Raw genomic sequence first — 72,089 nt, 5'->3', positions numbered from 1 at the left:
ACGAAAAGCAATATATTAACCATTCCACACTTTTTTGAATTTTTTTTGTGCAACTGTTTCATTAAAAAGCCAAAACGCACTTTCCTTCCGTTTTAGTGATCCCTTCATTTTAAATACACGCCAACAAACAATGTCACACCATGTTTATATGATTTTTACAAAACAATGTAATTTCTACTGTTTTCTGCAGGGGCTCAGCTGTGAGAGACCTAAACACAACGTTGTTAATCTATATAAAATCCTATAAACTCAGAAAACTGATAAAAACTACTAAGCTAGCCGCTTCAATGTTTATATACCTTTTAAAATGTCTGATTAACTTGTCACATGCAAGATTTTTGAATAACAACATACAATGTATATTTAAATGCAATATTAGACACAAACGTGTTGCATTAAATATTTCATGTATTTTGGGAACAATAACAAGTTCGGAAATGTACGACATCCTGGATATTAAGTTTGTTGAACAGCTTTCTTGGTCTTTTTAGAATCATTTACAGATCTGTTCATAATCAAAAGCTTGTTATTTCTTTAAAGCTTCATATAAATCAGCTGAATTCTGCACTATAATAATTTTAAAATGTCATTTTATATATTTAATGTATACAACGCAATTTTACAGATGGTTGAAAAAGCTCATCTAAATCAAACTGCTATGTTTAGGCAACAGAACACAAAGGGAGTGTGTTATCGTGAAATAACATCACGGCTGTGATTTGGTCGCCGTAGATCATCACAGCCGTGATGTTATTGCCGATAACACACTCCTCGAGTGTTCTATTGCTTTTATACAACAGTTAAATAAATACAGTAATAAATTAATAAACTGGGCCGTGAACGCGGCGTTTAATATGTTTTAATGTTCGCAGTTCCTTCACCAAATTATAGTTCCTTAACGAGCAGCTTGTTGCTACGTCAGAGTAACGAGCTCCGCCCACTCGCTGCACAGTCTGCTGTAAGCTTCCCTTTTGAAGTGCAGACTGAGCCATAAAACTGCCGCAATATCAAGTTCAGCTCAGTTTTGTCATTTTTTGCCAGATCAGTATTAATGTTGTTTTGTTCCAGCCAGTCTGTAAAGCATCTTACAGCCCGTTTAGTTTGGCGAATGGTGTTGGGTTAATTTCTGGCTGATTCCAGGTTGTTTAGCTGTTCTTCTGTCACAGCTGCCGACTGAAAAGCTGCTCAGTGGTGATGACAGTTTGGGAATTTAGTGTCGTCTCATCTTCAGAGTCTGACCAAATCGGCTGTCGGTCAAATGTGATCTTAAAAGTGTCCATTTTCTGTTTGTGGCAAAGTAAGAAGTAAAAACGTTCAAATGGCTTGAGCGTCTCCTACAGCTGTCAAAGTCGTTGCGTAGCAACGGCGTCTTAGCGAAGTGATACAGTGTGTGAATAAACCCGTGATGTTATGGTGAAATAACAGCACGGTTAGAGCGTTTCTCAACCAATCAGCTTGCGTGGCCGGAATTAACTGTTGTATAAAATATAATAACCCGTCTTAAATAATATCCCTCTTGTTGTGAAAGTGCAGGTAAGACTGTTAATATTATACAGTAATACTGCATATTTCCTGTGCTTTAGAATAACAGAGAGAAGTCATTGATGTACCTGAGAGCCAGTAAAGCACGGGACATTTGGCGCTTTCTGCCTTTGGAGGAAGGTAGATGGCAAACTTCATTTTGCACTTTAACTCGGAGCTGAAAAATGAAAATACAGTGTAAAGTTTGGACGCTGCTGCTTAAAGCACAATGAGGTTCTACGTGAAAATAAATGAACACGTTCTCTACACAGAACGCACTTCTGCACATCTCAATACACTTTAACTGTAATTTTTAATTACTGTCTATTTGCTGAATCTAACATACTGGGGGGATCCTGTGCAAAAGTTATGGCACTCTTGATGTTTTAACTCAGAAAATAAAGAGAAATTGTGTATTAAAATGTGCAGACGTGTTCTCCGCAGAGGATTTGTAACTTACTCGCACTTAGAACATCAAGAAAACACATGGTTTGACCAGGGAGCTCAAACGTTTGCACCTGACAATATGTAAATGTGTTTTGTGACATCACAAAATGGGCTGTTTTCGCAGCTCAGTTTCCATATACAGTGAGTGAACAGTATGTTTTAAAATTTTAACAATGTTTACCTACTACATAAAACACTTACTGCAAAAAAAAAAAAGCAATGAATGTGTTTTTTCCATTATAGAAGTCCTTTAAAGCAGCACGAGCTACGTTTTTATCCAAAGGACTGTCAAGACAGGCTATGGAATAAAAAAGTTCTTTCTGTTAAACTTCAGCGGATAAAATGTTTATAGATACTTATAATGCTGCAAAACCTACACTGGAAACTGAAGAGGCAGAGCCGGACTGAGGACGAGACGAGAGCGCTGACACTTTTCAGCTCTTACAGAGAGAGATGAGCTGAAAAGACTACAGCATTTCTAATGAAAAGAACTCAAACAGCTCTGCAGGGAAGAGGAACGTCGCCTCTTCTGTAAAGATTCATAATGAAAAAAAAAAATAATAATAATAAAGTAAAATAATAAAATAAAAGAAACAGAATTACCTTATCAGTAGATTATAGGAAGCCAAAGGAGCACAAATGTAACAAACATGAAATTAAAGATGCAAACGTCAAATTTTTTTAATCAATAAGCCAAAATTTATTCGACAACAGTTTTTGTAGGAAATGATGTCATTACGTAAAGATTTTTGTCGCTAAATGTTCGTTTGATGGAAACAAGCTGCAGGGAAATCAAATATTAACCTTTTTTCATTGCTTGCAATTAACGCAGATCGTGGTTGGAAACGTCGCTGCTAAAGTTGGAAAACTTTTAAAAAAAAACTCACATTTAGAACTTCACTGGAATGAATATTGTACTTTATATAAAATATATATATATATATATATATATATATATATATATAGACACACACACACACACACACACACACATTACATATACGTATATAGATCGCCGTCTGAAAAAAACCTCATATCTCCAAAATGGAGAAGGAAAAAACATACTTTACTTTTAATGTAAGTCAATGGAACCAGACTTTTTTCCAAGTCATTTTGGGTCGTGGGCAGCACGGTGGTGCAGTGGGTAGCGCTGTTGCCTCACAGCAAGAATGGCCTGGGTTTGATTCCCGGCCAGGTGACCAGGCTCCTTTCTGTGTGGAGTTTGCCTGTTCTCCCCGTGTCTGCGTGGGTTTCCTCCCACAGTCCAAAAACATGTCAGGCCAATTGGACATGCTAAAACTGCCCCTAGGTGTGAGTGTGTGTGTGTGTGTGTGTGTGTGTGTGATTGTATGTCTGTCTGCCCAGCGATGGACTGGCGAACTGTCCAGGGTGTATCCTGCCTTCCGTCCAATGACAGCTGGGATAGGGTCCAGCACCCCACCCAGAAGGATAAGCGGTTTAGATGATGTATGTATTTTAGGTCGTTTCTTTTGGTCCATATATATGAACAACATCAATATTAATACATTAACATCAACTGGCTGTACCTGTCATGCTCAAACACTTTCTGGTAGCCACCACAGCACTTGTTGGATGACACCTGGGTTAACGCCATGACTCCAAACCTACAGGATAAGAAAAGTAGGAAAGTTATGGGACATTTGAGCAGTATTTTCAATCCAAGCCCTGGAACTTCAAAGCTTCCCCTGCAGCCCACACACCTGACACTTCTGCTTTAATAAACGGTTAAGATGTAAACAGAGTCGTTCAGAGTGGTTTGGTGTGAAACGCTCCGTTCTAGAGAAACTTACTGAGTCAGAATTGTTCACAGTGGTGGTGATAGGAACCAGACGTCCACCTCTAAAAGCTCCCTCACAGAAAGTTACTACATGAAATTATTACAAACACACTGCCTGATGTCTGAAAAGTCCCAGAAGAGTGTTTCTAAGGCAAAACAGTCCCCTAAGTAAACTTGACGTTTTCAGATTTTCCACTATTTTACCATCATCTACATTACAAATAAAACTCAGAAGTGTAGGTTCACTGGTGGTTTTGGATGGTAAATAAGACGGCTATGATTGTGACATTGCAATGCCTGGTTCCTACAATCACCACTGTAAGAAACCTCTACTCTGAATGACTTTGTTTACATTGAATCCACTGAATTACGCAGAAATGTTGAAAAATCTGTGCCTTTAATAAGCCTTTCTGAGTTGAAATGGGTGGAGAACACTACAGCTTGCAGGGCGGTGGTAAATTACTCCAGGACCAGGATTTACAGGCACTACATTAGAGAATTTCAACAGATTATTTCAGCAAGTGCTCACAGACAGCCCTTGTCTGTTGCCATGTTATTTGCTGCTCCTACTGAATAACAGTTTCATTGCATTTTTTCCTGTAATAAATCTCCATAGTATACTCAGAAAAGCTAAAGGGGAAATCCAACAGTTTTACAAAATTGCTTTATAATCCAGTGTTTGAGATGTAAACAGATTCATTCAGAGTGGTTTGGTGTGAAATGGAGTACCGTAAGGAAATTTATAGATTCTGATGTCTTTACAGTGGTGGTGATAGGAACCAGGGGTCACCATGACTACAACACACAGATAGACATTTTATTTACTATCCAAAACCATCAGTGAACCTACACAAGTCTTCTGAGTCTTTATATGGATCGTTGATGATGATGAAATATTGGCAAATCTGAAAAAAAAACGTTTTCTAGAACAACATCCCAAACATCAGACATTGTATTTGTGACAACCTGGACTTTCTTTCTGTGAGGGAGCTTTAAGAGGTGGACGTCTGGTTCCTATCACCACCACTGTGAACAGTTCTAACTCTGTATGCTTCTCCAAAATGGAGCACTTCATATCAAACCACTCTGAATGATCTTTTGCATCTCACCATTAAATTAAGAAACTAAATTTTTTGAAAAACTGGTGGAATTCCCCTTCAACTCAGAGATTAAAATGAGGCTGAACTTGCATTCACATTCGCCAGCTGGTCGTTCGAATTTCCCCGTTCCACCTTAAATGGTGCAGCAGTTCCATTCTGGCGCCTCAGGCGTTGTAATGTAACTGCTGCACCATTTAAGGTGGCACGGACAAATTAGAGAAGTCTGAACTCCTACAGGAGCTATTACGGTAAATCACAGGTACAAAAATAGTCACAAGCCACAAACCAGCAGATACAAGGCAGGATGGGCCTTGCAGAAACCGACAATGGCCGAAAAAACAACAAAATAATTCAGAAAATACTTTAAAAACAGTAAAGTTTGCGTTAGATAACAGACTGAATGACTGACGGTAGCGTTAGCTCTCCGCTTTACCACTACACTGTCAGCGGTCGGCTAACCGTTCAGCCCAAACTAATGCAAGTCCGGAAAACTGCATTAGATTACAGAGGGAATAAAACACGCTTTAAGTCAAATATTAATACTTATGCACCGTTTTTGAAGCTAAAATATTGAGTTATTTCCTCCAAGCTCTCCCTCCAAGTTCAGCGAGTCCACTTCGTGCGTCGCGACGTCGGCGTCAGCGTGTTTGCGTCACGCCCATAGATATACATACATAGATGCCGCGTTGTCTGTTGTTCTCTATGGGAGGCGATACGTCTGCGCGTCCGCCATGTTGGAGCGGTCAAGATCCGCTAGTGAACAGGTTCACCTGTATTGAGAGACGATAACTTCCTTATTACTCAACCGATTTTCACCAAATCTGTTCTGTTATAATCCTCAGACACAGATTAATCCAGGCTGCACGGATCTGCTCTCTGTAGCTTTTATTACTTTAATAACTGATCAAAGAAATAATCACTTCTCATCTTAATACACATAAAAATAAAATAAACCCCCCAAAACACAGTAAGAAGGACGAAGCTAAAGTTGGTCTCCTATTCGCCAAAGCTGGCAAATAAGAAGCTAACTTCAGGTTCGTGTAATAAGGTGCTGAAGTTAATCTATTATGAATATCTACACGGATTAAGGAACTTAATGAGATACAAAGCTTTAAACATCACTGTAAATAAATAACTACTACATAAAGTTAAGATCCCCTGAATAGACTATTAAATGAAATAAACTTAATATAAAACCACAGGAAAAACAATCATATCAACAGGTTCTCTGTGCCACATTAACCACACGGCCATATATCACTACATCACAAACATCACATCCACAACATGAGTGTGGATCACTGCATTCCCTCCGTTATATAATCCTGTCCCACTTTCTGAGAGTAATATTCCAGAAATAGTGTCATTTTGGACAGTATCTTTCTTAAACTGCCGCTCTGTAATGGTACTGAATGCAGTCCTGCAGCGATGTTGACCGCCCTAATATGGCGGAGCCGTTGACGTGCCTGATTGGACCCAACGCGGCATCTAGGTATGTATATCTATGGTCACGCCCCTTACGTCCCATATCTTTGTTGTGGCGCTTTTTCTAGTGTGCCAGAGGTGGCGCCAAATCCTTTGCCGGAACTCTCCGTTGAGCCCGTTTTACCCAAATGGATGAATTTACTGTAGGATAAAGGTGTCAAATCTTCAGGCTTCAGGGTTTCATTCCAACAAAGCAGGAGCACATATGATCACTGTGTGAAGACTAAGACCAACTGGCCCACTGGGGATATGACTGGACACTCCTGTCTTGGGAAAACAGGTAAAGGGACACTCCAGAAAAAATTAAACATTTAACCATCGCTGCATCTGTGTTAAACATGCCTATTCACACCCTACAGCAGTGATGCTGTAATCTCTAGAGTGAGATTTTCCAGTTTACAGACTTAAAACGTCCCTTCTGATGATGCATTTTGAAGATGAGCAGAACTTTTGAAAAACTACAGTTACTTCAAACACTGTGTCCACTCAGTGTCCACTCTATTAGACACTCCTACCTTGTCAGTCCACCTTGTAGATGTAAAGTCGGAGACAATAGCTCATCTGCTGCTGCTGCACAGTTTGTGTTGGTCATCCTTTGGTCATTCATCAGTGGTCACAGGACGCTGCCCACAGGACGCTGTTGGCTGGATGTTTTTGGTTCTCAGTCCAGCAGTGACACTGAGGTGTTTAAAAACTCCAGCAGCACTGCTGTGTCTGATCCACTCAGACCAGCGCAACACACACTAACACACCACCACAACGTCAGTGTTACTGCAGTGTTACTGATCCACCACCCAAATAGTACCTGCTCTGTGAGGGTCCATGGGGGTCCTGACCACTGAAGAACAGGGTGCAGAAAAACAGACGGACTACAGTCTGTAACTGTAGAACTACAAAGTGCTCCTATATGGTCAGTGGAGCTGATAAAATAGACAATGAGTGTAGAAACAAGGAGGTGGACTGAATGAAGTAGCCGGTCAGTGTGTATGGTACTACATTAGAAACAACAATGCAGCTGGACAAATAATTTGATGCAGTTTCTCTTTTTCTCTCTTGCTCTGTCAGCGGCCCCCACACTTAGGAGCCCACCAGGAGGTGTCCTGGACCTCCCAGTGGCCAGTCCATCCCTGTGAGTCAGAGAACAGTTTCACATCAAACCACTCTGAATGACTGTTTACATCTCTCTGCAGAAATTTTGAGAAAACGATGGAATTCCCCTTTCAGTGTTGGATAACAAACTCCATGGAAACGTGTGGCACCTGGGCCGAAAACAAATCAGCAGTACGGAGTAAACAGCAGTGCAGTGTGATTGAATCTCAGCCGTTCTCTCACTCTGCTGTTGCTCTAATGGGCTGCATTAGAACGTGTATTATTCTGGCCTTATTAAACACAAATTGAAAACTGTAAAATTGCTACAACACATAATGGAACTATCAAGCAATCTGAATGCTGATGCACACGCTATGTTGTTCACTACAGGAGCCAGAGATGCGCTTCAGGGTAACAATGTGTACTTACAGGCTCTCTCTCTCGTCTAAATATGCCCGTCGCACCCACGATCCAGCTTCCTCCAGGCAAACAGGGACGACGATTATTCACGGACACCACACACTGATGCAAACGACGATTGCACTCGATATAAAATGGCTTCGAATTCAATTACGTTTTACATTTCAATAAGTAAACCAGGAGAGCAGACCTGACAGCTGTATTACTTCTAGGCGGACTCCTGTAATTGGCACTTAGCTTGTAAAGGATGCTGTTCATTTGGGTCAGTGATAAGGTGATGTATTCATAACTGCGACACTTACACCACATTAAAGGACCCGTATCATGAATGGACCAGGTTTTCTAAGCTTTTGTGAAATAAAAGTGTTTAAAGTACTGTGTAAACATTGTGGCCTCAGCACCTGCAAACACAGCTCATTTTGAATCTGTCATGGTTCTGATGTCACATGAATGCATTTACATATGTTCACCATTCATGCTACAGCATTTTAGCCCCACCCATTCAGCCTACAGGAGTTTAGCCCCACCCATTGAGCCTACAGCAGTTTAGCCAATCCATTTGTACTGTAGCAGTTTAGCCCATCCAATTAACCTACGGCAGTTTAGCCCCACCCGTTCAGCCTACAGCAGTTTAGCCCCGCCTGTTCAGCCTGCAGCAGTTTAGCCCCACCTATACAGCCTACAGCAGTTTAGCCCCACCCATTCAGCCTACAGTAGTTTAGCCCCACCCATTCAGCCTACAGCAGTTTAGACCCACCCATTCAGCCTACAGCAGTTTAGCTCCACCCATTGAGCCTACAGCAGTTTAGCCCCACCTATTCAGCCTACAGCAGTTTAGCCCCACCTATTCAGCCTACAGCAGTTTAGCTCCACCCATTCAGCCTACAGCAGTTTAGCCCCACCCACTCAGCCTACAGCAGTTTAGCCCCACCTATTCAGCCTACAGCAGTTTAGCCCCACCCATTCAGCCTACAGCAGTTTAGCCCCACCTATTCAGCCTACAGCAGTTTAGCCCCACCCATTCAGCCTACAGCAGTTTAGCCCCACCTATTCAGCCTACAGCAGTTTAGCCCCACCCATTCAGCCTACAGCAGTTTAGCCCCACCCATTCAGCCTACAGCAGTTTAGACCCACCCATTTAGCCTACAGCAGTTTAGCCCCACCCATTCAGCCTACAGCAGTTTAGCCATGCCCACTCCCATTGAAGTGATATGGAATATTATCCCTGCAGTTAGTGGAGACAGAAACAGACAGTTATTGGATTCAAAAATGTAGGAAAACGATTAAATGTTGTGCTGTTTCTGGCTGTCAGGAAGCAAATGATTACAGCCCTCCAAAGGATCCACACGCCCCAACTTAAAAGGATTTCAGTGCCAACTTAAAAGTTTGTTCCATATTGTAGCTCAGGCTGCTTTTGCTTTAGAATAAGGTACATTACTAGGACAGCCAATCAGACTGGAGCTGATTCATATGTATCACTCTTAAAGGCAAATTAACTGTTACCCTTATTTAACCTTTGTACGTGAAGGTGGTGATTTTATAATACCAAACCAATTTGTGGTGGCTAGGTTGAAAGAATAAGATTAGCCATGGGTATTTTTAACCATTTCTGTCATTCAAATATCCATATTTTTAAACAAAAATGTTTTAAAAATTTCAACAAGAGACTATTTTATGTAGTTATGAGTTAAAAAAATAAAAACAAAGATGTTTGGGCATATTTAGTGATTTATATCTGTTTATCCAGCCTTCATTCTGAAATCAGGGGTCCCAGAAGACTTGACTAGATGTTGGAAAATTGCTGTGAGCATTTGATTGCATTCAGTCACAAGAGCATCAGTGAGGTCAGGTACTGATGTTGGATGGTCAGTTCTTGATCACTCCGACTCAAAGGTACTGGATGGAGCTCCATCACTCCAGAGAACACAGATCCACACTTGGTGACCTTAGGCTCATGTGTAGCTGTTCCAGAGTATCCCATTCTATTGTCAATGCTTTTCTATAGAGATTATACAAGATGTGTGCAATGGGAGTGTCTCAATACTTCTGGACAGGTAGCGTACGTTGCTATGATTTGCAGCTGACTCTCTCTGACTCGTGTGCGTGTGTATGAAGGTAAAATGATCGTTCCCGCTGCTAGATGACTCATCGTGAATATGTGAAGGGCATGACGGGTTTCTCTGAGAAGGTTAATCCCTTTACTATACAGACATTAAAGCCCGGCTCTGCTGGAGAACAGGACCGGTTCTTTTCGGTTCGAGGACTCCACACACCTATCAGCTAAAAAATCATGTTATTTAGCTTCATTCGGTAGCAGAGTGAGCAGCTATTGATTTTATTCTCAGAATTGATGTGCAGTACAAAGAACCTCTCCACAGCATTTACAGAAAAGAATATATTTTGACATCTCTCCCTATTTCTCTCCCGCTCTATATGCCATGTCTCGTTTGGCTGAACAAAGGAAACCAACCGGCAGAACATGACATTGCGTCTGACTCACTGCGCTGCCACGGCAACAATAACTACGGTAACGACAAAAAGGCAGCGTATCCATAGTGCTGCGCTGAGGCTAAGTAACAAAAATATAAAAGGAGATAAATTATATATGTGTATACACACACACACTATATGGCCAAAAGTATGTGGACACCCCTGCTAATTATTGAGTTCAGGAGTTTCAGCCACACCCATTGTGAACGGGTGTATAAAATCAAGCACATAGTCATGCAATCCCCATAGACAAACACTGGAAGTAGAACGGGTCGTACTGAAGAGTTCAAGTGACTCTAAATGTGGCACTGTCTAGGATGTTACCTCTGCCACAAGTCAGTTTGTGAAATTTCCATCCCGCTAGATCTGCCCTAGACAACTGTAAGTGCTACTATTGAGAAATAAAAGGTTCAAGGAGAAACAACAGCTCAGCCATGAAGCGGTACACCACGAAACTCATGGAGTCAAGAAGTACAGAGTTCCAAACTGCCTCTGGGAGGCAACAGCAGCCAAGCAGCTGCACAAAAGCCTAAGATCACTATGCGCTATGCCAAGTGTCGGCTGGAGGGGTGTAAAACGCAGCCACTGGACTCTGGAGCAGTGAAAACATGTTCTCTTGAATGCTAAATTAGTCTTCGCTATCTGGCAGTCTCATGGATGAATCTGGGTTTGGTGGATGCCAGGAGAACGTTACCTATCGTGATGCATAGCGCCTACGGTAAAGTTTGGTGGAGGAGGGATGATGGGCTGGGGCTGTTTTTCAGGGTTTGGGCTCGTAGTTCCAGTGAAGGGTGATGTTGATGTTACAGCACAAAGACATTTTAGACAATTGTATGCTTAAAGCTTTGTGTCAGCAGTTTGAGGAAGAGCCTTTCCTGTTCCAGCATGACTGAGCCCCTGTGCACAAATCAGCTCCATAAAGACATGATGCGACCAGTTTGGTGTGGAGGAACTCCAGTGGCCTGACCTCAACCCCACCGAACACCTTTGGGACGAACTGGAACGGTGATGTGAGCCAGACCCTCTCGTCCAACATCAGTGTCTGACCTCACAAATGTACTTTTGACTAAATGGGCACAAATTCCCACAGACTCACTCCAAAATCTTGTGGAAAGCTTCCCAGAAGAGTGGAGGCTGTTATAGTTGGTGATGCCAACTATTTTAATAGGCTCAAAAGTGAGCCAACTCCCATGTTAATGCCCATAGTAACGCAGCTCAAAGCGACTCACAAAAATGCACAAACAAGCATAAAGTTCAAGCAAGTTTTATGTCCCTTATATTACAAACATTTTTTTCAAAATATCTGCATAATTCGTTGGTTAAGGTGTAAAATGTCATTCAAAGTGGTTTGGTGTGAAATGCTCTGTTCTAAGGAAACCTAACAACTAAGCATTGTTCACAGCGGTAGTGACAGGAACCAGATATCCATCTATTAAAAACTCTCTCACAGAAAGTTATTACATGAATTGGTTATGAACACACTGGCTGATATCTGAGACATTGTTTTACGATAGTTTTAAGAAGATTTATCACTATTTTACCATCATCAACTTCCATATAAAACTCATAGACTCGTGTAGGTTCACTGGTGGTTTTGGATAATAAATAAAATGTCTATATTTGTGTTGTCGTCATGGCGACCCCTGGTTCCTATCACCACCACTGTAAAGAGATACGAGACATACGTTTCTCTACATCTCAACCACTGAATTATGCAGAAATAAAAAAAATGTGGAATTAATCTGCATACTTTTTCCAAATGGCAACAAAAACACACAGTTTATCCACTTGTTTCAGAGAAAAGAGAAATAATTCATATAATATTACTTGCTTGACTTTTCTAAATCAGCAAACAGAAAAGGGGAGTGGAGGGGGGGTTAATGGAGGACATTATTGGAGGCTAATGTCCTACATAAACCTTCAACAGCTGGGCCTAAATGACCTTCTATGAAAGTTTCTATTAAAAGGCTCTATAATACCTCCTGGCTTCAGATGAATTATGGGTCTGGGGCTAATTTAGCCAGTGGGCAGTGTATGGGTAATGGAAGCAAACCAGTGTCAGGATAAAAGCAATGCTGTGCCTTAGAAATGTGGCCAGGAGGCGATATTATGGTAACTTACCATCAGAGATGTCCTGCAGTGGAACAGAAAATAGTCCTCCAGCTTCTCCAGCACTCTTGGGCATCTGTTAGCCTTCATGCTTCTTACTGAGGTGTATTCAGTTCCACTTTCCATCCATCTGCATCAGAAGGTCTATAAAAAAGTTATAATCAAAATACCTGCTGCCAGATCTAGTGGGAAGCTCTCTTTTCCTGCCCTGTTGCGGCTCCACAGCAGAATTAGATTTGTAGGTAAAAATAAAATAATCCTCCTTTACAGTAAAATAAAGCTCTGCTGATCGTTCAACACAGTTTAACAATAAATGGTCTTAAACTGGAGTTAATGTAGAACTGCTGATTCATCCTTTAACCCTGAAGATCAGCGCAGACTGCTGGTCCCCATAGCAACACAGACAACAGTCTCGTCAAGCTAGTAGCTAACTAAACGGCAAAGAGAGAGATTTAAGATGAACATCGATAATTTGGAGACGAATGGACTTATTTGCCTTTATAATCACTCCAGCTGGTTTCCTGATACGTTTAATCTGCAATAAGAAACTGAAACACTAAAAAGTCATGAGGCTGAAGTCAGTTTCTCATTCTCCAGCTTCTTGTTCGAATTTTCCCGTTCCACCTTAAATGGTGCAGCAGTTACATTCTGGCACCTCAGGCACCATTTAAGGTGGAACGGGAAATTTCTAATGGGGAATGAGAAGCGACTTCAGCTTTGTAAAAAGTAGAACATTGAGAGACATTTTACAGGGAACTGTTCTACTTTTGAGGAAAAGTTTCCTGCTGGAGATGCAAGAAAAGCGGCTATAGCTGAGCTAAAGCTTAAAGCAGAGCAAAGTAAGTCTGTGTTATTTTTTAGCCTATATTAGCACTTTAGCACATACTGAGACATATTTACAGCCAAGATGGTAGAATGGGCTTAAAGTGTTGTGGCTCCCAAGGTGGTTTGATTTATCTTGAAAGGACAAAATGGCTCTTCTTAACATTTGGTTTCTCAACCCCTGGAATAGGATGTCCACCAAGCTCATATAGGTATGATGATCAGGTATCCACACACTTTTGGCCATATAGTGTATCATCTGTTTTGTAAATGACAGAGTGGACACATGTTGTGAATGATCCCCAAATTGCCTGCTTGTAAAATGAAAAGTCTACAGTCTATTTAATACAATCAGGTTTAAAAAAAAAGGAAAATGACCCTTAAAGCATTAAATAACCATCTTCACCCAGGGTCGATCGAGAGAGAGAGAGAGAGAGAGAGAGAGAGAGTAACTCAGTTTAACTGCCAGACTAATTCCAGACTTTAGCAAAAGGTTTTACTGTTTAATCTACTTCCTGTCAGCCTGGAGCAGAAGGGGTGGGGGGTGGGGGGGGCTGGGGGATACAGGGACAGACAGAGCAAGACAGAAGGAGAGATGCATAAAAGAAGGCAGGAAAGTGCAGTAAAGGCTGATTTTGCATTCTAGTGGTGTTTCCGAGGTGTTTTTATGAGTGGCTGTCCAGACCTGTTAAAGACCCAATCAGGACTTTACTGAGGCAAACCACACAGCTAACACGGCTAACATGGCTAACGGTTATATGAAGCCCAAAAACTGCCCTGCTGCAAGTCCAGTTTAGCCAAAAATGACCAGCTGAGTTTCCTCCCTTACCTGAGACGAAACTGATCTGGACGTTGATGATGTCTGAAGTTTGCTTATTTAGTTTTAGCACTGGGGCTACGAGGCTAATGTACACACTTAAAAAATTGTTCTTCAAGGGTTCTTTGGTAAAGAAAATGGTTCTATATAGAACCATTAACATTCAAGAACCCTGTGCATGACTAAAGGGTTCTTTGGTAAAGAAAATGGGCCTGTATAGAATCTCGAACACTCAAAGAACTCTTTGCATGATTAAAGGGTTCTTTGCATCATGAAAGAGTTCTTCAGGTTAATGGAGAATGTGCTGTAGATGGTCCTATATAGAACCTTTTTGAAAATGGTTCTATGTAGCACCAAAAAGGGTTCTATTGTTGCGATGTCACTCTTATCATACACTCTTAAAAAACTGTTCTTCAAGGGTTCTTTGGTAAAGAAAATGGTTCTATATAGAACCATTAACATTCAAGAACCCTGTGCGTAACTAAAGGGTTCTTTGCATCATGAAAGAGTTCTTCAGATTGATGGAAAATGTGCTGTAGATGGTTTTATATAGAACCATTTTGAAAAGGGTTCTATACAGCACCAAAAGGGGTTCTGTTGTTACAATGTCAAGCTTGTCATACTCTTTAAAAAATGTTCTTAAAGGGTTCTCTAGTAAAGAAAATGGTTCTATATACAACCATGAACACTCAAAGAACCGTGTGCATGATTAAAGTTTTCTTTGCGTCATGAAAAGGTTTTACAGATTAATGGAGAATGTGCTGTAGATGGTACTATATAGAACCTTTTTGAAGGGTTCTATATAGCACGAAAAAGGGTTCTTCTATTATGACAAGCTTAACATTGTAACAATAGAAAAACCTATTTTGGTGCTATATATCAATCTGAAGACCCCTTTCATGACGCAAAGAACGCTTTAATCATGCAAAAGGTTCTTTGTGTGTTCATGGATCTATACAGAACCATTTTCTTTACCAAAGAACCCTTGAAGAACCATCCTTTTCAAGAGTGTGGCTAACAACCTATTTGGCCTCGTTCAAACACACCTCACATTGTTAATTCATCTCTAACTGACCTGCTTATGTGGTTTCTGACAAAAATGGACAAACAAAGTCCGGCTTTAATGGCCACAACAACTGTTTTTAGCCCTGCTGCACTGTTTTTATCTATTTGCATAGTTAAAAGCAAATGCAAGTCTATTGGTGGTGCCATTTGAAGTGAGTAGCTATGTGATGAATTAGGTATGCAGTTAGCAACACGCTAACAGGTGTACATAAGTGTCCACTACTTGTTATCTATATTAGCCTTGTAGCTCCAGTGCTAAGCAAACCTCGAACACAAACATGTCTCGGCTGATCAACTACAGTAAGGAGGAAAATTAGATTCCTTTACAGTAGAATACACACACACCCACACCCACACACACACACACACACACACACACACACACACACACACACACCCACACACACACACAGATGTAGCCTTTCTTTGGTGCGTCATTAATCAGAGCCTCTGCAGTGGTAACCTTTCCAAATTACCTTTGACGAATCTCCTGGTTATAATTTTTTAAAATCTAATCTGCATACGTTACGAACTGCATAATTTCAGCCCAATGTCAGTGTTTTTTTTTTCATTTCTTTTTTGGTTTTGTGCTCAGTACACTGTTCCAAAGTTTGGTATCACTGTTCAAAAGTTCTAAACCAAGTTGGTTTTATTAATTAATTTGCTCTGCTGGCCGTTTGCCTCTTCACAGTCTTTTAAATAATGAGTAGAAATCTGTAAAAAATGAAGAAATGTACACTGGCCGACAAGACAATTAAAAACGCTTTGCAAACTCATAAATGCGCCGCAAACACAGAAACCACTTTCATGAACTTGACTACTTCTGAACTACGTTTTACAAATGCACTGCAAATGAAGAAAGGCAACTTCAGAAATGCTGCAAAGCCAGTCACAACACAACGGAAGCCAGTCACAACACAACGGAAGCCAGTCACAACACAACGGAAGCCAGTCACAACACAACTGGAAGACTCAAAGGAACCAAAGGGGATGAAATATCTATGATGGAAAATCACTGACAGAAGTAGATCAGACTGTGGACACTCACATCCCAAGTTCATGGTTAATCTGGCTGGCTAGTTTGCTGTCTGACGTGTAATGAACAAGCTGTACATTAAACTACATGCATTCCATGGTCAGATGATTCTATAAGGCCTCTAACAAAGTAGTTCATAATCTCTGAAAGGCTGTGCAGAGTTTATTACTGTTTAATTAAGTCTATTTGAAAAAACATTGCTCAACTAAGAGTCAGAATAACAGGTAATGATGTCATTTTCAGCGACAGCCTGACTGCCATCAGCTCCCTGACCGTTAGCTTCATTAACTCATAGGTGTGAATCTCTACAGACAGTAAACACATTCACAGCCTTCAAACTGTGTACAGTCACTGATACCTGTACGGAACATTTCTACCATTAAAATCATTAACAACAACGATTTATCCAGTGCTGATTTTCTTTACTGTGACAACTTCCTCTGGTAATCATACTAATTACTTGTTTGTTTTTACTTCTTTTGACTGTTGAGAGAGAGAGAGAGAGAGAGAGAGAGAGAGAGAGAGAAAGCAGAGTCAAAGCAAAAGTCTCTGATGCTGTTGTTTTGTCTGTAAGGCGAGATTGAGAACTAAATATAATTTTGTAAGTACATTTTTAAGTAAGTAAAAGTCAAGATGCGGAAATGTTACTTGGAGTGAGTGATGCCCTGATATGCACAATATGGACAAAAGTATTGGGACACCTACACATTACACCTACAGGAGCTTTTATGAATCCCATTCTAAATCCATAGGCATTAATATGGAGTTGGTCCCCCTTTGCAGCTGTAACAGCTTCCACTCTTCTGGGAAGCTTTCTACAAGATTTTGGAGAGAACCTGATGTCTCTTTAGTTTTGTGAGGTGATCTGTTTAGTCAAAGCCGGTCCTGACCTCTCTGGGGCCCAAAGCAAAATTCTACAAAAGGGTCATCCTACCTGACCTGTGAGCCACGTGAACATCTACAATTGCCACACAGTCACACCAGACAGCCCAGTGCTCCCACTGCAATCCTCCTTCCTTTAAACCAGTTTGGTCTGTCGCTCTAAGAATAAGACCTATACAGAACAGAATGAGGTACAAACAATATATATCAAACAATTAATGAATTAATTACTCCTCTACTGACAAACATAAGCAGAGCACCTGAAAAACTAGAGATAATATTATTATTATTATTAATTTTATCAGCTGCATCAGGCCCATTCAAACTGGCTCCTTTTATACATTTTTAAATATAAGATACTATTCATTCTATGGCTTATCTGAAAACGTATTGATTATTATTTACTGGGAGATGTGCATCCATATTGCCCAGTATGCCCCGATGATTTTAAATAAATATTTAATAAATAGTCAATATCAGTCCAGCGCTTTCCATTTTGCATTAGTCAGGGTTACTAAACCTTGACTAAGAGTCTAGATCATCGGTCTTGTTTTAAAATGAGCCATCACACCCACATACTGTCTGGATTGGACTGGACTCCACACAGGCTGCTCCTGCAAAGGGCAAGTTTCATTTAGTGCACATGCATATGAACACATTTATGCGTGACATGGTTTTCTTTTCCAAGCTGCTGTTTTTGAGAACACCGTTGCCCATTGGTGTTCATTGCCCATTCAATGGTTACATATCAATGTCAGGGTTTACACTACACCCATTTCAGTGGTTACTCTCCAATTTCAGGGGTTACACTAATCCCATTTCAGTGGTTACTCTCCAATGTCAGGGCTTACACTACACCAATTTCAGTTGTTATTGTACACCAATTTTAGTGATTATGCTACATTTCATTGGTTACACTATACGTATTTCCATAGTACACTACACAAATTTCAGGGGTTACACTACATCAATATCAGTGGTTATGCTACACCATTTTAGTGGTTACGCCACACTTATTTCCATTGATACACTACACCAGTATCAGTAGTTACACACCTATGTCAGTGGTTGCACTACACCTATTTCCACAGTTACGCTACATACATTTCAGTGGTCACAAACTACATCCATTTTCTTCTATAATTCTCTCATTTCAGTGGTTTTCCTACACCTATTGGTTGTGCTTCACCCATCTCAGTGGTTGCACTGCACTCATTTCCATGGTTAGTTCTTGAGTAATGAGATATGAGAAAACCCCATTAGTAGCTGAATATTATTACACTAAAAAAGAAAAAGCAACAAAATTTGTTTGAAATATTCAACTTCATGTTGCTCCCACATCAGGCCTGAAACCAAAACTACGCTATTGCATGGGTGTTACGTTACTGTCGGCTTTTCCCTGCCCTGAGCTTTTTGGCATTCATTCCTGTATCCAGCTCTAGCCTTGTGCTAACAAGTCCATCGGGTGCTTAAGGAGAGATTCGTTAATTAGGATTACAGATGTGAGTTGACATATGTGAATAATTTAGTGCTACCTTAACAGGGGGAGCTGGGACACTCCCAGTAAAACACACGGCAGCCGTGCCAAACGGGGTTCACGCTCTCTCGCTTTCGAGCAGCTACGACGGCTGGCATTTCACGCTGAGAGTTCAAAGAAGCGTGTTAGAGACAGTCTGCCACATCTACATATCACACGCCAGCACGCACCTCTTCATTAGTCCGCCTGTCACATCTACATATCACGCGCAAACACGCCCGGCAGTGGGCGTTAAAGTGAAAATTAAAAGTACAAAATCCCCCCAACTCTTACCGCAAATGTAGTCAATCAACCAAAATATCTTTGGCGTTATCTGTAAAAATGGCTAAAAGTCTGGACAAATTTCAGTCCTCAAGATGGCTGTTACTGCTGTTTTTAGCAGTGCTAATGTACTGTATTCCATGTTTATAAAGTATAAACAGTGTATCATACAGTATCAGAAACCATATAATCTAGTCTATTAGAGATTACTTAACTATTCCACCCGGTTTGAGGTGAATCTGTGATGATTTAGACATGCAGCTAGCATGATGCTAACCTAGTAGCTAGAATTTCTTAGTTAGATTCATAGGCACTAGCTAAACTAAAGTTGGGGGGGGTTGGCTTTTCAGTCCCTGCATGAAACTCAAGAACAATTGTAGTAATTAAACCGCATAAAACAGTTGGAAAACATCCACAACTGTGCTACTGTATTTAACAGTTGGACAGTAAGATTTTTACAGTGAGTAAAATTTGCTTGGCAACATAAAACATTTCACATGGCCTGAAGTAGCCAGCTAACATTACAGTACCACGACAGCCCCCTGTTTCTGTTGCAGAATAATTCGGTTCTACAATCCAATCACTTTTTCTTGATTCCTAACAGTATCAGTGGACAAAACCTAATCCTAGTAAATGCTAGAAATAACATTTTAACATGGGTTGACGAATAAAAATCCACTTAAAGTACAACCACATCATGACTATATTGCATTAGTGGGCTACACCAATTTTAGTGCTAAAGCTACCCGTATTTAAAGCAGTTTTAAAGCAGTCTAAAAACAGCCATGGTAGTGAAACTGCATTTAACAGTTGGATAGTAGATTTTTAAGTATGTAGGGTTGCTATGGCAACCAGAAAAACTCTGCTGTTTTCTGCGTGCATGTAATAAGCCGCAGTCACACTGAATGTGAGTAAAATTTACTTGGCTAAAAAGCCAATTCGCTTGAATGGTGAAGGACGCCGGAATGCGGAAACAATTCATTTCCAGTACCAATCAATTTCACTTGAACTACGTGAACTGAAAAAATTGTCTTCTCAAAGCTTAATGATTTCTTAAATGAACACAATATCCATGAAAAATTCCAGTCTGCCTTCAAAGCAGCTTACAGTACTAAAACAGCTTTAGTGAAGATAATAAATGATCTGAGAATAAATGCTGATGTGGGTGACGTTTCGCTATTTATGCTTCTGGATTAAACTGCTGCATTTGATACTATAGACCACAGAATATGTCTAAATTGGCTTGAGAACTTGGTTGCTGTTAAACTGGTTCTCTACATATTTAACTGGAAGACAGTATTTTGTAAGCATAGGTGAAAATACCTCAGATAAGCATGATATTCTCTGTGGTGTGCCACAAGGCTCTGTATTTGGTCCACTTCTGTTTTCTTTGTATATGCTGTCACTGGGTCAGATTATTGAGAAGCATGGCATCAATTTTCATAGTTATGCAAACAGTACACAACTGTATTTATCTGTAGCTCCAGACGATGTCCCTTCAGTAGACAAGCTGGTTATATGTCTGGCCATTGTGAGCCGGATGAATAGCAATTTTTTAAAACGTATTGAAGAAAAGACAGAAATAATTATAATTGGTAGTGATGCAAAATGATAAAATTTCTCAGTTTCGACATTTGATATGTTGTCTTTGTACTATTTTCTATTAAATATAGAGTTTAAAAGATTTGAACATCCTTGTATTCGGTTTTTTACGTTCATTTTTCACAGCATCTCAACTTTTTTAGAAACGGGGTTGTATAAACAAATGAAATAATTGAACGATTTTAATATATTGACCCACTGTTCTTGCTCATATGTCCACGTCCCTTCCTCAGGATTAAACACCTTTTATTGGAATCCCATGGCTATATTAGCCTTGTAGCTCCACTGCAAAACTACAGAAGCAAACGTCAGACACCAAACATGTCTTGGCTGATCTATTTTAGCCAGAGGGGGAAATAGTGTACATTTTCGGCCAAACTATGGCTTTAAGGCTTGTTCTGGGTTGGAGCTTATCAGGCCAAACTGGGCCTCCGTTAATTGATTTATTTCGCTAATATGTGTGTATGTGTGTTGATCATGTACCAAAGCAAAGACTTCAAAGTGTTAGGATGAACTAAATCTTTTTAAAGCACTCTAATGTGAAGGAGGGTAAAAAAAGGAACGCTTCGCCCACATCGGCCAAATTCCCAGTGGAGACTGCTGCGGTGTTCTGATTAGCAAAACGCACAGGTGCCAGTCACTTGATGAGAGCCGACGTTCCAGCTCCCACACATAAACACACAGGAGCACGTAGTCAGGCAAAGCTTCATTCCAAAGGCTGTGTGGGATTGATGCGAGTACCTTGTTATCTTCCAGGTGGGTCGATTGTGTTCACACTTATTAGCCTTCTCAGATAGCATCAGATACTTGCTTATCCCTCTTGGTGGAAGGTGTACGCAAGCTCAGGAAGAAAATTGTACAGGGATTATACATTGTTCAGTAAAAAATATATACAGTGCCGCAAACACGACTGTAAAATGCTACAAGAGAGTGCTCAGTGAATGGGAGTTAAAGGTGCTAAATGGCTATCATTCATTAAATGTCTAGTTTTTAGCCATTCACACAGGGACTTTCTTGAATTTTGGAAAGTAGATGGATGCATTGGATTTAAAATCAATGAAAACCAACCACTATTGTTCAGTTTTTTCACAGCAAAAAGATTTTGGGCAGTAGGATGCTAGCAATGTGGCTGCTGAGTGCTCGATTGTTGGCTAGCTGATTAGCACAACGACTGGAATAAATTCAATGATATTATCAGAGTTTTCTTTCATCCCAAAACTATATAATCTTAATATGTCCATTAACATCTCCTATTAACATATATGCAGAAAGGAGAGCTTAATTCCAAACATATTTTACAGTCACTGATGTTGTATGAATGTGGTGTAACACCAGTGACGGTGACTCCAGTGACATTCTGGTTAAAACTGAGGATTTTGTAAACTGGCTGACTCATTGGCTGATCAGGTGACCTTGTTCAACTGTTTAAATCAGTAACAGAAATGATATATTTGGTGTTATCTTGACAAAATTATAATAAACCAGCTATTAAAGCACATAACACCAGTGACACATAGAAGTTGTGTGCAGCCTGATAAACAAAATTATTAATAAATGAATGAAATATAGTGAGCGAGTGTGACTCACCTTGTCATGCCTTGAGTTGCTTCCTCTCTGATGAGCCTCGACCCAAAGAAGCAGTTTAATAGAGCTGAAAATACTGTGTTAAAATGTAACATAAGAGTCCTGATAACACCAGTGAATAAAAAAAACTGAGACAAAATAATTATTTAAATAAAATACATATTTTTAAATGTAAAATAATTTTTTTAATTTAAATGTAGTATAATGTTAATGATGTAAAAAGTAAACATTAATCTGTTTTATGCAAATTCCTAAGTTAAACCTCTTAAAAAGATTGTTTTATATTAAAAATAGTTTTGTGACAAGCTGTTTTACATACTAAGACGACTATGAAGCAGGATAAAAAAAAGATAAATCACAGAAATCATAAGGAAAAATTCTTATTTAATCTTAGGTCAACTGTGTAAATGTACATACCAACTTTTGGAGCTGTGCCTAATATTTTAAACATCCTTTTAAGCCCTGCAACTTGGTTTCCCACTCCAAATGGAGAATTACCCATACATAAAATAAAATGTGTTAAGTGATTGAAAAATATGACATATGATAAAATATACTGAAACATTTTATGCTGTTCTGTGCTGAGAACACAAATTCTCCATTAGGGGCTTTTACTCAGTTTTGGACAGAAGATCCATAGACCTCCATTCATTATGAGCCCTCTTACAATACCTTCTTTTATCATGCACACACCAGCTACGACCCAGGAGGGGATTTTTCCATCGGAATGCACTCCGTCTCAGCTAGATCAGAGACATTATAAAAGGAAAAGGAGACAAATGAATGAAAAATGAATGGGAACGCTCATGACGCCCAACCTGGCTCTCCGTCTTTTGGAGATGCACAGTGTAGAAGCTGAACCACCTGACAAAGCACAATTTTATGTGTTATTTCATCCAAACACCACAATCTACTTGTGATATCTGTCAGATTTTGTCAGGGATTACCAATATGTTTTTGAAATGTTAGCTTGGCTAGCAGTTTCAGGTTTATCTCCACATTCAAAAAGTCTAGTCTGGCTGGAAATAAATGCCTTTCCTATACAGACTTCGGCTGCCCTGCTAGAAAAAAACAGCATAAACCAGCATACCTGGTCACCAGCTAAACCAGCATATGTTGTGTTCTGGATGCTGATACGCTGGTCAACCAGCATGATTATGACCAGCTAAAACAGCACCAGACCAGCATAAACCAGCATAGACCAGTGTAGATCAGCATAGAATGCTTTTTAGATGCATTATGTTTACTCGGTCCCTCACCCTCCCAGCTTGAGCAAGTTGGTCAACCAGCAGGATTAGCTTGAGCAAGCTGGTCCACCAGCACGTCCAGGCTGGTTGATCAGCATGTCCAACGTGGCTGACCAGCTAAACCATCAAAAAATAACCATCAAACAAAAACATACCCTAAGCTGGTCGAAGCTAAGTTGGCCTAAACAGCAGGTTGACCAGCTCAGGGTATGTTTTCATTTAGTACAGCTGAATGTCCAGCTTGCTAACAACTTAGAAACTTTACTCAAGCTAAAAAAGTAATGAAACAGCCCTTAAGGTGGTGTTGGGAATTTCCCAGAGGGGGAATAATGAGGCCAATTTTCCAAGATGAGAAGGACTTTTCCATAAACTTCCTTCACGTTGTCATTAAAAGCTAAAACAGAGGTATTTACATGATTTAAGTCATCATAGCCAAAATGTTAGAAAGGTTAGCCAAGCCATTAACCTTCACTTAGCAGCTATTTTGTCTGCGTTTTATGTTGCACATAAAATCAACACTAAGCTAATTAGCCAAATACGCTACGAGGCGTACAAAAAATGTAAACATATGGCTTCATTTAGAATGACTGAGTTATTATGTTTGAAAAGCTTTAAAAAGTCTTATTAAATCCAAAATAATTCATGTTTTGTTGTTATGGTCAGCAATGCTATGTTGTTCTCTGTGTTTGCTAGCCTTGATCTGTGATGGCTGGCTCTATTGCTTGGCCTGGAACCAGCAGTGGACGAACACAAAGAGAACCCTGTTGGGAAAAAAAGTGTTTTTTTATTGGTTCCTGGGGGTTTTGTAATGTGTTTTGGCATTTCTTGATGGGTTGATATCACAGCATAAAGGATCCTGTGACTGATTCCAGATGCATTTGATTGTTTTCTAATAGGATCTAAAGGTGTTCTACAGGAAACTAGTGGTATCTACTGGTAACCATTAAGCCAATTCCCATTAGGAAGCAAAACCATTGTGTTTTAATGCTAATTGTTGTTTATCAGCAGGGAAATATCAGCCTGTGTACCGTAGCAGTACTGTTACTCTAACATATATTTTAATACATTTCTGATTGGAGTTCTATGCACACGGACACACTGTAGAACTACACTGAGTCAAAGATGATTGGTGCTCTGTCTGTAAACAGGTTTATGAGTGTCACCATAACAACAATACAGCAGGTTCTTCAGACCGCAGACATAGCCTGAACCCGGCGCTCTCCACAAAGTACCGAATGTTTCTCAGAGAGCTTATTTAGCCTCTCTTCAACTTCTGAGAACAAACATGCACTCAGAGATGTCAGTTTGTTCACTCACATCATTATTCCCAGTATTTTTTTTTATTAACCTGGTTCTCAGTAAGGCTGGGAGTGAAAACTGGGTTTTGTCGCCAATTATTTTGTCTTATATAACTGATAAGATCTTTTTGTTTCACAATATGTACTGAGATCATCTATTTCTGTAGTTGATAAAAGGAAAAAAAGCCTTGAATGCAAATTAACTTCAGGGAGTGAACTCTGAAGGTGAGGTGAGCAGGAATAATAAAGATAAATGTCATTCAAGGTTTCATTTTATAATGTTCAGAATATATTGTTCAATAAAGTTCGGAATTACATTAGAGCTCCTTTTGACCAATTTGGGAATTGGATCCGGCCTTAATTTTACGAAAAGAATTCTGCTGACAGTTTTATAATGAATGATTTGGTTTAATCATTTTTCTGCATATGTTCTCATCTGATTCTGTGTTAGGCAGTTGATACAGAAACAAATCATTCTGAGCAAAAACAATTTTTTGAGGGTATTTTTAACCTGTTTTCTCACTAATTTAGTCGTGGCCTGTTCCACCCACTAGCTAGGCTTCCCAACCACATACTACCAAGCTGAAAGAGTGAATGTGCTTCCTCTTGGGCTGAACAATTTGGAAAAAATATCTAATTGCGATTTTTCTGACTAATATTTCGATTTAGGTTGTGATTGTCCACTTTTTTAGCTTGAGGCTTGAACCTTGAATGTGGTGTGCCAGACTGCGACAAAGGCCCAATCCCATTTCACCCCTCGCCCCTACCACTTAGCCCTACCTCTCCATTTTGCGTGTTCATGTTTAGGTGGAGGGTGTCCCGATTCCTGTTGAGATAGAGGGGTAGGGCGAAGTGTTAGGGCCACATGACCCTCCAAACGGAGGTTTTTCAGAGACTCCAAACAGAGTGATATGAGAAAAAAAGAAAAACCAGCAAGATGGAGAACAAGAGACCAAAGAAACCCACAAGTGTGAGAATTTTCTCTGTTAAAAATTACGATAACCACTGTATTATCTTAGTTTAATGTGGGTTTCAATGTATTATGGTCCTTTTCTTCATAACAAGCATTAAAAATCACTAGTAATGCTAATGTCTTGGTAGCTAGCTAGCTAACTTTCCTGTTCCACCTTAAATAGTCCAGCAGGACTGACTGCTGAAGCACCAGAATGTAATTGCTGCTCTATTTAAGGTGGAACAGGAAAATTCGAACAAGAAGCTGGTGAATATCTGACTTCAGCTTCATATCACTGAAGAATGGGTGATAATAAATAATTGCCCCCCTCTTTGAAGACATATGATGCCCTAAATGTAACTAAAGCCCAGCAGTGAGGAGCTGAACTTTACCCTCCTCTGCTGTCACTGCAGACTGGCAGGGTCGCCTACAGAGCAGCGCTGGTAGCTGTTAATGAAGTGATGCTCTTTTTATTTGAGGGTCCCATTGTGACATTGCCACATGAGAAGTCTTAAAATGGTTTAAATTAAAATCCTTGCAAGGTTAAACCTTTTTTGTGGGTGTTTACCGTATTAAATGATTGGAGTTTTTTTTTATTCTGTATTAGCCATGTATTATACGGGGGCCCTAACTGAAACTGAACTAAAAGAGTTGCATAGGCCCTTTAAGAGCTCAGCTGGAAAAGGGGGGGAGGAGTCACTGGTACAGGTGACTGGAACCAGGAAGAGGAAGGAGAGAAAAAGTTTGGCCATGTGGAAGTGAGGGTGGTGATGTGTTTGGGGTGAGAGGAGCAGACCCAAAGCCTACCACTCAACCTGGTAACTCATGAGCTCAGCCGAGGATCCATCTAAAAGGGCAAGACAAGCGCATGGAGGAACTAGAAGGTGGATTTCCTGTAACTGTCTTGGATGTAACTGGATGTCAGGCCTGCACCACCGGTGAGATCTATCCTGGATTTTTTCTTTTTTTGTTCACTGCAATGCATTGCTGAGGACTTGTGGGATTTGGGATTTTTTGTGACTTTGGGTTTTGGACTTGGTGGACTTTCAGAGTTGATGGACACTGGGCACTTATTGTGTATATAGGGGTTGTATATGTGTATGTGTTTGTTCCACTGATTTTTTTCAATTTTTTTGTCTCTCCTGTTTGGGCTTATTTGCAATCTCCTCTACTCTTATGCTTGGAGTGTATTGTCCTCGGACTTTTTCATAGGGAAAGATTTCAACCACTACCCTTGTAACTCAGTTTGAAGAGGCAAGATGACACTCGAAAACAAGAGGTAGGAGTAAAAATAAGAAATAGAATTGGGCCGAAGTCATGGTTATGATGTCATAACACATGGAGGTTTGGTTGCCCCTTCATTGGTCTAACTCATCTACTTGCAGTTCACAAGCTCAGTGTTATTAGGTTCATTTTTCCCATTTCAAACTTCAGACAATGTTGTATATATTTTATTTCATTCCAGTTCCGTAGGCAGGACGTCAGCCTAATTTGATTTAGAAAGCTATTATAACCTGCAGTTATGATTCAATTAAGGAGACATTCACATTCACATTCCAACAGATGACTCGGCCAGTAACCTCATTCTAAAACACAAACCTACTTCGAGCTAGCTAAGCTACCATGTTAGTCAGGTAGTTAGCCATTTGAAATAAAAGCCTAAGGCAACTGAACTAGCTAGCATGCTAATCTATAAATCCCCTCAATGTACCAAATACTCTAAAATGACCATCAACAGAACTAAAATCGTGAATGATGTAATGATTAAAGAACAAGCTTTTTAAGGCAGCTTTTGTGACACTGCCTTATTGATTAAGGATACCTGTTGCCTCTAAATTTGGCCAGTATAAGGCAGCTTAGTAGGCAGAATATTTACGATACCTAAAAATATAAATAAGATCACTGAAAGTCCTTCAATCTTTGGAAACTTTATTGAGGAATATCTGGAAAACCTTTGCAGGTTTAGAGAGGGTGACCCTTAGACAGGACCTTATAAATTTTATTAGTAAAAACAACATTTGAGCATTTAAAACTGTTGTTGTTTGTTGGGGTAATTTCCACTGCTAGTGCTAGACTAGACCTCTGTGCCTATGAAAGTGGCGTAAAGCATCGCTGGTCATCACTGAGAATTTGAACGCAGCGTCTGGGCCATGGCTGGTTCGAAAACATCGTAACATCATAGTTTGATTTCAAACATCACAACATTTCATGTTCACCTGCAAGGTAGACGACAACACTGATTTGAGGTAAGGTGCTCATAAAGAACCTCTGCCATTTGATAAGTCGATGATATGGCTGAGCAGATGTTTGTCCAATTGGCAACCGCATCCACAAAATGATTAGATCATAGTCACCAAAACACTTCAACATAATCCAAATGTCTCAATAAACACCACGTTTGACTACAGATTTGATCAGTCATTGTCTTGAACCTGACATTATAAGCATAGGACAGAAGAAAAGCGGCCATGAAATACTATCAAGTACAAGGACGTATACAAAATACATACATCTTGACTTGTACAAAATACAAAACTCGTTTTGTTCACAGACTGAACACAATTTATGTACACATTTGAAATTGGTTTCCGTTCTTCACATGGCTGACTTGAACTTTCATATCTGATGGGAGTGTTCTGTCCCAAATTTGGCCTTTTACCTTGGGATGGTCCAGAGATGCTCTGTTTGACCTTGCAAAATGGGCAGTGTTGTTTGGTCATGAATACAGTGGTTTAGCCCACCAAACATTGGTTTTAGGATAGAAATTCTTCACTTTTTGGCCTCAGACGATCCAGCTCCTTCTGTCAGGAAACAAAAAGAATGGGCCCAGTATGGAACCCAGGAATTTGGCACGAGCAAACGACACTCTTTCCAGGACTTATTGGTTCAGGTGTTAGTTCAAACACAGGTAACGCTTTCCTCCATGCCTTTTTTACAAGGATGAGGCTTTTTACTTGGAAGGGCCGGAGAGAAGTCTCCATTGCCCAGACTTCCAGCAAGTGGTAAATGCGTAGAATTGTAGGCTAATGGTGGAATAGTGTTGACCAGAATGAGCTGCAATGGTTTCTTCTCCTCGCGATACTGGCATCGTACGTACCTAGCAAAGGCTGAACGAAAGGTCTTGTTAAAGAGCGTGTAGACCAGCGGGTTCACAGCCGATGACAGATAGCCCACCCACACGAAGACATTGAGAAGTCCACCCATGACATCATCGTGGCAAGTGGCAGGCTGGCAGACCACCGCCAGAACGTTTGTGACAAAAAATGGGCACCACATAACCACAAAGAGGAAGAAGACCACACCCAGGACCTTGGAGGCCTTGCGCTCATTGCCAAGTGACTGCGCTGCACGGCGGCCAAATGGTGAGGATGTGACCCCAGTCTCTCGGCTCAGGGAGCGGCGCAGGAACAGCTTCTTCTCAGATGGTGAGAGGGCAGGTCCAGGCAAAAAGCTGAGGGTCAAACCGGTGCTCCACCGGGGACGTGGCACCAGCTGGTCCAGGCAGAGTGTGGCCTCGCTTTGGAGAGCACTGATGGTTAGGAAGTAGGTCACCACCATGATGGTCAGTGGCACAAAGAAGGCCACAAATGAGCCAATCAGCACAAAAGAGTTGTCTGTCAGGAAGCAGCTGCCATCCTTGAAGACTTTGGTGTGGTCGCGGAGGCCCAAGACTGGAATGGGCATAGAGATACCTGTCAAAGACAGAAGACAGTGGTTAGTATTTTGATTTCATTTCAGTTCATTCTAGTTTTATTCATGTAGTAATTTTGACAAAAGACTTTGTGCCAAAGCAACTTTACAGAAATATGTGTGTAACAGGTGATACAGTGATACAGATACAGTGATACAGGTGGTGGGACAGAGTGGGCCAAGGAGTTGGGATGAGGTGGGAGTTGAACGGGGAGTGGGATGCAGTGGGACATGAAGTTGGGACAAAATAGGACAGCAAGTGAGATGTGAGAGTTTGACATGAGCCTGGAGTGAGACAGGAGATGGGATTGAGTGGAACAGGAGGTGGAACATGAGGTGGGATGGAGTGGGACAGGTAATAAGAATACTTATAATAATCATCTTTATTTATAGATCACTTTTCATACCGGTGGCAGCTCAAAGTGCTTTACAGACAGGTGATAATGATTAACAGTAACAGAAGAAACTGTGAGTATTCATTTAAAATCATACAAGACAATGATATGGATCAAATTCAAATGATGAATACCAAAGAGCACAGAATTTTAATTAAACGCTTTTTCCAGTGATTATTAAAAGTATGCACTGAGCTTGACTGTCTAATAAAAGGTAGAATTTAGAAGCATAATAACTGAAAGAGGCCTCTCCACATTTTGGTACAAGAGGTGGGAAGTGTGCTGTGAGGTGAGAGTGGAACTTAAGGTAGGACAGGAAGTGAGACAGAGTGATACAAGAGGTGGGATGGGGTGGTACAGCAGTTGGGACAGAGTTGGAGAGTAAGTGGGATGGACTGATACAGGTAGTGGGATGGAGTGGGACAGAAGGCAGGACATAATGTGGGACAGGGTGAGACAGGAGGTAGTTCCAAGTGGGATATGAAATGGGGCAGAGTAGGAAAAGAGGTGGGATGGAGTGGGACAGCAGATGGAACATGAGGGGAAGGATTTGAACAGAAGGTGGAATGGAGTGGGACAGAAGGTGTAACATGAAGTGGGACGGAGTGGGACATGAGATCAAACATGAGGTGGTACAGGAGGTGAAACATGAGGAGGTGAAACAAGAAATGGGATGGAGAGGGACAGGAGGTGAAACAAGTGGTGAGATGAAATTGGATATGAGATGAAACAAGAGGTAGGATGGAGTCAGGAGCCTGGAGACAGGAGGTGAAACAAGAGGTGGGACGGAGTAGGACGAGGTGGAATGGAGTGGTAAAGTGTGAAAAAAGAGGTGAGATGACATGGGATATGAAATAAAACATGAGATAGGACAGACTAGGACAGGAGCTGGAACATGAGTTGGGATGGAGTGGGACAGGTGGTGAAACAAGAGGTGGGACAGAGTGGCACAGGAGGTGGAACATGAGTTGGGATGGAGTGGGACAGAGTGGGACAGGAGGTGAAACATGAGTTGGGATGTAGTGGGACAGGAGGTGAAACAAGACTTGGGACGGAGTGGGACAGGAGGTGAAACAAGAGGTGGGATGGAGTGGGACAGGTGGTGAAACGAGGTGGGATGGAGTGGGACAGAGTGGGACAGGAGGCGAAACATGAGTTGGGATGGAGTGGGACAGGAGGTGAAACAAGAGGTGGGACAGAGTGGGACAGGAGGTGAAACAAGAGGTGGGACAGAGTGGGACAGGAGGTGAAACAAGAGGTGGGACGGAGTGAGAGAGGAGGTGAAACAAAAGGTGAGACGAAATGGGATATGAGATAAAACATGAGGTAGGACAGACTGGGACAGGAGGTGAAACGTGAGGTGGGACAGCAGGTGGAACACAGCAGGACAGGAGGTGGGATGGAGTTAGTAATGCAACATTGACTCTACTAGTTTCTTAAAATCAGGGTAGCTTCTCAGTAAAGTGAACAGTTTTCTCACATTGGCGATTTCTGTTCATGACATTATAAACCGATCCGCTAAATATTACTCTACACACGGATTTTCACTGACACTAATAAATCTACACTCAATCTCAGCCAGTACATCCACCAGCATATCAGTCTGGCTCCGCTTATATAATCTCTACCCTAAGCTGTACTCAAACGTGATCCGCATACATGACTCGCGGTGCATAATGCTTTTAGGTCCCTCATATCATATTCACCTTAAAGCACATCTTACATTATGTTAAATTATTCCTCTCTCCTTGTTCACTGAGACAAATGGAGAAAATGGAGATACTAAACTTTTTCAATTATACAGAAAAGAGAAACAAAATTAAACATGTATGTGTTTGGAATTTCCTTTTATGTGGTATTAATGAAATGCCACAAGATGTTATGAGAAGCCAAACTAGTATTTACCACAATATATTTGAAAATATTTTCTAATATTTTCTATTTAGATTGTGGAATATATTGACAGCATACTGCAAATTATTTTCTATTTTCATACAGGGATTTCTCTCAGGCGCAGAGCAATAAAAACCCAGCCAGGTGCATTTAGCGAGTCTGCAGCAAAAGCTTAAGTTAGGCCTATTCAGTCTGACACGTTCTGAGCTGTATGAAGGAGCTCCAGGCCATTAATGGCCTTATAATGGAGTAGCAGGACTTTAAAATCCATTCTAAATTAAACAGAAAGCCAGGGCATATTGGCCAAGGCGAGCATAATATGTTCCCCCCATTTTTCCTAGTCAGCACTCCACACTGTCACCCAGTAAACAGGGAGCTAGAAAAGCCAAGGTAAGTGAAAAATACAGCTATAGGAAAGATACGGGTCTGATTATTAGCATATGTGTAAGAAGGAACCAGGGAATGTTTATAGCATTCAAAACCAGCAGAATATTAATAGTTAATCACAATTAGACATAACACAACATAGCATAACATAACAAAAGTTGGATATTAAATGGGAATTCTACCAATTTTTTTTTGTTGAACTATTAATTTAATTTTAATTTTAATTTTTTATTTGTCACTATGCAAAACTTTGAAAATCTCCAGTCAAATGACGTGTTTTATTGATTTTCCAAGCAAAAAATAAGTTTACACATCCTCTATAGGTAGGAAACTTCAATATATTGCATTTTTCTGCATATGTTTATGGACAATTTCTATTCATTTGCTGAATTTATCATATCGGAAGAAGTAAAACGTGTGCCATAACTTTTGCACAGCCCACATTTTATGTTGTATTTTTTCCAATATGTTTAATTCTGCATATAAACAGTAACTGTGCATTAAAATGTGCAGAAGTTTGTTCTCTTTAATGGATGTGTTCATTTATTTTTACATATAAAGGAGGTGGAACATGAGGAAGGACAGCCTGGGACAGGAGGTAAAATGTGAGTTAGAACAGAGTGGGACAGGGGGTGAAACAAAAGGTGAGATGGAGTGGGACAGGAGGTAGAACAGAGTGCGACGGGGGTGGAACAAGAGGTGGAACAAAGTGCGAAAGGAGGTGGAACAAGAGGTGGAATGGAGTGGTTTGTGGTACAGAAGGTGGTTAAATTCAGCACCTAAACAGTAACTGTGCATTAAAATGTGCAGAAGTTTGTTCTCTCTAAAGGATGAGTTCACTTATTTTCACATAAAAAGGAGGTGGAACACAGGGTACGACAGACTGGGACATGAGATAACACATGAGGTGGGACAGAGTAGGACAGGAGGTGGAACAAGAGGTGGAACGGAGTGAGACAGGAGGTGGAGCAAAAGGTGGGATGGAGTGGGACAGGAGGTGGAACAAGAGGTGGGATGGAGTGGGACAGGAGGTGGAACAAGAGGTGGGATAGAGTGGGACAGGAGGTGGAACAGAGTGGGACAGGAGGTGGAACAAGAGGTGGAACGGAGTGCGACAGGAGGTGGAACAAGAGTTGGGATGGAGTGGGACAGGAGGTGGAACGGATTGCGACAGGAGGTGGAACAAGAGGTGGGATGGAGTGGAACAGGAGGTGGGGCGATATGGGATATGAGATGACATATGAGGTGGGACAGGTATCACTGCTGTTGGAACAAAACCTTGTATCTCCAAAATGGTAATTTTACAGGAGAAGGAAAAAGCCTACTTGACTTTTAATGTAGGTCAATGGAACCAGACATCTTTCCAAGTCATTCTGGGTCATTTCTTTTGGTCCATTCATCATGAAATTTACACACAATATAAAGGCCAACAGGTATTATTAATTATGTAAAAAACTGAAAAATAACAAAAATGGAGATACAAGGTTTTGTTCTGACAGCAGCGATATATATATATATATATATATATATATATATATATATATATATATATATATATATATATATAATTTAGTTGAACATTGCTGTAACTCTGTGGGAGAAGATATCGGTGGCCGAGGCTATTACACCATAAAATTTCATACTCGCGCGTCAGGATTCCTGTGTGTGTGTGTGTTAGCATGACTCTGGCTGTATGTAATTAAGGAGCTAACCTGAAGCTCATGCCCATCACGAATAGCTTATCAGGGCTGGAATGAGTTTGGCAGTGTAATGGAAAAACGCACTGATAGACCCAGATGTTTCCTACCTCACATGTGTCCCTCCTAGATAAACTCCCTCTCTCCCTCTCTCTTTCTCTTTTTAGCTCTCCTGCTGTCTCTCCTTCAGTGCACATACAGTGTGAAACAGTGGCGAACTGTGACTATTAGAGCCGGGACTTCAGTTTGGGCCAAAAATGTCTAAACTTAAACAAAAATGAGAAAAAATATACCTCAACATCAATGCATCAATTTGTACTAGCCCCTCTATGGGATTTCCACAGTGTGGTATTGCTAAACCCGTGGCAATTTACATTAACATTTTTGGGTTGTTGTAGATTAAATGTGGACATTTGAAGCTTGAAGCATTTTTAAAGTGACTCCTTCAGTGAAGAGGCTTTATGCTGCACTGAAATGGTGTCGGAAACTGGAAATTTTCCCACTTGTAAATTGCACTCAAACGACCGACAAAGTCGTATTTATATCTGGTAAACTTGGGATTCTAGATGATACGTGAACACGAGTTGACAATGTGACGTATAATGCGACCTTAAACCTTTAACAAGAGGGCAAAACGCTAAACTTATAGTGAATGTGAAACAATATATACCTGACATGCTTCTATTAGATCTGCGTGCTTTTTAATAAAGCAAAGAAAAAGCAGGACATATTTTCTCCAGATCTCCATGCTTTCATTTTCCATGATGGGTGTATCTATGAACCAGCACCCAATTAGAGCTGCCACCACTGTTTTCCATTTCTAACAACTGACTGAAACCTGGTTAGACTACAGCTCATATAGTGGAGCCAGACGTGAGAATGTCTGGGAACCACCATGAGAAGTTTGGACTGAATGTGGGTGGGAATGTAGACTCATTATGGTGGGAACAAACTGAGTGGGAAATTTTTAAACCAATCCAGCACCTCATGAAGACAGAGCTTAAAGCAGGGGGTGATGGTGCACTCGTCAACACTGCCCAGTGAACAACAAGCCTGTCGTTAGCTCATGGATGTAACATAAGTTAGCACGGCTGAAAAGTCCCACAAAAACTTAAGTTGAGTATGTAGATTTGACATAACATAATACTTCACTTGACATGACTCACACAGGGTGTCCCAAAAAGATTGACACAATTTTGTAGTCTAATAACAGCCAATTCTCCCTCAAATGATCTCAAATGTTAACAAAATGTGTAAAAACTTTTTCAGGTTGAAGAATGGTGTTCACTAGAAACGAAAAGGCATTTAGTGTGTTAGAATATGCTCGAACACAGTCAAACGAGAGGGTGCAGTGTGCATTTTCGAGAAAATTCAATAAAAATGCACCAACTGGAAAGCAGATTTGGACATGGCACAAAAAATCCAAAGAGGAAGGCTGTCTGGACGACCACCAGTATCGGAAGATATTACATTTGTGAAGCTGTGAAATCAGTTATAAAATCTACATCCCTCTGAATTTCCTGTTCAAATTTTGATAAATAAATCTTGTATTGTTCAACATGAAGTCTATTTAATTTCGTTTGCCTTGGACATGTAGTTATTCAGATATGCACATCTCAAATGATGTTAATTTTTTTTGGGACACCCTGTACATCTGACTACTAATAACTAATATATCTGACTACTTGCATTTTAGCACATTTTACTTCTTTAACAATATCGGCTGCTAGAATTTCTGTATCAACCAAATATTGTATTCCACTGCTCTTCTGGCTGCTACCTCAGTGACTGCTATGCTCATATATGCTAGGCTATCTGCTAAGCTGCTAATATGTCATAGTATGTTATATCCTCCTTTGCACAGCTCCACATACTCTCAGGACTGTGTACTGCCTGTGTTCTGTTTTGTGTTTATTGTAGGTTTAACTGTGTACTTGTATAGAGCTGAAATGACAATAAAGCCTCTTGAACTTGAGATCTGTGTCGCGTGTGAGGACACATTATATGTGGTTAAAATAAACCATGGCAGTGGGGATGTGGTACAGTGCCTTCTGGCAGGACAGCAGACTGATAAGTCATGACTTCCACCTGTGTGTAGTTGTTTCTCTGCCTACTAACAGGCCTCTTTTTCACTCAGTATGTGTCAAGAGACTGGAGCTATGAGGCACAGAAGCAAGACAAGTCTGAGAGGACTGTATGGAAGTCCGTTTCTAAGTTTCTTCAATGTAAAATGAAATACGGTTTAACATTTTTCTCTGGACAGGCTCCAAGCCATTTCCGTTCTCCACCTGGTCCAGTAACAGGATCTTTATTTTGGATGATATATTTGGCACCCATGGGTTTTATCACTTTCAAGAGTCGTGTAAGCGCTTCTGTATTCCTGGCACCTTCTATATTTGAGACTACGCTCTGCGCTACGTGCGTACGGGATTCCCTGGAACGCCCAGTTAAAGAACCAATCCTTGCTGGATCATTTGTGTCATCATGAACTGTCCCAAGGCTTAGTCTTACATTTGTTTGACCTGCTTACTCGATTTAAGAACTCTCCTTCAGGTGCAGTGCAGGTCTGAAACAGAGACCTGCATACATTCAATATTTCCCCAAATTGGGACGTGGTGTGGCGTAACATTTTCATATCTTCTAAGAATTTGTCTCATCAGTTAATTCACTTTAAATTAGCTCACAGGATTTACATCACTCCCTGCCATGCTTTTTTGATGAAGCTTTCAAAAATGGCAAAAACTGTAACAGATGTCATTTGGGTTTAGACAGAGATTATGTCCAAATGTTTTGGTCGGGTTCAGTTGTGAAGGCTTTACAACTGAACATGTCTCCAACTTTACTTTTGCTTCTTGGTGACTCTAATTTGATGCTTAGTGTACAGCAAAGAAAGGTCATGACGGCAGCCTTAGCCGCGGCCGAGAAATCAATCTTGAAAGGTTGGTTTGAACGTAACCTTTCTTTATCTCAGTTATGGTGTGGATATTTTCTGGACAGTTGTATCCTGGAGCGGCCCACAGCCAGATTCTATAACGCCAAGGCAGCAACGACGCCATTAACTATGTTAAGACTCTGTAATCATTGACATCCTGCTTATGTTGAATACTTTTATATATTGTCTATTTTTTTTTTACGTATTTACATATATAAATTTTCTTTTTTTAGCTCCACCTGAAGTCTGAGAGGACTGAAAGTTTTTTTTTCCCGTATCCAATTCCTCCCACTAGTTAGGACTCCCCCAATCACACGATACCACCAGCGCTAGGAGGACTTCCTCTGAGAACTGTAAAGCGAGACACCACAATGTCAGCCAAATTTCATTAGACAGCTGAACACGCTTGGAGGAGAACACTAACTGCCAGTTCTGTTACGTCAGCTAACAGACGCCTGTGCTGGCTAGCATTGTGCAGGGTATTTGGGGAGACAGGGGGCCATCCTACTCACCCCAAGAGAGCGAGGCAAATTGTACCCATCGCACTTCCAAAGAAGGGGAATGTCGAGAGGCATTTACGAACTATAGACACAAACTACGACAATGTAATTAATTCCCAGCTAAAAGTGAGCTCAGGAAGAACAAAGTGGTCCAGACTACACAAAAACCTGCCTGACACCCTTCAATGCAAATCATCAGAATTAGGTTGGTGTGATTTTTTCAGCCATTCGCCTTATGATGCTGAATATCAATATAGGCCACAGAAATGCATTAAAAAAAGTTTCAAAGCATTTAAAAAAGCATGAGGCCAAGGTAGATCACAATGACCTGTCCACTATGGGCCCCCCTGGCCTTGAGTTACTTTTTCTCGCAAAATTGTTCCCACATATATCACATAAATCAAAATTGGTTAATTGGTTACTGGTTAATTCCTAATTATGTTAGTGGTTATTCTGACACGATAGGCCTTCAGTTCGGCTCCTGAAGTCCTAGCCAATGAGAGAGATCACTTGGCTACATCTACCCAGATACCTCTGAGAGAAAAATTGTGATTGGATCATTTTCCATTATGTGTTTTAGCCTTTTGTTTCCAATCAAGACTTAACAGTGAAGAGTTTTACTACAATACTTGCAGAATCTAAATACAAATACAGTGATTCTATTCAATAAAAATACATAAAATTACAGAGATGTAAGGACAACTGGAGTGAACAATATTTCATATGAAAAAAGAAACCATTGCAGAATTTAAAGAACACAATATTCGTCAACATTATGAAAGTACATTATAAAATGCTCAATATTTCCCCACATATTCTGAGGACACACAGCTTGTTGTTTTGCCCCTCACAAACAATAGAAAGTCTGGGCACCCTGGTATAAAATGTAGGCCATAGGACACAATTCTTGTTGTTTCACCTCTGAAAAAAATGACTATGAGGTTAAAGTGTACAATGTTCAGCTTCAAAAAATAATAAATCCCCACGAGTGCCCTCAGTGCCAAACTTAATCATCCATAACTTCTCCAATGACCTTCTTTCTTGGCTCTCCTGCAGAAGCCAATACAGATTTGAAACATAAACCATTACCCAACGGCGCATGACTGCGTGAATACTAAACATTTGAGAGTGATTTGGTTCTCTTGTAAACTCAATGGGACGCTCAATGCGACGTTATTCTCGGAGTGATTTATGGGAGTCTTGGTGCTCAAGGACAAGCTGCTGCACTCTCTACTGTCCTTTTGCTGATGGAGGGAGAGAGAAATCACCGTTTTATGGCCCACTGCGCTGCTCTGTTTACGCTAAACGATGCCTTTTATTGTGTTAGCCAAGCGTCCATTTAAACACTGACTTCTCAGAGGGGCTAAAGTTAGACCCGCCTGATTTTGAGCCCCACCGTCTCTCGCCGGAGCCCGATATTGCTCAAGGACGAACTTCCTGCGAAATCGCCATGGCGATAAGAGATCTCCATGGTGACAGTAAATCTCAGAAAATCAAGGCTGATCTTTGGGGTTTCAGCTTGGGGGGGAGGTGAAGCGCCTCAGGATGAGGCACACGATTATTGGCTTTTTCTCTGATGATGGCTGGGGGTCTAGATCAGAGACATCATGCCCATTCAAGCTTAGGAGACCAAATAACCCCCTTAAAGTTTATAGGTTTGATGTTTTTAGCATGGTTTGTGGAACAGGGGCCTAAAAACATGCATAGATTCCTAATCCACATCTGTTCCACACATGCACTGAGCTTTTTAGCTGTATGTAGCTTGTAGCAGCACTCATTGGCCATTTTATCAGAAACACCTACCATACAGATGCACTTCGTAGGTTTAGAGTTTCAGACTGTAGCCCATCTGTTGATGTGGAACTGAACAGCCCCTGTCTATGCTGTCCATCAATGGAAAAGACTCACCACTGACCAGGTTTTTGGGTGGTAGACCATTCTAAGCACATCAGTGACACTAGCAACGTTTACATGCAGCCTGATAATCCGTTAATAATCCGACTAATAGCTCAATCGGAATAGAATACATCCATGTAAACACCTCAATTGGAATAGACGAGTCTGATTGAGGCCATTTGGAATACAATTTCTATCCGATTGAGCGAGGTGGGTAATCCTGTAAATAATCTGTTAAATAGAAGAATAATATCCGTGTAAATGCCTGTATCTGATTACATTCCCTATCGGAGAGTTTAAGTCCGTTCTGATCATGTTCGTCGCGTCATAGTGAAAGTTTATACCGTTCAACATGGCGGAGCAGAAACTGGTCTGCAGAGGAGACGAAGTTTATGCTCTGATCTTTAAAAGACGGCGGTGGGACGGACGTCCAGCTTATGTGTCTCGGAACACGCCGTCTTCCTCTCGGCCTTCTTTAATAAGGACATGCGAAGGACGTTTTCCTGAGTCTGACATCATATTAAAGCTGACATCATTTTAAAAACACAAGTGTGCCAACTGAAAACTCAGGTAACTGCAATTAAGTAAACTATTTGTGCTTTTTTTAAAAAATGTTATGATTTTATGTGTGTACAGCTGTTCAAAGCTGTGTTTGCTAGTCATGTATTAGCATTTTTGAGTTCTGCTATTAAATATAAATCAAAGCAAAAGGATCCAAGTCCAAGTCAGTTAAAAGTCTGAAATGTGTTATGAACTCTGAACCAGTTCAGTAGAATGATCCATACAGTACAGTGTCATTTTAGTAACAAAAGTGCTTAAAAGCTGAAGATGAGCGCTGGAAAGATAAAATGCTAAAAATATCAAATAAATAAATAAGTAATTAATTAACGAAGTGCATGACGCTCCTGTTCCAGAGGGCCGGGCTCAGCCTGATAAGCCGCCGTATGTGTAACACTTTCAGACAGCCATGTGTCAGATTGTGTGAGGAAGTAGAACACGGAGAAAAAAACACAGAGCTGCCGTCAGTCGCCGAACACCTCTCCTCAGACAATCCCCACATCAAAAAGAGTTTGGAGATCTTTTGAGTTTTTTTGGTCTCTCGCTCTTTCCCTTCCCGCCGACACTGCTCTGTAGTTCCTGCCGAGGAAAGGAAGCAGGGGGAGTCAGTGTGGGCTGCAGTGTGAGGGGCCTCAGCGTATTGGAAGGTTTCACACTTCCCTCAGACTTGTTTACAGTTGTTTAGTGTTGTTTAGATGTTTGTAGGAAGATGCAGGTGTGTAAAAATATGTGAAAATAGCTTGTCAAAAATCAAATGTGCATGGTTTCCCACAATAACCCAAAATGTAGGCCAGTGCGGAGAGCAACCTAACACAGGGCGCAATTTAACATGGGTTTTTTATGTTGTTATAAAAGGTCAAGCAGTGTGAGCTTCTGGCCACATTGTCACATTTCTTAGCCATGGCCTCCCACCAAAATTCAGAGAGATTAGTCAGCGTTTTGAAGAGATCTGCGCCAAAGAGTGTTTTCATGGCATATGGGTCATTCTCCATTCGGAGTGGGAATTTTTTAAAAAGAATTTTTTTTATTTCTTTCATCCTAAAACTAAATAACCTCAATAAATCCATTAACATCTCCTATTATCAGATATGGAGAAAGGAGAGCTTAATTCCAAACATATTTTACAGTCACTGGTGTTGTATGAATGTGGTATAACACCAGTGACTGTGACTCCAGTGACATTCTGGTTAAAACTGAGGATTCTGTAAATTGGCTGACTCATTGGTGGTCAGGTGACCTTGTTCAACTAAAATCAGTAATAAAAATGATTCATGACATTATTTTGACAAAATTTTATTTACCCAGCCATTAAAGCACATAACACTGGTCACACATGGAAGTTACGTGCTGACTGATAAACAAAATTATTAATGAAAAAAACAGCATAGACCAGCATGCATTCCATATTGGTCTAGTGCTGGTTTGGTGCTGGTTTAGCTGGTCAACCAACATGGTCATTAGTCTTTGGTCTTAGTCTTTATCCTCAAAATGTATTATTTAAGCATCAGTTGGCTGAAACTGAGCCTGTACTGCAGTGGGTGAAATCTTTCCTGATAGCAAGAGGATAGTGGCCCACTGTTGGCCTGCTGATGGAAAAGCTGGTGGTCCACTGGCGTTTTGCTCAGTGTTTTCCATGCAGCCCACCGATAGTTAAGCAGAGTATTAGACAAAATTCCACTTATCATCACTCATTTTCCACCTACAGTCCAATTTATGTATTTTTCCACCCTACATTTTTTTAGTTATACTTTGTAAATAAGTTTAATTAATAATTTGAATCTCAGTGTCAGCAACAGCATTTTATATAAAATCATTTTATATCAGGCCTAGTCATTATTTTTTTCTCTCAGTTGTTTTTCTTATTTGTCTTAGTTTATTTTCCAAACTAAACGTCTGAGTGCATTTAAAATCTGTTTGAGGAGATTATAAACTAGTTCTTGTATGCAGGACAGTAATCTGGGTGGTCTGAGGGTGGATCAGCAGTGGCAGTCAGCGGGTACCGACCTTATCAACCCAGCGGACCAATATCTGCTCGCTATCTGGGTTTAGCCTGCTAACTAACGTTACACTAGCATTAGCCTTGCAGGCTGCAACTCAAAACACTACAGAACAGGTTCGATTTTGGCTTCCTATCACACCAACACCAGTCATTTAACTTCGTTTTCTCATTTATCAGGACATTTTTATCGTTTTTGTCGTCTACACAGCAGCACAGATGGAATTGTGTACACTGTGGTGTTTGGATCTGTAGGCTGCTAGAGGAGCTGGTTAGCATTTAAGCTAGGTTACAGATTGCAGTTGTATCACAATCATAATCTGTACCTAAATCATTTTTAGGTAACTCTGGTCATTGCACCACATTAGAGTTCACTTAACAACTCCACCCAGTTTGAGGTAAATGTGTGATCTAGTTAGCATCATGGTAATAGGCATACATTAGCTTCCATTACTTAGCTACATTAGCCTCGTAGTTTTAGGCTAATCAACATTTCAGTCATATATTTGGGTTTCCAATAAATTGATACATTTGTGTTGGGCTGATGTTGTATTTCAAGCTTTAGGCTAAAACAAACTTTGGTTTGATCGCATAAAGAGATTCACAGGGTAAACTACAGCTTATTTAGCCTGGCTAAACTAATGGGTTATGTACATATGGACATATAGCTCAATACTTTACCCTTAATACAGGGCTGTTACACATTACACATGCAGGAATAAAACTTTACCTTAAGCAGCTTAAACTGAGCATAATATTAAGCTTTAGGCTAAAACAAACTTTAGTTTTTGAATGTATCCCTGCTGAAAAACCCATAGAAGCCATTAAGCATTTCTTTTGGTTTCTGATGGTTTTGTAAAGTGTTTTTTTCTTATGCTTTAACTGGTTATCAGTGATTGATTCGTATGTTAGCGACGGTCTCCCTTCCTGAATGGTAATAATCATTGCGACACATACAACCAGCACAAACAGTCACTGTTTGCATCAGAGATGTTATAAATGAGGAAACAGGCCACTGGTTGCAATATGAATGGGAAGCTCGTAACGCTCAACTTTCCTCTAAGGACTATGTTTACATGACACAATTGCGCTGTCCTACTGCGCCTGCGTTCTCCTGGCCTGAAACTGCGGGTGTAAATCTGCAGCTCTGCAGTCGGATCCTTCTCGTTAGGTTTGGAGGCTGAGAGAAAACTGGCTTCCACCAACCTTGTACCGAAGCACAAGCCTTCCAGAAGGCACTTTATTAATAATCTAAACTGCAACTGCAACATTTTCAACACAAAATGAACCCCTTGGATCACGAAACAGACATGACAGCATGCGAAGATCACTGGGATCAGCTCATCCTTTTACAGAGGAATAAACAGAACGATGGCACTTATTCAGCAGCTAATATGTTTAATGAACAGATCGGGATTTGTTTGCTTCAGCATATGGAGTCTTTAAAAATCTGTCTGAATCATCAAAAGAATCAGGCCATTTAAGCAAGCTTATTAGTGGCACTCAGTAGCACTAATGCTAACCAATCAGCACTCAGTGGCAGTAATGCTAACCAATCATCATTCAGCAGCTGTAATGCTAACCAGTCAGCACGCAGTGCAGAAATGCTAGCCAATCAGCACTCTGTAACCGTAATGCTGACCAATCAGCGCTCAATAACAGTAATGCTAACCAATTAGCCCTCAGTAGCAGTAATGCCAACCAATCAGTACTCAGTATTGGTAATGAAAGACAATACATCACTCAGTAGCAGTAATGGTAACCAATTAGCACTCAGTAGCAGTAATGCCAACCAATCAGTACTCAGTATTGGTAATGAAAGACAATACATCACTCAGTAGCAGTAATGGTAACCAATTAGCACTCAGTAGCAGTAATGCTAACCAATCAGCACTCAGTAGCTGTAATTCTAACCAGTCAGCACTCAGTAGCAGTAATGCTAACCAATGAGCGCTCAGTAGCAGTAATGCTAACCAATCAGCACTCAGTGGCAGTAATGCTAACCAATCATCATTCAGCAGCTGTAATGCTAACCAGTCAGCACGCAGTAGCAGTAATGCTAGCCAATCAGCACTCAGTAACCATAATGCTGACCAATCAGCGCTCAATAACAGTAATGCTAACCAGTTAGTCCTCAGTAGCAGTAATGCCAACCAATCAGTACTCAGTATTGGTAATGAAAGACAATACATCACTCAGTAGCAGTAATGCCAACCAATCAGTACTCAGTATTGGTAATGAAAGACAATACATAACTCAGTAGCAGTAATGGTAACCAATTAGCACTCAGTAGCAGTAATGCTAACCAATCAGCACTCAGTAGCTGTAATTCTAACCAGTCAGCACTCAGTAACAGTAATACCAACCAATAAGCACTCAGTAGCTGTAATTCTAACCAATAAGCACTCAGTAACAGTAATGCCAACCAATAAGCACTCAGTAGTAGTAATGCTAACCAATAAGCACTCAGTAGCTGTAATTCTAACCAATAAGCACTCAGTAACAGTGATGCCAACCAATGAGCACTCAGTAGCAGTAATGCGAACCAATCAGCACTCAGTAGCAGCAATGTCAGCGTCCTGCTGCCCAAAATCCGTTTGCTGTAGAAAAAAAGGAAACATACAGTTGAGTTTTCTTTGCTTTTTTAGTGAAATACATCCTTCTACTTTCTAAAATTAAAGGACCTGAAGCACAAACCTTCCAGAAGGCACTTTATTAATAATCTAAACTGTCACTGCAACATTTTCAACACAAAACAAATGAAACCCTTGGATCACGAAACAGACATGACAGCGTGTGCAGATCACTGGGATCAGCTCATCCTTTTACAGAGGAATAAACAGACCGATGGCACTTATTCAGCAGCTAATATGTTTAATGAACGCATCGGGATTTGTTGGGAGTCTTTTGAATTCTGTGCGAATCATCAAAAGAATCAGGCCTTTTAAGGAAGCTTATTAGTGGCAGCCAGCCTGATAGTTCGCTTCTGGATCCTAGCGGCTACATAAAGGTCACACTTTCATACCCGCCCCCTCACAGATCTGCCCATTTACCACAGATCTTTGATTAACACTGCTGATCTAGGATTACTTTCTGCTTTTGTTTCATAAAGGACTTGATTTCAAACCCAGCAGGACCTGACTGCACATCAGAGGACTAACTCTGACAAACGTGACACTTAGCACGTTGCTAATGTTTGGATTCAGCTTGTGTAGTGCGGCGCGATTCGCTTGGGTAGCAGTGTCTTCTCAGACAGCGTTATGGCAGAGTTCACGGGTTAAATGTGCAATAAACCTACAGAATTTAATGGCTGTCGCAGTTCCAGTCATTATTAGCTCATTTGCTAATGCCTCGCTAATGCCCTCAGGCTAATCTCACTCTGGAACCTGACCTACAGTTCACTCATCATATTACTAACTGCTGTTATTTTAGTCAGTAATAAAAAAAGAAAAAAAATATTTTAAAAACTTTATTATCCAAGCTTCTTATATAAGCTTAGACGGGAACAGCAATAATGTAGTAAATATACTATTTCATTGATTTTCTTGAAGTATAGTTTATAGTGTTATACTGAAGATGTTATTGTGATGATACTGATACTGAACGTTGTTCTGTTTCTGTAAACGACCTTCATCATTATTCAGGTGTGAGATCAGAGCTCTTTACTGCGGCTCTCCTTAAAAACAGTGACTGTTAGAACACAGGCTGAGCTCTCCTTCTCTCCCTCCCTCTCTCTCTCTCTCTCTCTCTCTCTCTCTCTCTCTCTCACTCTCTCTCTTTCCATCTCTGAATATCTCTCTTTTACTCTCCTCATCTCTGTATGTCTCTCTCTCTGTGTTTATCTCTGTATGTCTCTCTCTCTCACTGTCTTTATCTCTGTATGTCTCTGTCTCACTCTCTTTATCTCTGTATGTCTCTCTCTCACTTTATTTATCTCTGTAGGTCTCTCTCTCAGTCTTTATCTCTGTATGTCTCTCTCTCTCTCTTTATTTATCTATGTATGTCTCTCTCTTTCACTCTCTATCTGTGTATCTCTCTCACTTTATTTATCTCTGTATGTCTCTCTCTCTTTCACTCTCTATCTCTGTATGTCTCTCTCTCTCTCTTTATTTATCTCTGTATGTCTCTCTCTCTCTTGCTGTCTTTCACTCTCTTTATCTCTGTATGTCTCTCTCTCTCACTCTCTTTATCTCTGTATGTCTCTCTCTTTCACTCTCTATCTCTGTATGTCTCTCTCTCTCTTTCACTGTCTTTATCTGTTTTCTTTCTTTTTCTCTCTCTCACTATCTCTCTTCATCTATGTATATCTCTCTCCCCTTCCTTCTCTCTTTATCTCTGCATGTCTCTCTTTAATTCTCTCTCTTCATCTCTTTGTCTCTCTCTCTCTTTCACTCTCTTCATCTCTGTATCTCTCTCTCTTTATCTCTGCATGTCTCTTTCACTCTCTCTTGTCATCTCTTTATGTCTCTCTCTCTTTTACACTTTATCTTTGTCTCTCTCTCTCTCTCTCTGTTTATCTCTGTATGTCTCTCTCTTACTCTCTTCATCTCTCTATGTCTCTTTCTTTCTCACACTTTCTTTATTTATTTCTGTCTTTCTGTTTGTCTGTCTCTTTTCCTCTTTCTTTTTGTCTCTCTCAATCTCTGGTTCTCTCTCTTTCTCTTTCCCTGTCTCTGTGTTTCTCTAGCTCCCTCTCTCTCTCTTTCTGTCTGTAACTCTCTCTTTCTCTCTCTCTCCCTCTCTCTCTCTCTCTCTCTGTAACTCTCTCTCTCAGTGTTCCTGATGGTGAGTCTGTCTCTGTGTGTATGATGTGTCTGAATGTTAAGCCTTGACTAACAGTCGAACTGCAAATAGGTAAACATTTTGGTAACGATTCCAAAAACGATAACGGCCTCGTTATTGCTCTCTCTCTCTCTCTCTCTCTCTCTCTCTCTCTCTCTCCTCGTCCCATGCTCGTTTATTTACAGTTCAGTAATTTCCTCTTCGTGGGAGCTCATTGACCTAATCAGCTGGATATTTGCGAGGCGGCAGTCGTTTATGCAGTTATTCGCTTGTTTGAAGCTCTGTAGATCAAACCGATCAGAGCGACAGTGCAGTCTCGTTCTGAAACACCTTCCCATGAGCCTCCTCCCAGTATACCCTCTCCCCCTCCTGTGGACCGCAGTCTGACGCCTGAGCTGAACGGCGAGGTGGTGAAAAAACACAGCAGCTAATTTCACAATGAATCACGAAGAACTTCAGACACAGATGCTGCCACTTTCCACTTTATTAGGTACACCTATGGCTGCACCTATGTCACGCACATTCAGGGCCGGCAACTCTCACGCATTGTACGCGAGACTCCTGCAGTCAGGTCTCACGCATCACACACTCTCACGCTGCACTCAGCATTTCTCACACACTTTCAAGGCTCATTTATACTCCCTTTACGTACAAATAAGAACACGTCCATTTCAAACGACGTAACCGTCACTGCCCACATACTTCCACTTTACGTTAGCATGGATGATCCACTAGAGGGCAGTCTAGAGTCAAAAGCAACCAAAAATGTCTAAAGTGAATTAGCTTGACCAAGTGTGGCAGACCATGGTTGGAACTAGACTGTCCAGAATCAGGGTTGGTGACCACTGCATTATATTTGCATTACTGTAATGTGACCATTTGTTACAGTAAAGTAGTACAATCACAATAAGGGCGCAGAGCTGCAGTGTACAGTACTATGAGGTCACATGACACTGACTGACCAGCAGAGATGGTCCAGACAGCAGTGATCTTGGCACGGGCGCGGGAGCGGGAGTTGGAGCGGCTGTGGTGGAATGGGTTACGGATGGCCACATAGCGGTCCAGAGAGATGGCACACAGGTGCATGATGGATGCCGTGGACAGCAGGACGTCCAGGTAGATCCACACTGGGCACAGGACAGCAGGGAGTGGCCATGAGTAATCTGAAAAACACACACACACACACACAGTAAGTATACATTCTGACAATAAGAAGGCTTATATACCCAAATATATACCTATTATATATTAATATATAACTGTTAGTACTAACAATTACAGCATGCCCTCACTGGCCACTTTATTAGAAACACCAACCTTGTGCTTCCACTCACTGGCCACTTTATTAGAAACACCTAGCCTGTGCTTCCACTCATTGGCCACCATATACAAGACCAGATACAGTCGTGTGTAGCAGTGGAACTGCATTCTCTAGAGTGATGGAGCGCCATCCAATACCCTCAGTACCTGACCTCATTGATGCTCTTGTGGCTAAATGCAATCAAATCCTTGCAGCAATGTTCCAACATCTAGTGTAAAGCCTTCATAGAAGAGTAAAGGCATGCAGGGTGCTGTGAGGGAAAATAGAAAACTTATTTTTTTCAGGATTTCCACTATTTTCCCATCATCAACATTCCACATAAACCTCAGAAGACTCGTGTAGGTTCACTGGTGGTTTTGGACAGTAAATAAAATGTCTGTATTTGTGTTGTAGTCATGGCGACCCCTGTTTTCTATCACCACCACTGTAAAGACATCTAAACCATTTCACAGCAAACCACTCTGAATCACCCCACAATGTTTACCCCATAATAACTGAACCAGTCAAAAATTTTGGAACAATCGGTGGAATTTTTTTAAATCAATAAAACTGTTCAGAAAATTATCTCTAAATTTTTACTCAAAACTATCCTAAACAAATTTCAACTTAATTGGCCCTTAAAGTGGAACCTTGAGCATTAGCTAAGAGCTGACCGAGGTATAGTAGCCCTAGCTGACCAATAAATAAATAGCACGTTTTTAGTCTTTTCGCTGCATCAGATAGAACCTGTTACCAATGCTACTTTAGCAATGTTGGTTAATACTGTTCAGTGATTATGTCTGAAGGAAGGGCTTCAGCCCATAGAAAGGCTGGTTAAACTCAGTGCGCTCAAGCAGAAAATAACCGTCCTCCGGAAACTGCCGTCCCGTTCCGAAGAGCAGCTCCGAAAGCAGGGAGGAGAAATGGGATGAGGGTGAGAGGTGAAGTGAGAATAGAATAAAACAAAAAGATGAATAGAGGAGCAGGCGAAGGGGAGAGACGGCGGTGAGAAGGGCGGCTTGGTGAAGGGGAAAAGAAGCATGGTGAACAGACAGCGGAGAGAACGTGGGGGAAGTGAGTTACAGAAAACAACTGCAGGGAGAACGTTTATCTCCATAGTGTGAGTGTGAGTGTGTATTCATATCTCTGTGGGGACCACATGTCTTCAGTGTGATGAAAATATTTTGATGTTGTTGGGACGTGAGTGAACAGTGATCATCACTGTTCTGATTGTCTGTTTCATAAAAGTTGTTTAACTAAAGTTGCGTGAAGGTTTCATCATGTAAGCCTTGGGGGAAAAAAAACAGCACAGATCAGCATGATTTCCATGGTGGTCTAAGCTGATTTATGCTGGTTTATGCTCGTCAACCAGCACACAAGCCTCAAAAACACAACAGTCGTAGAGAAGCAAGTAGAAACGCCCCACAAAAACATCAATACATACTATCTGCTTGCATGCGTTTATACAGGAATTGAAGAAAATCAATCTCTGCGAGACGGAGAGATAGAAAGCACTCCAGGCACAACAAACCTCCTTGGCGTCTGCTGAGAGACTGGGTCAATATTTGTCCAGCTTCTAGAACCTCACTTCTCCTTCTTTTGGTGTCTTTTTGCAGCTGGAACTCGTTCTGTATCACAAATCATACAGACTGCCTCACGTAAATTAACTCCTCAACCCAGGCAGCGGGCCGCGTTTGGACATCCGGTGTCCTCTCACCATAAAGGCTACTTTGGAAACTCAACCATACATAATTAAATAATGTCCTTTTACCTTTGAAATGCTAACATACACGCCTGGCCAGACTCTTTTCTCACAGGGAATTGGCCTCAGCTATCTGAGGGCGAAATGTAAGAGACGAACATTTGCCTCCCTGTAGCACATTTAACTTAACAGCTGAGAAAATCAGTTGTCTAGCTAACAAGCTAACTGGTCACCAGTAAATAAGCAACATTAAGTGACCCTTATTAGTCCCACAACAGGGAAATTTCACCTCTGCATTTAACCCATCCATGCAGTGAAACACCACAAACACTAGGGGGAAGTGAGCACACTTGCCCAGGGCGGTGGGCAGCCCTATCCACAGAGCCCGGGGAGCAGTTGGGGGTTAGGTGTCTTGCTCAAGGGCACTTCAGTCGTGCACTGTCGGCTCAAGGGATCAAACCGGCAACCTTCCGGTCACAGCGCTTCTTCTGAGACCTGTGAAGCTCCGCCGCATCTTTTTGAACTGCCGCTCACGCAACGTAATTGGACAGCTGAACGCGCTCGGAGGTGAACGCTAACCGCCAGATCTGTTACGTCAGCTCATTATGGCTGTTCTGATTGGCTGTTTCTTGCCTCATCATGTAAAGTCAATCTAAAACATAAAAAGCTGTGCTTCAGTAGCAGTCGCAAAATGCAAGCCTCTGCTGATAATACCTGAGCAAGGAACAGAATAACTGTTAGCTGTTAGCATTAGCATTAGTGCCCAGACATAACTCATTTTTATTGTTCTATCCTTTTTTGTTATCATTTTAGAGCCTAGGCCTAACTTGTATTAGCCTCCCTCTACCCCTGTGATCGGTCTCTGACCACACTGTGGCTCTTGAACTGATGATTTGCAAAACTGTTGTACCAGAAACCACGTAATCAAGACTTTTGGAGATGACCTAACAACTCCACAAAGTCAGAGGCAGGTCTGTGATGATCTGTGCTGGCATTAGCACCATGCTAATTGCTGAGTACAAGTTTCAGCTGCTTGTTAGCTACATTAGCCTTGTAGCTCGCGGTGTAAAATGAATGAAGCAAACTTCAGATACTAAACCTGCCTTGGATGACTGAATACATTTGGAGTACGAAGGAAAAACTGGGTACATTTGTTTTTGTTTTTTTTGCCAAAATATGTGCGAAAGCTTCACACACTTTGCAAACTTCGCTGTACCTATTCTTGCGTTTTGTGTGCCATCACACTGTATAGTCGCCGCCATTTTGAGGACTGAATCAGGGAGTGACTGAGCTGCACGATGCCTTCAATTTGCTGTGCTTTGTAAATGATTCACCTGCAAGACGCGACAGAAGCTGAGAGACGAGAGACACACAGACCTTTAATTCAGTGTTTTCACTCCAGGCTTGGAGCCGCTGCACTGTATAGTTCAGTGTTCCTCTCTGCTGTTCACCTCGTTCAGCTCAAGAAGGGATTAATCAGCTAATAATATCAGGTATTTTAACCAGGAAACCACAGTTATGCAGTGCAGGGGTTTCAGGACTGGAGCTGGAAACTCACTAACTGCACTAGCAAACTTACAGAATCACGTCTGTCGAAACACGACGTCGTTTTCCGACCCACAACATTCAGTCTGATATTTAACGCTTATGTTTCTCATTTAAATCTCCAGAAACAGAGAGTAAAGTTATCCCGGCTGTCTGCAGCTCCGTTAGGGGGCGACTGTTCATCTCTCGGCTGTTAACATCAGCTAAAGTTATCTAAAGGCCAGCAATGTTCACATCTGTGTTAATTAGCTGATGTCGTTACCCTCCTATGATCACAGAGTTTATCTCCTCTTTATGCAGCACCATGGGATCCTTTACCCACCCTGACGTGAAGAGCCGGTGGGCTTCTGTGCTCTTAAATGCTTTGAGAGACTCCCCAGAATAGGGAGAGGGGTTGTGTATGAGATAAATGTAAATGTCAGGAAAACACTAATTTAGTAGCTTTCCGCCAGTTTAAGTGGAACCAGGAGTTCAGAGGAAGCTGTATAAGGATCACAGCCTGATTTATCGACTTTGTTGAGGAAACATTTTTCTCTTCCACAGTAAGGAGAGTAATTTTAGCCATCTTTCACCTCCAGTTATGTTTGTGCGGAGCAGTGAAGCCAGAAATTCGGTCCCAAATACCACATCACTGAAACCCTAGGATTAGTAATAATACTGTGGTAGCTGCGACAGGCCGCACTGCTGTGAGGAGCTTAGGCTCTTGGGAGGCACCGCACTCCCAGATACTAACTGTGTTAGTTGTAATAGTTGCACTTATTACAGTAATTGTGTCCATGAAGGGTGGGCTTTGTAGTGTAACTAGTGGTTAGAAGTGTCTATTCTCTTTGTGTGTTGTGTCCTCCTGCCTTACCCACTCCCTGTGTTTCATGTTGGGGGAGCACTAGGGTGGGCTGCCTGTTAATACATGCAATGTTTTCCATGTTGTTTTCTACACCGATGCTACAATATATTCTTCAAAACTGTATGAAATAACATCCCTTATTACATGTAAGTGTCTATATACAATAATATGTCCCATGTGTATTATATCTATATGTAAAACACATTTTCTAAATCTAACCCTAACCTTCACCTTAGGAACCAGAAAGAAATGGTTTTGGTCTTTTGGTTTTTCAGAGGGATGGAGACCACCACACACACACACACACACCAAATCTCTTTATCTTTCTCTCTTTGTTGTGTGCAGCTTATCAGAGGGATGCATCCCAGATAAGCCCGGAAATCTGAACAGCGCTTTGGGTCCAGCGCTGCTGATATGAGCACAGCTCCTCTACAGACACAAACACACACTCACAAGACACAAAAGACTTTAATCAAGCCTGACATTCTGTCCCAACCCAACTGTAGCACAACAAAATCCTGTCTGATCCCGACTGTACCACGACACATTTCTGTCCCAACCTAAATGTACTGCAACAAAATGCTGTTTGAACCTGACTGTAATGCAGCGAAATTCTGTCTGAACTCGACTGTAGCCCAACAAAATTCTGTCTGAACTCGACTGTAGCCCAACAAAATTCTGTCTGAACTCGACTGTAGCTGATAAAATTCTGTCTGAACCGACTGTAGCCCACAAAATTCTGTCTGAACTCGACTGTAGCTGATAAAATTCTGTCTGAACTCGACTGTAGCCCCACAAAATTCTGTCTGAACCGACTGTAGCCCCACAAAATTCTGTCTGAACTCGACTGTAGCTGATAAAATTCTGTCTGAACTCGACTGTAGCCCCACAAAATTCTGTCTGAACTCGACTGTAGCTGATAAAATTCTGTCTGAACCGACTGTAGCCCCACAAAATTCTGTCTGAACTCGACTGTAGCTGATAAAATTCTGTCTGAACTCGACTGTAGCCCACAAAATTCTGTCTGAACTCGACTGTAGTCCAACAAAATTCTGTCTGAACTCGACTGTAGTCCAACAAAATTCTGTCTGAACTCGACTGTAGCCCAACAAAATTCTGTCTGAACTCGACTGTAGCCCAACACAATTGTCTGAACTCGACTGTAGCCCCACAAAATTCTGTCTGAACCGACTGTAGCCCCACAAAATTCTGTCTGAACTCGACTGTAGCCCCACAAAATTCTGTCTGAACCGTCTGTAGCCCCACAAAATTCTGTCTGAACTCGACTGTAGTTTAACAAAATTCTATCTGAACCTGAAACTTTTTTACATCAACTTGCCCTGACAATGTAAACATAGCTAGCATTTTACTGGGCCAATAAACAAGGTTGACCTAAATACGATGTTCAATTTTTCAAATAATTAGTCATATTTAAAATAACATGATTAATTGTTTACATATTATGAGAAAAATAAAAAAATTGCACTTTAAAAAAATGTTGAAAGCTACTGATCTACAGGGAATGAAATTAAATATATGGTATTTTCTGCACATTTTAGTGCTCGATTTCTATTTATTAGATAACTCCAACATATTGGAAAATATAAAACATGAAATGTGCAGTAACTTGCACAGGCCACATTTTATGTTTTCTTTTTAATTAAGCAAATAAACAGTAATTGTGTATGAAAATGTTCAGAAGTGTTTTCTCTGTAGAGGATGTGTTATTTTCACTCTAACAAAACAAAAAAAACAAAATGTCATTTGAGCAGCGCTGCCCAAACTTTTGCATATGATTGTAACTAACACATTAATCTGTGTCTTGCTGTCATCTGTCGTCTGTTGTTTTGATCTAATGTCATGTTGGTTCACAAGAAACTGCGAGATCTTAGGTTATGGGATGCAGGGCTGTCAATCAGGACACTGACTTCAGTTAAAGACAAAAAATCAGTGGAATCTGTCATTATGTGTCATTATGTGTGGGTTCTCTCAGGTTTTCATCACTGATTAAGATTGTAAAGTTCTCTAGTGTGGGTCAAGCATTACTGTAGTTAAGCCTTTATGTGTAAGGTTATGTGTGTTTGTGTGAATGTGTGACCTTTTTATATGATTTTTCTCCATTTTTCAGCAACACTTTGTTTGGAATGGTCCTTTGTTGATTATTAATAAACTCGTAACAGATTATCAGTAACACCTCAACAACATATCAGTGAAGTAGCAAGTGAAGCATCTGAAAACACTGAAGTAAATATCTTGTAGATGTTCTGTGGATATTAAGTAGATGTATTGTCAATATGTTACTTAAAACATTACGCAAAACCTAACCTTACCAACCTTACCCCAAAACCTAATCCTGACCTTCACCCTGGCCCTAATCCTAACCTTAACCCAAAACCTAATCCTAACCCTCACCCTGGCCCTAATCCTAACCCTCACATGTTTTTGACATGCTACTGAGAGTCTGTTGAGTGTTTGTTTCATCTAAACAGGACCATTAAAAATAAAGTTTCACCCATTTTTCTCTATTCTTCATTCTCTTTCCATTAATAATGTTTCCTTTTGTTTTCCTATAATCCTGAAAAACACTTTGTCTACAATCTTCTCATTTGAATTCAAATCATGCTCTGTTCTATTGTTTTTTGCGTGTATCTCACAACACACGAATGGATCATGATCATGAATGGGTGTTTCTAAACTGTTTATCATAGTGAATATGTGGTATTTTACCCAATACTGATCTCTGTGTGTGAATTTCCGTATGTTGGACAATGCTAATGTCTGTGTGAGTGTCTGTGTTTACGAGTGAAAGCACTGAAGGACAGTGAGGACGGCCTGACAGCCACTAACCCAAAGTCAGACAGTGTGTCTAATTATGGAGGCTCATCAGCATCGGCACTGGGGACCCGTTAATTACTTTACCATTTAATCTGCTGCCTTTTACGCTCAAGCCCCTCACTCTAATCTCCGCCGCTCTGCCTCAAAAAACAGGTCAGTCCGAGTGACCCAAGTACAAAAATTAGCTGGCAAACAAAAGAGCCTGCTTTTCACAACCCACTGGCAATGTTCACTGGGAGATGCAGGCACCTCAGGTAACTGAGCATCGAGCATTCCCAGTAATTCCTGATAAGGGCAGTGGTTCTGAGCACCCAGCGGAGTATGGCAGAAGGCACTGCCTGATACCCACACAGTCCCCAGGACTAAAGAAATGCTTTGGGCAGCAAGTATCCACCGACAGCATGGGGCAAAAACTGCCAGTTGGTGTTCTCAGATAGGAGAAACCCTGCTGACCTGGAAGGCTCCCTCCAGTTCAAAGCCCCTGATTTAGAAGAACTCGTGCCCCAGGCCTTCAAGCAGGTGCTCACAGCAGGTGTCTACAACAGCACATTCATCTCACCATCTGGTGACGGAACTGATGATGGTCCATCAGGTACATCCAGCACAACCTGAACAAGCCTGCTTCTGTTAACAGCCCTGACAACCTGAGCCTTGTTACTGACCATCATAACTGTTCCAGGAAAACAAGAGAGTGAGGGAAAGTCATTTGGAGAGCCAATTATATCTCCTCCAAGATGTCAAAGTGGGGCGACTAGGCCACGTTCAAGGGCTGTATCTAGACTGCAGACTTGAAGGCTGCCATTGCCTAGTCTTAGTGGATATTGGATCTAGCTGTGCTGCCCAATATCATTGGTTTGTGCCCTGCTTGTTGGTACCCAGTGGTTTACAGATGAAGATGGTGATGTTGATCCCTTTATTGTTCAGCTGCAGTTTCTTAGCTCTTGTAACAGAATTTGGCAGTTATACTCTCCCCAAAATGTGATCAGCTGTCCAAAAATGATGTGTTATCAGAGGCTCGTAAAGATGCTGTAGCCATTTTTACATGTCTCAGGGGAAGCTTGAGACGAATGACTAAATTTGGAGAAAAAAATGTTGACTGGCAAGCAGATTGAGATCAAGGACAGACAGAAAGCTCCTACATTTGGCCACTGTGGGCAAGGGAGATACTCATGAGTAATGGGTGGCTGATAGACAGGATTCATAGACCAAGACCTGTTGAATTGCTGGGGGGCATCTTCATCCCAAGGTGTCGACTGGCATCGACTGATCTGCCAGTCACCTCGGAATGGAAACCATCCCCTTGGCAAGGACAAAAGAGAGTGACATTCCTGTCATGAGATCAAGACCATGCAGAGTGCCCAAGTACTACCCACACCATGGCTGACTCAGTCAGCAGCAGAATTTCCTGAGAATCCAACACCAGAAAGAAAGCGCAGCCATTGTGACTGGGCTCCTTCATGAAGTATTGCAGACCAGTCTCCCATAGTCAGGCAGTACAATGCATCTGTGTGACCTTAATGATGAAGCAGGTGTGGTTTGAGGGTTTCAGGTTGAGAAAAGTTTTGAGGATGTATTTACAGAAAAGATTTGGGTCACTATTGATTATTAAAGACTTTTCACTGTGGTAGTGAAGTTTGACTGGGCTGCGAGCCAGGAGACATTTCACCACAGTAGTGGAGTTTGACTGGGCCAAGAGCTGGGAGATTTCTCACCATGGAGTGGAGTTTGACTGGGCCATAAGCTGGGTGATTTTTGACCATGGTAGTAGTGTTTGACTGGGCCATGAGCTGGGAAATTTTTCACCATGGTAGTAGTGTTAGTAGTGTTTGACTGGGCCATGAGCTAAGAATTTTTTCACCATGGTAGTACAGTTTGACTGGTCCATAAGCTGGGAGATTTTTCATCATGGTAGTAGAGTTTGATGGGGCCACAAGCTGGGAAATGTTTCATCATGGTAGTAGAGTTTTGGGCCATAAGCTGGAAGATTTTTCACCATGATAGTAGAGTTTGACTGGGCCATAAGCTGGGAGATTTGTCACCATGGTAGTAGAGTTTGACAGGGGCCTGAGCTGGGAAATTTTTCACCACGGTAGTAGAGTTTGACTGGGCCACGAGCTGGGAAATTTTTCACCATGATAGTGGAGAAAATAAAAAGCAGCTTTACAGCAATCCAGGTCCCAGCCCCAAGTGAGAAAGTCAAGGGGAACAGTCGCAAGAGTGGCAACTCCCTAGGAAGAAGAGGAAGAAACCCTGAGAGGAACCATGTCTCAAAAGGGGAACTCATCCTCCTCAAGTCAACACTGGACAGCAAAACAATGACAGCACAATAAAGAACAATATGAATAAAGAATGAAGCTTTGAGTGATGAATATATAATAGTGTAAAATGAATAAAGAAAAGAAATGCGCATGTCACTGGACAGAAGTGTTTAGATCAACCACTGAAAACTGATGACTACTGTCAGAAGCCTATTACAGACTGTGTCTGAACAGAGACTGCAATGTTATTCCAATGCTGGGGGGCTTTGTGTGAAAAAGCCTTAACACATTAAGGTTGAGGACTGTGTAAAAGTGTCCTTGGGTTTGATAAAGGTGCTTTATCACTTGAATGAATTATTGTTATTATTGCATTTGCTGGTTTGACGTGCGACTTTAAGTGCGCCTGTGGGTTGAGTTGTGTAAAATACAAGTGTTTATTGTGGATCATCGTGTTTGTCCGTCATGAACCTATAATAAACACGAATTTAACTAAATTGAAGTGAAAATCTCCAGGCAGCAATGCAACTGTGTGCCTGAATGTTTATGCCTACATTGCTATATGTGTGAGTGTGTGAGTGTGAAAGTGTGTGTGTATGCTTTTAATGCCACCTGCTATGCATTGCTCTGTGTATGATTACAGAGCCGCAGCCTCCGGGTTCCTCCGGTTCTTTTCTCTAAACTTTCCTGAATTCATCTTCTGCCTCGTTAAACAGTTCCACATCCAACACACTAATTATTACCAGATTATCCACAACTTACCCCACCTCCTCTTTCTCACTCTGCTTTTTTCAGCTATGCTCGCTCTGCAAATAGTTCACTCTGAACTTAGACCGAGTGGTAACGTGTCAAACTGTCTCGGGCGTTCTCTGAGAGCTGAAGGGCTGGTTCATTAGAGCGAAAGAAGCCTAGGTGAGAGCCCATTATGGCAAATCTATTCATCGGCTCGTTCTCCTCCACCTGCGCTGAAAAGAGCACAGCAAATGCATGCACTTTTCCTCAGAAACACAGAAAGCAAACACAATGGCGGACGGTCAGTGCTCATCAGGAGTTGAGTGGTTTTTATGGTGGCGTCCCATTTGGAAGTAAGAACAGAGCTCCACTCAATAAACACATCATCGTTAGTGGGGCTTTTCACCTCGAGCTATAGGATGTTGCTTGTCTCCTTGGCGTCATCAAGCACCATGGCAACCAGGAGATGACTCGTTCCATCATCATGGCTGTAGCAATGAGATAAATCCATCTGCAGACCCGGAGAGCCAGCAGCAGTTCTAGACCTGCAGCTTTAGATTTGTGCTTCTTAATGTGCTGGTGACACTGTGAAGGTAGCATTTTTGCATCATGGTTTACAAGCTAACTCAGGGGTCGGCAACATGCAGCCCTTTTACTGTCCTGTTGAGGCTCCACAGCAGAATTAGATTTGTAGGTAATAATAAAATAATCCTCCTTTACAGTAAAATAAAGCTCTGCTGATCGTTCAACACAGTTTAACAATAAATGGTCTTAAACTCTGGAGTTAATGTAGAACTGCTGATTCACCCTTTAACCCTGAAGATCAGCGCAGACTGCTGGTCACCATAGCAACGCAGACAACAATCTCGCCTAGCTAGTAGCTAACGAAACGGCAAAGAGAAAGATTTATGATGAACATCGATAATTTGAAGACGAATGGACTTATTTGCGTTTATAATCACTCCAGCTGGTTTCCTGATACGTTTAATCTGCAACGAGAAACTTTCAAACACTAAAAGGTCACAAGGCTGAAGTCGCATCTCATTCGCCAGCTTCTTGTTCAAATTTTCCCATTCCACCTTAAATGGTGCAACAGTTAGCTACATAGTTAGCTACATTTTGGTGCCCCAGGCACCATTCAAGTTGGAACAGGAACATTCTAGCAAGAAGCTGGTGAATGACAAGCTGAACTTCAGCTTCATAAAAAGTCTAATGCTAAGAGATATTTTACAAGAAACTGTTCTACTTTTTGCGGAAAAGTTTCCTGCTGGAGATGCGAGAAAAGCGGCTATAGCTGAGCTAAAAGCAGATCAAAGTGGCTATAGCTGAGCTTAAAGCCGATCAAAGTAAGTCTGTGTTTTCATGGGGTTCTCTGGGGCTTTTAGGACAACTTTATGACTTATTCAACTTCACAAAATATTTGGTGGGTATTGACACAAACATAATCTCGTCCTGGCATGAAAAAGTCTGGGAAGTCTTAAGTAACTTAAGTAACCTTAATCCAAATTGCTAGCAGGTTCAAGTGTAAAAACCTGGTATGCCCCGAACGTCTGAAAGTGCAGCTCTAGGACTCTCTGGACTCTCCGGAGCTGGATGATGGATGATGTTGATAACATCAGCTCTGTGTTTGTGGCTGTGGACGTTTAAAGGGCGGACAGTTCCTTTGGAGAGGGGAAATGCTCCGGCATCATGGCGGTGAGGGTATAATTTTGCATCTTTACTGATGCTGTGGGGGCAGAAGAGGTTTAAAAGTGCTTGAGAACCAAAAGAAAATAACCATGTGTACAGCAGTTCATCAAACACTGAAACCAAACAAGCCTTTCTGTCCTGCCCTGCCTCACGGATCCTCTCCCCTCTCCTCCCTCTCTCCTCTGTCCACTCTGCCCAAACCCTTCATTTGAGTCCACTCAGGGGCTTTTTCTATGTCTAATGAAAGCTACAGATTCTGAAAAAAATACGGAAATGTTTCTCAGGAAGAGCAGCCAAAACATCAAGATGTTCATGTTTTCAGAATCCCGTTGATATTTGGTCCCAAAACAAGGCCAAACAAACAAGTGGGCGGGGCAGAAAGTGACAATACAATCATTTTGCAGTTTGCAAATAAGACTATCCAGATCTAAACATCACCACAACAACATCACCTTTACTACACCCGAATCATCCAGTACAGACAAAGCTCAGGCAATTAACAGATTTTAGGAATTAACCCTTAAACATTTCAATTTGCTATACTTTTGTGTTTGAATGAATTTACGTGATTACATAATTAAACTCATAGTATATTAAGCAATTAATTTGTGCCACCAGATTTTGGAAGCACATTCCCACCACCTGAAAGAAAAGGCTGTAGTATGTCATAATAATGAGAAAGTTTTTCTTAATTGACTTAGTATCTCATATTAATGACTTACTGGCTTATAATAATGAGAGGTTTTCCCATGATTATGACTTAAGATCTTATAATAATGAGAACAATATTTATGAGATTATGTTATGAGATACTAGGCCACAATTATGAGAAAATAAGTCATCATTTTGGCGTAGTAAGTCATTATTGTGAGCTACTAAGTCGTCCATAATTCTGAGACACCAAGTTGTAATTATAAGATAGCACATCTAAATTATGGAATAGTCATAATTAATATAAAATAATATAATCATGAGATATCAAGTCCAAATGATGAGACATTACGTCATATTAAGATACAAAGTCATAATTATGGGAAATTAAGTCATAAATATAACATAGTAAGCCATTCTTATGAGAAAGTCATAATTATGATATAGTAATTCATAATTATTATGCTAAGTTAATAATTAAGATATAGTTATAGTTATAATTAAGTCATAATTAAGATTATAGTTATGATGTACTAAGTCAAAATGAGAAGCAGGCAAAAGCAGTTAAAATAAACCCTAAAAATCAATTTCAGATCAGAATTCATTTTTAGATACAAATTCTGATTTAAATTTCTAATGGCATAAATCGAACTCCACAGTAAAACCACAAGAAGAATCATCGCTTCCTTTCACAGCCCTGAATGAGTTCATAGGTAATAAACAGGTACGAACTGTATAAGAATCTTTGAACTTCGTTTACACCATATAACTACCCAGTACCCCAAATAATCACACAGTACTGTGGAGTTTGTACCTCACACTTACTCAGTTACTATCTAGAACATATTGAGCATTTGGTGTAGTTAGACAACCTTGGATGTTGCCTAAAATAATTATCTAGTTCTTTGGAGTTCATATCACATAGATAATTCAGATATTTAACAAAGATCCATCTGTGGTTTGTAAGAATGAATATTGCCCAGACTTCGCTACACATTTCTACTAATATTCTGTTTGACAACAAGTGTAGGGGACAGAGTTATTTGTCCCCTGCGTCCCCCATATCTGCGGCACTCCTGCTCCCAGCTCTTCTCGCCAGACTCAATCATCTTCACACTCAGGTATTTATGTGAGTCAGAGCTGAGAGTGAGTCACTGGGAGTGAATCAGGAATTCTTCCTGGAACTTCAGAAGCCGCTTGTTTGAACTCGGTGGGCTTGAAAGCTCATTCGGAAAGGGTGCGCTGTTCTTTGATTACAAACGGCCGACGGATTCCCTGGAAAGGGAAACGCTCAGCAGTGACCCAACAAAGCAGTGACCCAACACAGCAGTGACGTCTAATTTGTGAATGAATCTGTGTTTTGAACTTTTGCTTATTCATGTATGAGGATTACCGATGTGTTTGATGGTGCGTTCACATGTTGGCGGTAGACTGGTGTAAGCGGAACAATTCGCCAGGAGCCCAATTTTCTAACTTTTTATGTCGACTGCAGGAGAGGTTGATTTTTTGGGAGCCGTGGACGCCAAACAACTCCTTGTTTAAGTGACCCTTATTAGTCCCACAACAGGGAAATTTCACCTCCGTGATTTAACCCATCCGTGCAGTGAAACACCACATACACACTATAGAAAATACACACTAGGGGCAGTGAGCACACTTGCCCAGAGGAGTGGGCAGCCCTATCCCAGGGAGCAGTTGGGGGTTAGGTGCCTTGCTCAAGGGCACCTCAGTCACATACTGTCAGCTCAGGGGATCAAACTCGCGACCACAAGGCTGGTTCCCTAACCTGTAGCCCATGCCCGCCCCAAGTGAGTTCCAGATGAATACATTCATACAACAAAACATAAGAGTACCATCCTACAGGGCTAAAGCTCTCTTCTGATCAGCATCCATTTTCGCTGATAATGCTGTCACCACGCCAGCGTTTGTGTGGTTTCATACCACCGTCTGTCGCGTACCGCTGTGAGGTGCGGAATGGCAGGCTTTTTTAATGCAAACACGTGAAAGCATCATGACTGCTTGTGTGACGTGAGGCCTGGCCACACTTTTTTCATCTCATTTTATCACTTCCACGTGCCAGTGGTGATTCATAACATGACACAATCCTGCAAAAAAAAAAAAACACCTGAACCACCCTGCCTGATATTTACCTGGTAAAACGTCTGATTCCTGTTGTAGGAGCACAGAGGAGAAAAAAACGTGTTTGGGCAGCATGTCAGATTTATCAGGTTTAACAACACCGTGGCCTCTTCTTTCTGTGTCAAATTCAATGTGTGTTGAATCCCCTCATGTGTGAGGAAAGTACATTTAGCATGAATAATAAGAGTAAGTTTATGACATGCACACTATATTTGTGATTTAGCCCACAAAACCACAACAGCACAAAAACGTGCTTATTGTTTTGCAGTTTTTATTGAAAAACAAATTTTAACACAAAAACTTCACAAAACCGTCTGACCTAAAATACAAGTTGAATATGAAGTTTTTGCTTTTTGTTTTTATGTTATGCAGTTTTTTCTGGGTGGTGTTCCATATCGGAACAGCAGTTCTAGAGCCTCGTCTGTAAAAAATATCCTTTTGGCCATATTTTTTTCGTTTTTGTTTTCGGGTTGGTTTTTTGATTTTCTCTTTGCTCTCTCTCAAAGGTGCCCAAGGACACTCCCACCGCAGCTTTCTCTGTATCAGAAATCAGATGTATCAGATTTCTCTGATTGGCTGCGGCAACCGAACCAAAGGCGATCTGCACAACCAACTGGCACTGCGAATGGACACGCCCACCTCGACTTTCAAATCTCCGAATCCCATACACACACACTGGCTGTGGACCAAAACCAACCAAATGCAGACAGTGGACTGTGACATGCAACAAATAAAAATGGTGGCTGGAAACTTATCTGAATACAAAATGATTGAACAAGCGTCTTGCCAAGTGCATGGAAATGTTTTCATTAGCTTTACACTGTACATGTACCTAGGAAGCAAATGACCAACAACAACAAACTTGGGCTTGTATTTTAGCACTGTTTCTCTAGTTTCAAGGGGAAAACCACAGGAGTAGTGACGCTTTAACCCTCTGTGGTCTGTCCGTTGGTCAGTTTCACTCAGTATGTAGAAGGACACACGAATCCACCAGTTCCACACAGAGAGAGGCAGATGACGTGTATCTCAGCCCCTCTTCATAGGCTCATAACTCCGGATGTGAGTTTCGTATGATCTCGTGATAAGATGGAATAGAAAGGGCGACTCTACAGATTCAGAAAGCGTTTGAACTGGATTTCTGTGCTTGATCATCACAAAGATACACAAACAGATACAGAAACCTGGAATTTTGATGCGCGGGCGAGGTATTTCGTCTTGCTGGTGAGACAGCCAGTTCGAAAGGGTTAATTCAAATGAAAATAAAAACGCAAACCCTAGTGCTAAACCTAGTGCTGTACCAGTGGTTTTGCTTGCCAAGCTATGGCTGACGGGGCAGCACAAAGAACATCTGAAACGGTTTAACAAAAAATCTCTACATCTAACAAATCAACTCGTGTTACTCATGAATACTCTTAACCTGAGTGTCTTTTAATTAGAGCTGGGCGATATGGCCAAAAACGTTATCACGATAAACAAAATTCATATCGTTCGATATCGATACATATCGCGATAATGTCAGATCATGATTTCTTTCACGTTTGAAGGCTGATTTTGCTCCTGGGTGGTTAACTGTGGTTTTAAACTATCACTTATGGTCCGATCATGACAAACACTCGGCAAACAGTGGAACATTTCACAAATCTGTCTTGGGACAGTGGGAGAAAGTTTCTGAGCTGTTTTTATCAGCTGGAAAAGCACAGCTGCAATTTTTGTAATAGTCATGATTTAAGAAAGAAAACAGATTATTTTTAGCGGTCTGGTGACGAGCGCTCGGCTATCCCGCTACAAACGCTAAACAAGAGGCCAGCAACAGTGCTAAACTCTTTAGTTTCTCAACAACGTCAACTTGGTTCGGTAGGTCACTGCGGTCACTCCTACCACATCCATGTCAGAGCAGATCACAGTATTCAGACACCAGCTAGACGACTGGGTTTCTCTATGCTACCGTAGTAGTTTAAGGGGTGAACCGCAGTATATCTGACGCTCGCTGTGTAAAAGCATTATCTGCAGTGTGAATCTCTCACACCAGTCACAGAGTCCTCCTTTTAGGTATGTTTAAACTGAAAGCGGTGATTTTGTGTCGTGTTTGATCTACCGTATCATCAATTCACCGTGTTTTGCCGGAGCGCTGCTTCAAGTTAGCCAGCAGCTAAAAACAGCTAGCCTGGAAAGATAGCGCTCTCCCGCTCTCCAATGCCTCACAGCTTCCTTAGTTTACTCTCGAACATGAACCACTTCTTTCTTTCACTTTTGTTGCTCGAGAATGCACTAATACTAAAATATGACGGTTTGGTGCTGTAACACGGCGCTGCAGACGTGATTTAACACCGCTAAAGTTGTTAGGATGTTAGTAAAGAGGTGAGTTCACCGTAGGACAGCACAGTTACGCCACTGACCTCGTCACTCACACTCGGTCACAGGAGAACAGATCGCCGATAACATCCACTCAGACAGGGAATGTATAACTCCGCGTTTCAGACGTTGCTAAAGTATATTTGGCGACCCTTTTTTTACTCGTGGCCCCCTCCCTCTCTAATCGAAAAATTCGGAAGTGCGCCCTCTCCTGGCGACAGCAGAGTAGTGTCGCTTTCCTTGCAGTAGAAAACGCCACCAGGGCTTTCGCTAAAACGTGGAAGTGTGAATGGTGTATTATATATCGCACACTTATCGAACCTGTCTTATCGCTCTATCGAGGAAAAGTTATATCGCGATACTTATCGTTATCGTTTTATCGCCCAGCCCTACTTTTAATTAATAGTTACCAGTGCCAGCATTCTTTTCTTTTTATTCCTAGCATACCACTGATGTCACGCAATCACCCTGCCACCACTTTGGTGGGCAACTTCGAGTTAGTTCAGCAGAGTTGTGGCAGTTTGTTATGAGATAATAAAGCTATAACTGATCCAGTGAAGGCAGTTAAACATGTTTTATGGGAATACTCAGTTAAAAACAAGTCCTTAAAGTGTATTAACCAATATATGTAAATGCACTGCCTTAACTTTATTTGATTTGTTGCTGTAGTGATAGCAAATGAGAGCTGAAATCTAAACAGCTGAGATTTCCCGCTGTGTTACTTCTGCTGCGTCCCAAATCCCATACTAGCACACTAAACAGCAGGCCCAGCATGGCTGAACGATTTGGGAAAAATACCTAATATACAGGCCTGCTAAACAATGAGTAAAAAACAGTGCACTCATTAGTGTAATAGGCGAAGTGTAGAAGTGTGTGGTTTGGGACGCAGCATTAGCTGGTGAGACGTCCAACAGCTTCAGTGGCTGATTATAGCTCTGCTGTGCAGCTTGTTAGCTGCTCATTAAACATTTACAAGTGAGAGTTTGAGGTATTTCCTTATTAAAAATGCACTTATTGAGGAAAACTGGATGTCTACAGATTTGTCTGGGTCATGATGTTGGCTTCTAATCCCCCTGCTTTTTAAAAAAATTTTCAAAATTCATTCTACAGATAAGGTGCCTACTGTAACTGCAGCGTCATTTAAGGTGGAAGGGAAAATGTGAATAAGCTTAATTGTGCATTGGACTGAATGTGAGAGGTGTGCAGGTTATACGGATCCATTCCACAAATCAAGCTAATCTTTTAATTGTAGCGTTTTCTGGAGACTGCAGCTAAAGTGGCCAATCCTTTCATCTTTTTCGTGGTCATTCTGGTCTATTTCGCTTGGTCTTCATCCACCTGCAATGCTGTAGCTGCAGCAACAATGACAAGATGAGCTCTATCAGAGCACAGGCACAGTTACTCGCCTACCAAAATGTCGGTGAAGTGTTCTCAGTGATGTAATCGAATACTATGACTTATATGATTATGCCCAATTTTACATTTAGATTGGTCAGGTCACCTTAACCCTCTGATTATTGCATATATTCTTAAAATCGCCTTTAAAGGCACTTGCATGCAACATGATGCCCACATATATCAAAATGTCCAGAACAATCTCAGCTCTCTCTATAATGAGGTCCGTTTGACCTGGATCACTGTGTAAAGAGATAATTCAGTCCTAAACCTGAAAAATACCAAGTGTTTAAAATATCACAAGTGTCCAGCGTAGGGTTCTCCTTTAGCAGCTGTAGCCAGTCAGCAGCCTGTCCATTTTGTCCACCCTCACACACACACACACATATACACACATACATACACAGACACACACACACACTAACAGCAGGCCATGTAGGAGGAGAACAGAGTGAAGGACACAGCACCTCCACACTTTTACTCCCCGCAGGTTCACCCAACACCACATGTGTAATGTGAAGACACTGAAAATGGGTTATTTTATATGTTCTTCACAGAAAATGAGCAAAGACCAAGAATCTGAGGTTGAAATAATAATAATTCACATCATTTTTTCTTGTTGTAAACATTGAAAATGGGTCCCACAGACCTGAACACCACACAAGGGTAAAAATCACCCTCTGGGTCGAAAAAAAAAAAACAAAAAAACAAACACAGGATTTTTGGAAACTTCTCCATCTGAAAAAGACACAAGACAGATAAAGACGCAGTCGTTCAATAATGATTTTCCATCAGCGTCACTTTTCATCACCATGTTTAATGAGTTCTTTTGTCTGACAGTTAAAGAGAAACGTTTAATAATCTGGCTCAGGTTCTTCTGCTTAAACACACACACACACACACACACACACACACACATGCACACACACACATGCACATACATACACACACATTATGATGTTAATGAGGCTGCAGCTCTAACATCAGACTGTATTAACAACAGCATGCGACATTCACTCACATCCACAGATCGACTAAGACTGAGAGTTAGTGAGAGAGAGAGAGACATTGATGGATAAATGGATGGATGGATGGGTGGACAGATGGATGGATGGCTCGTTAAGCACACGCACACTCTGAGATACACAGATGGGTTCCAATAAAAAAGAGATAGACGGCCTTATAGAAAAGCCGGGGAGGTGCCAGTAATTTGGAGAGAATAAGAGATGTAGTTCTCTCAGAAAGAGGGAAAGAAAAAGAACTATACTGGAATGGACAGTTGGAGGCAGCAGGGGGCACTGACACAAACGGAACCAGAGAGTTCCCTACATCCTTACACACACACTCACACACACACACTCGCACACACACACACTCACACACACACATACACTCGCACACACACACACACACTCACACACACTCACACCCACACACACTCGCACACACACACACACACACACACACTCGCACAAACACTCACACACACACACACTCGCACACACACACACACACTCACACACACACATACACTCGCACACACACACACACTCACACCCACACACACACACACACACACACACACACACACTCACACCCACACACACTCACACACACACACACTCGCGCACACACACACCATGCTGAAAATAACATGATGCATTTTCCTACCACCCATTATTTTCACATTAATAAAATATATTAAAATGTTATATTAAATCAACCCTATTATTATTATTATTATTATTATGTATTTTTTAAATACACATATATATTTGAGTTTGAAAGAATTTAAATTTAGCTTTTTTTCAGAAAGACAAGACCACTGTGTACATAAAGGTGAACTCACAAACACACACACACATACAATAGAGGAACCACTCTATCTCAGCACTGCAGGAGCCAGACCAACAACACTTCACAGCCTTGCAAGGAAACAACACATAGACTTTAACTCCAAATGCCACAATCCTACATCCAAACACCAAACCGCTTCCTCCAAACACTGCACACCTGCTTCTAAATGCCACAATATTACCAGAAACTCCAAAAACTGTCTTTATCTCTAAGCACTGCAACTTTACCTTCAAACACTGCAACTTTACCTTCAAAACACCTCAAGCTGAACTTCCAGACACCACTAGTTTACCTTAACACCCCACAATCTTATCTTCAAATATTGCAACCTTGCCTGAAACTGCCAAAATATTACTAGAAACTTGCCTTCAAACAATGCAACCGTGTCTCCAAATACTGCAACCTTACTTTCAAACACTGTAACCTTACCTTCAAACACTGCAACCTTACCTTCAAACACTGCAACCTTACCTTCAAACACTGCAACCCTACCTTTAAACACTGCAACCTTACATTTAAACACTGCAACCTTGCTTTCAAACACTGCAACCTTACCTTTAAATGCTGCAACCTTACTTTCAAACACTGTAACCTTACCTTCAAACACTGCAACCTTACCTTTAAACACTGCAACCCTACCTTTAAACTCTGAAACCTTACCCTCAAACACTGCAACCTTACCTTCAAACACTGCAACCTTACCTTTAAATGCTGCAACCTTACTTTCAAACACTGTAACCTTACCTTCAAACACTGCAACCTTACCTTTAAACACTGCAACCCTACCTTTAAACTCTGAAACCTTACCCTCAAACACTGCAACCTTACCTTCAAACACTGCACTACCTTTAAAGCTGCACCTTACTTTCAAACACTGCAACGTTACCTTCAAACACTGCAACTTTACCTTCAAACACTGCAACCTTACCTTTAAACGCTGCAACCCTACCTTTAAACACTGTAACCTTACATTTAAACACTGCAACCTTACTTTCAAACACTGCAACCTTACCTTTAAATGTTGCAACCTTACCTTTAAATGCTGCAACCCTACCTTTAAGCACTGCAACCTTACCTTTAAGCACTGCAACCTTACCTTTAAACACTGCAACCTTACCTTCAAACACTGCAACCTTACCTTTAAACACTGCAACCTTACTTTCAAACACTGCAACCTTACCTTCAAACTCTGCAACCTTACCTCCCAGTGCCACACTACCAGAAACCTGCTTTTGCAGCCATATTTCCAAACAATGTAACTTTACCCTTAAACAACATAAAGTTACCTCAGACCCTAGAGCCTTACATCCAAACCCCACAACCTTATCTCCAAACCCCCAAACCAAACTTCCAAACACTGCAACCTTATCTCTAAAACCCATAAACTGGCTCCACAGCTGAATCAGATTTGTAGGTAAAAATAAAATAATCCTCCTTTACAGTAAAATAAAGCTCTGCTGATCGTTCAACACAGTTTAACAATAAATGGTCTTAAACTCTGGAGTTAATGTAGAACTGCTAATTCACCCTTTAACCCTGAAGATCAATCTTCAAGAAATCAAGAAATCTTGCCCTACGAAATGGGACCCTCAAATTAAAAAAACAAAAAAAAACATCGCTTCATTAACAGCTACTAGAGCTGCTCTGTAGGCGACCCGGCCCGTCTGCAGTGACAGCAGAGAAGGGTGAGGTTCAGCTCCTCACTGCTGGGCTTTAGTTACATTTAGGGAATCATATGCCTTCAAAGAGGGGGGCAATTATTTATTATCACCCACCCCTAATTCTTCAGTGATATGAAGCTGAAGTCAGATATTCACCAGCTTCTTGTTCAAATTTTCCCGTTCCACCTTAAATGGTGCAGCAGTTAGCTACATTCTGGGGCTTCAGGCGTCAGAACTGCTGGACTATTTAAAGCGGAACGGGAAAGTTAGCTAGCTGGCTACCGAGACATTAGCATACTATTAGCGATGTTTTATGCTTGTTATGTAGAAAATGACCATAATACATTAAACTAAGAGAATATAATGGTTATCGTAAATTTTTAATGGAGAAAATTCTCACATCTGTGGGTTTCTTTGGTCGCTCACTCAGCCATCTTGCCGGTTTTTCTTTTTTCCTCATAACACTCTGTTTGAAGTCTCTGAAAAACCTCTGTTTGGAGGGTCATGTAGCCCCAACACTTTGCCCTACCCCTCTATCTCAATAAAAAATGGGACACCCTACCCCTAGACATGAACGCACAAAACAGAGGGCTAAGGGCAAAGTGGTAGGGGCGAGGGGTGAAATGGGATTGGGCCTAAGTCTGTGTTTTCATTTATATTATATTTTTTAGCCCATATTATCAGCACATACTGAGACATATTTACAGCCAAGATGGTAAAACATTACTTCAATAAAATGGACATAAAATGTGGCTCCCAAAGTGGTTTGATCTTTGTTGAAAGGACAAAATGGCTCTTCTTAACAATTGGGTTGCCGACCCCTGCTCTAGCCCTTCATCAGTGGCCAGTTTCTGTCCACAGAGCTGCTCTTGACTGGATATTTTGGGTGGCAGACCACTTAGCTGAGTAATTACAATGAACGGTCCATCACTCGAATAATATCCAGTCAAGAGTAGACCTGTGGTCATAAACGGGCTAATTATGAATGTGGTAAAGGTGGCCTGACAAATTGTGCCGCAAAAGAGGGACTACAATCTGTAAGTGGATCTATAGGTGGAGTTAAGTGTCCAAAGCACTAAGGTAGATGATGAGTGTAGGCATGCAAATTGTAACACAATAACAACATCAGCAGGAAAGTAAAAAAACTACATCCAACCCACCGTACAAGATGGTCACCATAGAGACAGGCATGACCAGGAGGCCCAGCAGCATGTCCGCAACAGCCAATGACATGAGGAAGTAGTTGGTGGCATTCTGCAGCTTCCTCTCCAGGCTGACAGCCATGATGACTAGGATGTTCCCAGTGACTGTGACCCCCACCACAGCCAAGATCAGCAGCGCTGCCCAGTTCTTCTGCCCGAACTCAGCTGCCTGATCCATGCACCCTCTGGCCTCCCTTCTGGAGACACCGCCGCTGGATGTCAGGTTTCCAAACAGTGAGGGTTCCGAGATAATCCCACTTTGGTTGCAGCCAAATGACCCATTGCGGATTACATTGCCCAGAGTTGCCTCTGGGTCAAAGGGCACGAAGGCCATGGAGGAGGAGATGGTCTCCAAGAGAAGCTCAGAAGCATTTCCATGTGAGCTCATGGTCCCAGCTAGTGGTCTCACCCCTTTCAGAGCACCCACAGGTGTGTTACCTGCTGGAGACGAACGGCCCATCAGGGCGTAGCGTTCGTCCCAGCGGTTCAGCAAGTTCCGGCATGGTCCTTTTGCTCCGGGATCTGGCTGGACACGGCACTACAACTAGTGCAGCGTTCCTGGAAACCTCACAGCAGGAGCACGTGCTCAATCTCTAACACACGCTGCTGTACTTGTTATGCAGGTATTCCTGAGAAAGCCCTGTGACAGGGTGAAAGTACACAATAAAATTCGCTTTCCTCTCGGTCGAAAGAGCGCAAGAAGGTATAACTGGAGTTTTCTATTTCTCCCTCTCTTTCTTTTCCTCTTAGGGGTTCCATCTCGGAGCGCGTCTGCTCTTCTGCGAGCCTTTGATCACTCTGCCTAATCCAGCCGCGCTGAGGGAGAGAGAGGGAGCGGCGGAAGGAGGGGAGGTGGAGAGAGGGAGAGAAAGAAAGAGAACGAGAATGAGACAGTCAGGCAAGGAGCTGGAGCTCCTCAGGTGTCTGCTGGATCTTCTGCACCTGAGTCTAAGATCGCAAAGATGAAATAATGGGGTCAGGAACAACACACGCACATACACTAGTCTGTACGAGTGAATGTAAATACTGCTGTGCTCCACCTGACCAACCCTAACCTTCATCTCGGCAAGTGAAAAATTAGCTTCAGCATCTTTTACTTCCTTCTCATTAAAGCTGCAGTATTGGGGTAATAAGTATTTTTTCTTAGGAAAGCAGGCTAATGTTCCCACAACCATATAATGTCCACATTTTCATTAGACTGGAGGGATCTGGTCCCCGAAAAGAGATAAAAACACACAGTGTGTTTAAATTTATGGCATTTGGCAGACACTATCCAGAGCAACGTCCAATTTAACGCTGGGTGTTCTGTGCACTACTTAGCAATGAATGTACCGTTCATGGGTCACATTGACCCATGCCATCTACTTTATGGTGATGAGTATAAATTTTATCAGTAAAATAGCTAATATACCTTTTTCATTCTCTCAGTTAATTGCAATATACAACAAATTTGAGGTTAATAGTTGTTATTTGTTAAAGAGGTCTTTTACCTCCCTGTTTCGGCTCCACAGCAGGATTAGATTTGTAGGTAAAAATAAAATAATCCTCCTTTACAGTAAAATAAAGCTCTGCTGATCGTTCAACACAGTTTAACAATAAATGGTCTTAAACTCTGGAGTTAATGTAGAACTGCTAATTCACC

General features: G+C 41.3%; 2 protein-coding genes across 2 annotated transcripts in view; both read right to left on the bottom strand.

The window, feature by feature from the left end:
* Positions 1–5,516, bottom strand: part of esd (esterase D/formylglutathione hydrolase) — a 9,478-nt gene extending 3,962 nt beyond the window's left edge. Inside the window, exons 1-3 of the mRNA XM_036576270.1 lie at positions 5,418–5,516; positions 3,516–3,593; positions 1,611–1,699 (exon numbers count right to left, since the gene is read on the bottom strand). Coding sequence (XP_036432163.1) covers positions 1,611–1,699; positions 3,516–3,583 — 157 coding nt within the window. The 5' untranslated portion in view covers positions 3,584–3,593; positions 5,418–5,516. The remainder of the gene's footprint in view (positions 1–1,610; positions 1,700–3,515; positions 3,594–5,417) is intronic.
* A 22,766-nt stretch (positions 5,517–28,282) lies between these two features.
* Positions 28,283–71,220, bottom strand: htr2aa (5-hydroxytryptamine (serotonin) receptor 2A, genome duplicate a). Its single transcript, XM_036576117.1, has 3 exons — positions 70,406–71,220; positions 47,251–47,451; positions 28,283–29,254 (listed from the first exon to the last, which is right to left on the bottom strand). The coding sequence occupies exons 1-3, from the start codon at positions 70,905–70,907 to the stop codon at positions 28,461–28,463; spliced, it is 1,497 nt and encodes a 498-aa protein (XP_036432010.1). The 5' UTR covers positions 70,908–71,220; the 3' UTR covers positions 28,283–28,460.
* Between the last annotated feature and the right edge of the window lie 869 nt (positions 71,221–72,089).

Source organism: Colossoma macropomum, unplaced genomic scaffold, assembly GCF_904425465.1.
Source record: "Colossoma macropomum unplaced genomic scaffold, Colossoma_macropomum, whole genome shotgun sequence".
NCBI lineage: Eukaryota > Metazoa > Chordata > Actinopteri > Characiformes > Serrasalmidae > Colossoma > Colossoma macropomum.
Note: the sequence above shows the minus strand (reverse complement) of the source record. Positions and strands in the feature narration are given on the sequence as shown.

Excerpts from the sequence above, each read along its gene's own strand:
- htr2aa (XM_036576117.1), bottom strand. The coding sequence starts at position 70,907 with ATGGGCCGTTCGTCTCCAGCAGGTAACACACCTGTGGGTGCTCTGAAA. Across the intron at positions 47,452-70,405 it reads TATGGTGACCATCTTGTACG|ATTACTCATGGCCACTCCCT; the intron begins GTGGGTTGGATG and ends TGTGTTTTTCAG. Across the intron at positions 29,255-47,250 it reads TGTCTGGACCATCTCTGCTG|GTATCTCTATGCCCATTCCA; the intron begins GTCAGTCAGTGT and ends TGTCTTTGACAG.